Source organism: Tamandua tetradactyla, chromosome 7, assembly GCF_023851605.1.
Source record: "Tamandua tetradactyla isolate mTamTet1 chromosome 7, mTamTet1.pri, whole genome shotgun sequence".
Classification (NCBI taxonomy): domain Eukaryota; kingdom Metazoa; phylum Chordata; class Mammalia; order Pilosa; family Myrmecophagidae; genus Tamandua; species Tamandua tetradactyla.
In genome coordinates this window covers 113670052-113731427 of record NC_135333.1, presented here as the reverse complement: position 1 = coordinate 113731427, position 61376 = coordinate 113670052, and the positions used below count along the sequence as shown (strand labels likewise).

Genomic DNA, 61376 nt, shown 5'->3' with positions numbered 1-61376 from the left:
ATTACATGCAACTACACATCTACAGTGCCTAGTACATAGCAGCCTGGCACACAGTGGGTGCACAATAAGTGTTTGCTATTGTTTTGATGATGTTAGTGGCATCTATCACTGTTATACTGTTATTTCTTTTGTTGTTGTTGTTGTTGTTTGCATGGGCAGGCACCGGTATTCGAACCCGGGTCTCTGGCTTAGCAGGCAAGAACTCTGCCACTATGCCACTGTTGCCTGCCTTGTTATTTCTGCTTTTATTATGAATGGAGAATGGCTGGGACCGGCAGCTCGGCCACACCAAGATCAGTCCGGGGGGTGCAGGAGTGTCAGCCTTTGAAGCGCTGGAAACTGGAGCCTCACCCAGGCTGCAGGGAGGATGGAACCTGCCTGGCCAGGTATGGAGGTCTGCTGCCCTCTGCTGGCCGACAGTTTCAGCAGAGACCCAGCACAGAGGAGTTTCAAACTAGGTTTACAGCAGGATGAAAGTGGCACGGTATGGTAGGTGGGAGAGGGGTTTAAAGTCTTTTTTTTTTTTTTTTTTTTGGTGGATGTGAAGTAGTATCTCATTGTGCTTTTTTTTTAAATTTTTATTAATAAAACCAATCAACATACAATATGAACTTTTTTTCATCACATAGTTGTTTATTTTAGAGTCTTTTAAAGCTATTTTTTTCCCTCCAAAATTGTGTTTAGGGTACAAACACTGCAACACTGAATAAGATGTTTTTTAAAAGAACTCCACCCTTCTCTTACCAGTCTAATCCAGCACTGTTTTCACTACTCTGTGTTTCTCTTGATCTTTTTCCCCGTTTGCGTGCTCAGAAAACCACAACCTTGAACCAGTAAAGAACCTTCGAGAGCTTCGAGAACTGTGGCTTCCAAACTGCTTGTGCTCAAAGGTCAAGGCCTCCCGCCAGGTGGCATTTTCTGCCAAACATCCAATAATTAAAGCACCTGAGATAACCATTCACTTAATCATTCAATCAGTCAACAAATATTTACTGAGTTCTTACTATAGTCCTGCCCCTGTGGGGATCCATTCATCAACAAAACAGATAAATATCTCTGTTCCCATGGGTTTTACATTTGGGGGAGGAGGGAGGCACAATACCAATAAATATTAAATAAGTAAATTATAGGAAGAGTTACAAGGTGAAAGTGCTGTGGGAAAAAAGAAATAAAGCATAGCAAGATTTGCCAGATGGGAAATGCCTGGAGGTGGGAGAGCAGGCTGTTATTTTTAAGTGAAGGGCCAGGGAGGCCTCCTTGAGAGGTGACATTTCAGCAAAGGCCTGGAGGTGACGGAAGAAGACATGTGGCCAAGACATAGCAAGTGCAAAGGCCCTGAGTCAGGAGGGTGCTGGTGCGTTCAAGGAGGCCAGAGTTCAAGGCTGCCAAGAGCAAAGGGGCCAGAGGAAGGGGGTGAACTGAGAGAGGTAACTAGAGGGATAGCAGGACTGAACCTCATGGGCCATCATTAGGAATTTGTCTTTTTCTCTGAGCAAAATGGGAAGTCATTGGAGCTTTTGAGCAGAGGTGTGACATGGTCCAACTTAATGTTGTAAGGAGACTGCTGTGTTGAGAAAGGACTGTAGGGGACCAGGGGACAAGTAGGGATACCTATGTATCAATCTTATCTGTTTTTTTAACTAAAGAAAAATATGGCTTTATAGAGCTGTTTTCCTCCTAAGATTTAGGAAAATGGATCCACAGCTTTAAAAAGAAAAGAAAGAAAGAAAAAACTTCAAAACCATTAATGTGGTACAATTCTGATGTTAGAAGTTCTGTATTTCCTGAACATATGCTCTGGCCCAGAGTGGCTGCGGAAATAGCAAAACTGCCTGCAAGAGTGTGGGGGGACAGAGCTTGGGAAGAGAGCATCAAGTTCCTTGGTGCGCCTGGTGGAAAAGCCCATGAGAGGAAAGATGGGGCAGGCCAGAGAGCAGTTTTGACAGGTGGATAAGGAATCTCAGCCGAGAGGCACTGGGGAGGATCTGGTCAGCTCATCCAGCACCTCCCTGGAGCGCCAACCCTCGCTGCTCCCACATAGCATCTCTGAATCATGCCCACATCTTGTAAAAGCCAAGAGAGTGTCACGGGGCTAGAAGGCCCTTCGAGAGCGGTGTCCCAGCCCGAGGGAAGAGCGTAAACGCGGATGTGTACTGGAAGCGCGGGGGAAGCCCGGCAGGGTTGAAGAACGCCGCTCCTCACCTGTGTGTTCAGGACAGGCCCCGAACGTGGGGAGCTTGTCAGGGTTGACACGAGAGAAGCAGGTAACCAGCAAGGACAGGGAGACAGTCCCTGAGAGCCCAGGCAGATACAAACACAAAACTGGGATGGTCAAGGGTAGCCCAAAGGACAGACAGGCAGACCAGAAATGTATCAGCATTCTTGTGTCTCTTGAAAAATCCAGAAACTCTTCCTGGAAGCAAGGGGACTTTAAGCACAGTGGAAAGAGCAAAAGGGAAGGGAGACCCTAGTATGGGGGAGAGTATGCGTTATCTGCCAGCTTAGGTGAAAAGGCTGGAAGGGATGGGAGCAGAGGCAGATGGGTCTGAAATGGGAGTGATGAGGCAACTGGGGAACCTCCAGCCCTGCTCCAGGGAGTAGGTTCAGAGGGATTTTAGAAGATGCCTGGGGCTTCAGGGAGGGATCAAGTACCTCTCTCACCCAACCAGCCCTTGAAGACTTCCTGGAAGAAGTGACCTCTCCAGCATTTTAAATTATAGGAGGGACATGGGTTCTTGAGCCGGCCTTCCCGAAACTGGGTGTGGCATTCAGAAGATGTGGGGCAGGAGGGGACAGCACCAAAGCGGGTGGTGAATGACTGCACCTGGGGTATGAGGGTGTGGAAGAGGATAATTGGAGTTACCTGGGAAGCCCGGGGAGAGGGCCTTTTATGGCCTACCTGCTGAGAAAGAGAGGAGAAATTACAGCCACCCTCTGATTAATTCACAAAGGCCCCCTAGAGGAAGTGAACTTTCTGGACTATTCCAGGCAAAGGTGTGACCAAGGAGAAGGCTTAGGAGTGGGGAGAGGGGGTGGGGGAAACGAATAGAGCACAGGTGGGCAGTAAATGAGGAGGAGGCCAGGGAAAGAGGTGGTGGGTGATGGGCAGAAGCAGGCATGTGGCCGTGGGTTCTCTGCCCCTCCCCTGGATAGAGTCATACAGCTGAGGCCCACGTCCCCTGGGTTTATACAGATCCTCCAGCTGTGTCCAAACTGACCTGGTCTGTGAGTTTCCCAACTGCCCCGGATGCCCTGGGAAAACGCTCTGGGGAAATCAGCCTCCCTCCCCTCTTTGCTCTCAGCCTAGCTTCTCCAACCCAAAGCTCCATCTGGACAGCGGCCCTGAGCATCACCCCCCACCCCACGCCCCACGCCCCTGCTCCCAGTCCCTGGCTCAGAAGAACCGTTTGCGGTGACACGGTGACACCGCTTCACCGGGCACCCTTGAGCGCGTCCCTTCTCTGAGCTCGGCTGGGCCAGTCCTCACTCCCGAGGACCCCCAGGGGTGTGCGCACCTTTGTTCAGTGTAGGGATAGTCTTGATGGCCTGGGGTGGGTACCTTGTGAAGTGGGGTCCCCCCTCCAGGCCCCCTGAAACCCCTGGCTCCCACTTCCCTGTCCTCTGTGCCCACGCACATTTCAGAGTGGAGCTTGGCAGGCGTGTGAGGGCATGTGTGTGTGTATTGGGGTATGTGGGTGAGCAGCCGATGCAGGGCCTCCCTCCAGGATATGTCTCTACTCCCTCCTGCCCCTAAGGAGAGGCAGACGTGGGCCCTTCAGCTTCCATCATCCTCAACCAACCAGGCAGCACAGAGGCTAACAGCAGCTGTGAAGAAGGTGAGGTTCTATGGACAGAGGGCCTACCCTTCCCCACCCCCACACTCATCCCCCTCACTGCCCACTCTCAAAGGGCCCCTGGTCTCTTAGGGTCCACACCACACCGGCTCTAGGTCTACACAGCACAGGACGGTGGGTCAGTGAGCTCACTGTCCAAAGCACCAGAACACATCCCTGGACCCAAGCCAGCAGGGCTCCCACAGAGGGAGGGCCTGGGAAATCAGCCCCAGAGCTGCCCCAGTATAGTCTCCTCCTCTCCCCACCCCCAGATTCCATGCAAAATAGTTATACAAGTGAAATCAGGTTAAAGGAAACACAAAAAGCAGTTTGAAAGGGTACCGAAGTCATAGACGCGCAGAACAGGTGAAGACTGCAGGCAGGGCAAGGGTCAGCTCCACCCTCTGCTGGGTGAAGGGGCACAGGGGACAGTGGGGATGTTTCTGATGGGAAGTAGCAGTCGTTTTCCTATATAGAGAGTTTTATGGTCCCCAAAGCACTTTCTCGTGTGTTATCTCACTTAGCCCTCCCAACCAACCTAAAAGGTAAGGATGAATCCTATCTCACAGTCAAGGAAACAGAGACTCAGAGAGGTTAAGGACTTCCCCCGAAGTCACACAGGAAGGGTCAAGCTGGCACTTGAGCCAGATCTTCCAACTTTGACTCCATTGTACAGGTTGCTAAATCCCATAGGTGAATACGATCTGAATGTCTTTTGGGTCTCATGGGTGAGGCCACCTGGTCCTCCCCCACCAGCTGCCCAGTCTCTCTACTGTACACTAAAGAATGGGTGTGGGATATAGAGATGGAAATCGACTGGCTTGATCCTAAGTGAAGACCTTAGGATCAAGGAGATCCTAAGATTGGACAAGGAGAGCCCAGGAGAAAAAGCAGACCCAGGACAGAACGTAGGGCCTCTCACTGAGGACTCGGGGGAATGACAGCAAAGGAGCAGTGTTTGGTCCTGGACAAGGACTTGGAACCCCCAAAGGAAGCTCCTCTGCTCTTCCTCCTTGCATTCCTTACATCTCTGGTGTCTGGTTAACCTCCCTGGGGGCAGAGACCACATCTCCAAGTTACAAGCTCAATAAGCCTTAAAATAATAGCAATCATTGTCCTAATAACTGTTCTCGTAGGGAAGCAGGGGATATTCGAAGGAGCAAGGGTCTCAGAGACTTGAGGAGCCAGAAATCGTAGCTTCCTCAGAGAAGGAAAAGCCACCATTCCACTTCTAACTCTGTGCAGTCTCCAAACATCCCTCTAGGGATGAGAATGCAGGAGCCGGCAAGTGGCTGCGCTGCCTGCCTTGGCCGGTGGTCTCGGGAGGAAGAGAGCCTCGCGGCACCCGCTCCTTCTTAAGGAACAAGTTCATCACCGCTAGCTTGACCCAGCATAGGTTTCCCCAATCCTTCGGGTCAAGTGGGAGAAAGTGGCTAAGGGGAGTCTCCCTATTATCCACAGGTGGCCATTATTTTGACCACTGATAATTGAGTGGTTTGCAGTTTTGCTGGGTGAAAAAATGAAAGTTCCAGAACAGAGAAAGTTCCAAGAAATCATCTTCTCCAGTTCCCTGTCCTGGAGGGGGGCACAGTCCAAAGGGCCCCTGTGGTCCTGAACCATTTTCTGGGCAATGTTGCCTGGGTGGGTTTGGCCTTCCCTGATCCACCAGCCCCTGGAACTCAATGATTCACTTGCGAGTGAGTCCTGCACGGAGCCAGGGGGCTAGAGGTATTGACCTCTCGTGGTCTCACCCAACCTGGGAAATCCCCCAGGACTGCTCCCTTGAGACAGTATCTCCTTCCTATACCCTAAACCCAGCCCCCCTCAGACTGTTTTGGAGTTCCCATCTGTCTCCAAGTGTGGGCTGAGGCCATTTCACGGGGAGACTGCAGGAAAGTTAATTACTTAATGTATGTAAACGAGCTTTGAAGATGAAAAGTGCAAACGCACAGTGTCCCTAATAACATCTTCAATACTTTTACGGGGAGCCCCAGAGTCGCTGCTGAGCTCACCTTTAAGATGAGTCTTTGGGGAGTTGCTGGCAAACTCCCCAAGCTAATAAACAACATAAAATGGCTTTTCACTCCTTTTATGCAGCCTCCCCACCCATAAAAGGACCAGGGAGGATCAGAGAGGCCAGAAGGATTCTAAGCCGAGCACTCCACAGCCCACACTGACTTCAGCAGCCGCTCAGCCCCACACCATGTCGTGCCGCTCCTACAGGATCAGTTCAGCATGTGGGGTCACCAGGAACTTCAGCTCCTGCTCGGCTGTGGCCCCCAGAACCGGCAACCGCTGCTGCATCACGGCCGCCCCCTACCGAGGGGTGTCCTGCTACCGGGGCCTGACGGGCTTCAGCAGCCGCAGCCTCTGTAACCCGGGCTCCTGCGGGCCCCGCATGGCTGTCGGGGGCTTCCGCGCCGGCTCGTGCGGCCGCAGCTTCGGCTACCGCTCGGGCGGCGTGTGCGGGCCCACCGCCCCCTGCATCACCACCGTGTCGGTCAACGAGAGCCTCCTCACGCCCCTCAACCTGGAGATCGACCCCAACGCCCAGGGCGTGAAGCACCAGGAGAAGGAGCAGATCAAGTGCCTCAACAGCAAGTTCGCGGCCTTCATCGACAAGGTCAGTGAGCCGCCTGCGAGGACCCAATCCCAGAAGGCGGAGAGCGCCCCGCTCCACTGGGGAGACAGCATGGCAGCCAGGACAGAGGCAGAGGGAAGGAACTGCAGACGGCAAAAGGAGAGGGATCAGTACTCAGCATTTGATTCCAGCAAAGTTTATTGAGGGCTAGATATGGTCCAGATGAAAGGGACCCGGACTCTTCCAGGGGGAGATGAGCCAACCAGAGGACTATCCGGGCTGTCTCTGAAAACCGGGTCGGGCCACTGGGTGCTGGAAGACTGAGAACAAAAGGCCCCGCGTCTCCTGGCCCGGGCTCAGGAAGAAGCGGCAGCATGGGCAGTGGTTAGGGGCTCGCTGGAAGCCACGGTGCCTCCCTCCCTGTCCTTGCTCTGCTAACTAGAGCGGCCAGACCTCAGGCCGGTGCTTAATTTTGCTACCACGGTACCTGCCTTGTCTGCTTGCAGGAGGCTTAATGAGTTAGTGCATGAGAAGCGCTGGCAAACAGCAAGCACTCAGTAAATGTCAGCTGCTGCTGTCTCCCAAGGGCAGTGGCAGTGAGGAGGGTGACGGGTAACTGATCCAGATTCGCCAGGGTCCTTTACTGACTGAGGGCTACGAATGGGGAAAGGGATGTGGCGGGGCTGGTGGAGGGGGTCTGTGGGGCCAGCCGTGCTGTGAGGCTGCCTCCCACCCAGGTTCGGGGAGGGAGGTTGGGAGTCACCTGACGCACCCTCCCTCATAGGTGGCTCCTCCTGTGTCCACAGCCTCACAATGGCAGGGAGACAGGACCCAGGCTCAGGCCGTCTGGGATGAAGGGGTGACTCTAGTTAACACTGTCTCATCAGTGATTTCAGTTATCCTCAAAAATCACCCAGTGGAGTAGGTACTGTGATCCCCACTTTTCAAATAGCAAATTGAGGCTGACAGAGTCTAGATGGGCTCCTAAGAGACATGCCACTGTGGGCGGGCTCAGGGGACATCAAATGCCAGCTCCATCCCTTACCTAGTGAGCTACTCATTTCGTACCTTGGGGTCTTTCTCCCCATCTGCAATATGAGGAGAATAATAGCTGCTCCCCTCCATGGGGGTGTGATAATTGAATGAAATTGTGTGTTTGCGTGGGCCTGTGTGTTTATCTTAGCTCAGGACCAGGCGCCATAGTAAGTATTCAATAGTATTTGTTGCGTAAATGAGTAAATGAAGAACAACTAGTAATTATAATAGTAGAAAAATTTATTGAGCATGTACTGCGTGTCAGGAAGTGCCCTAAGCATTTTACATGTATTGACTTGTTTAACCTTCACAGTTCTAAGGTAGGTACTATCGTCATTTCCATTTTAGAAATGAGAGAACTGGACACCAAGGGGTTCAATAACTTGCTCATTTTAAGTGGAGGAGCTGGTGCTGGGTCTAGACCTCTGGCTTCAAGCCTGGGGTGCTTTCCCTCTCAGCATGGCCCCTTGAGCCCCGGACACTCTCAGACATGGCTCAGCCCTTGGCTGAGTCCTGGCTGTGTAGGGAACATCCAGGGGCAGAGAGGGCTCTAGGGAAACAGGCGCTTCCCAGGGTCCCCCTGAGTGTCTTTCCCCCACCCCGGGCTGCAGGTGCGCTTCCTGGAGCAGCAGAATAAGCTGCTGGAGACCAAGTGGCAGTTCTACCAGAACCGCAGGTGCTGCGAGAGCAACCTGGAGCCACTGTTCAATGGCTACATCGAGACGCTGAGGCGGGAGGCCGAGTGCGTGGAGGCCGACAGCGGGAGGCTGGCCTCAGAGCTCAACCACGTGCAGGAGGTGCTGGAGGGTTTCAAGAAGAAGTGAGTGCAGCAGGGACCAGAGGCAGCTCGGGGGAAGGCCCAGAAGGTTCCACCCACAGCCCTCTTGAGCAACGTCCAGAAAATTCTTGACGGAGGCTACCTCGGACCCAGAGGCAGGGTTCAGTGAGGACTAGGTTTCTTGGGATTCTTTGGCTCCAACTTTACCCATTTAGAGGCCTGAGAGTCTTAGATTCTTTGGGGGTAGTGAGGAAAAGAAACCCAATGGGATTCTACAGCTACGTATGTTCCCTGCCCTTCCCCAATTAACTTTGTGCTATAGGGTCCCTGGTCTCCCTGCCAATGGTACTAGCTCCCTTTGGATCCCATAGGATGGTTTGAGACTAGGGGGTAGGAGTGTGCGTTCCCTGATCTCATCCCAGAGGCAGAAGGACTAGGGTGGAATAAACCCAGGCTGCGACAAGGGCTAGTCCCTGAGCAATATACAAAATAGGTCATGAGAGAACCAGATCACTTTCAAAGGAGGTTAATCCTTTTCGACCACTGGAAGAGCGTGCTTGGGAGGTGGGGTGATGTGCCCCTCCTGACACCTAAAGCTCCACGTCTTCTCTCTCACACACCCAGGTATGAAGAGGAGGTAGCTCTGAGAGCCACGGCAGAAAACGAGTTTGTGGTACTGAAGAAGGTGAGGGGGCTGATCACGGAGTAGGGATGGGAGAGACCCATCTGTACAACCTCCAGTGCAGGGCAGTCGCCCCACTGAGTGACAGGCTCCTTAGAACCTCTTCTCACACTCACCATCCTCTCTGCTGCACCATCAGGATGTGGACTGTGCCTACCTGCGGAAATCAGACCTGGAGGCTAATGTGGATGTCCTGATGGAGGAGATTAACTTCCTGAGGCGGCTGTATGAGGAGGTAAGGGGCCCCTGCCACCCAGCCAGGATGGGTGGAGGGAGGTACGGAGACCAGGAGCACGTGTGTGTGTGCATGTCTGTACATGTAGGAGCTCAGTGTGAACAGATCGTGCACACTCATGAAGGAGGGTCTCTGGTCCAGAACTTTCTATGTGGAGGTCAGAGACACATGTATGTGTGTGCATAAGCCATGTCTCTGCCTATGCAAGAGCAGCCATGCGTGTTTCCTGACCATGGAGTTGACCTGTGCCCAGGGTTCTCTGCATCTGGAAGCAGCTCTGTACGTGGGAGCACGTGTGCCTGTGCACTGATCTGCGTGTACGAGTTTGGGTGGATGTCAGTCTATACATAAGTATGAAGTGCATCTGTGAGGATAGTGGAGGTCAGGGGATGGGTTCCCACTTAGGGAGGAGTCACAACTAGTGGACTAATTGCTGGTCCTGGCATTCATATCCCAACTCCCTAGCTGGGTGACTTTGGGTTAAGTCATTTCCACCCCCTGGACCACAGTTCCCCCACTTTTTAAATCAAAGGCTGTCCCAAAATGACTTCTCTTCTAGGACCCCTTCCAGCTTTATGTTGTGCCTCTGTGTGAATGAAGTGGAGATCGGTCTGTGGAGCAGGAGTCATGTGACATTCATGACCAGTGCCCCCTCCAGGGACTGGGAACTTCCCCGAGAGAGGGAGCACATGGCTCAGAACAAGCACAAGAACTAAATGTATTGGTTATTGACCCTCCCCCCCCAACCAGGAAATCCGTGTCCTGCACTCCCACATCTCAGACACTTCGGTCATTGTCAAGATGGACAACAGCCGTGACCTGAACATGGACTGCATCGTGGCCGAAATCAAGGCTCAGTACGACGACATCGCCAGCCGCAGCCGGGCTGAGGCTGAGTCCTGGTACCGCACTAAGGTGAGCGGCCCAGGACACCTGCCTTCTAGACATGGCAGTGGAAAGGGCCAAGTATATATTAGAAGGGCTTCTTTTGCCTGGGGATTCTGATGCCTATGTCAACTGCAGAGTGTCCTTTCCTAGGGAAGGGCAGACAGCAGGTTTGAGTGGCATAAGCAGGACAACCTGCACAGTCATCTGTGGTGTCCTCCATGGGTGGGACGTCCCATCCTGCACCCCATGAGCGTCTCCCCTTCCCCCCAGTGCGAGGAGATGAAGGCCACGGTGATCAGGCACGGGGAGACCCTGCGCCACACCAAGGAGGAGATCAACGAGCTGAACCGCATGATCCAGAGGCTGACGGCCGAGATTGAGAACGCCAAGTGCCAGGTATGGGACAGAGAGGGTGCAAATCCAGTATAGGAAGGCTACAGCCCCAGGTCCTCTCCCCACGGAGGTCTCAGAGTGTACCCATGAGAAGAGGGGGACCAACAGGGCAGGGGCTCTTCCACACCACATGACATTTAAGCCTGATAAGCCATATCCCAGACTTCCAGAGGAGGGATTTAGCCCCTTTCTTAGCCACCAAGGGCCCACCACCAAGGAGAGAGGGTGGAAAGCACCCGATCTCCTCCCTCCTGTTCACAGCCCTTTGACTCCCTGGCCATCAGCCCCGACCCTCTTTCTGGAAATTTCCCTTCCCTCCCCCAACTCCATCAGCTTGGGTGATCCAAGCTGGGCTTTCTCTTATCCTTGTCCACACATCTTTGCCCCCTCACAGCGTGCCAAGCTGGAGGCTGCGGTGGCCGAGGCAGAGCAGCAGGGAGAGGCGGCTCTCAATGACGCCAAGTGCAAGCTGGCGGAGCTGGAGGCCGCCCTGCAGAAGGCCAAGCAGGACATGGCCTGCCTGCTCAAGGAGTACCAGGAGGTGATGAACTCCAAGCTGGGCCTGGACATCGAGATCGCCACCTATAGGCGCCTGCTGGAGGGCGAGGAGCACAGGTGGGCCTAAGGAGGACCTTGTGGGAATGAACTTCCTAGAGCCCAAGTGGGATCTACATCTGCGACCACACTAGTAGAGGTCAAGCCTGAATAATAATTTGTCCAATGCTTACTGTGTGCTAGGCTATGTGCTCATTTTAGTCCTCCATCCAGTGAAGTTGGTATAAACTTCCCATCCCAAGAAAAAGAAAGAGAGATCAGAGGGGTATAGTCATTATCCCGTAGCTTTACAGCTCCTAAATGGAAAAGCTGGGACCTGAATTTGCACGTGGCTCCAAGTCCATTTTCCCAGCCGCCCTGCTACACTGAAGAATAGCTTCCTGCCTGAGGCTGCAGGTTGGCTGCCACACAGGCTGGAGTGTTATAATAATACACCTCTCTGTGCATTTAGCTCTTCATTATCCACAAAGTCCTTTCACACACACAGATTGGCACCCTTGATTCCACTCTCATTTTTTTGTAAGCCTGACAGCACTATCTAGGGTGGGCTGAGGACAGGCAGATGTGAGGCAGGGGGTGGAGTTCAAAATCTCATCAGCCTCTGCTGAAAACCAAAAGGACTTGTCACCACCATTAAAGACAGTTGCAGACAGAAAGCGAACTTTTAATTCAGAGTAAAGGGAAACCCTCAGGTGAATTTATACACGGCCAGCCCGCTCTGCCCCCAGCAAGTATCCAGCTCAAAGATCCAGAACTAACATAGTTTCCTTTTTCCCCCCAGGCTGTGTGAAGGTGTGGGCTCGGTGAATGTCTGTAAGTATCTGTATGAAATCCCCCTGGAAAAATGGCTCTGTGGGTGGGCAAAGCTGAAGCCACTGGCCTAACCCAGTGGCCCTGGAATGTTCCCTGCCCAGCGGGGGGGCCTTTGGTGCCTCTCCTTGCTCCTCCTTGGGGCGTTTCGGAAAGCACAGCTGAGCACTCCTTCCTGGTGGCAAGGATGAACTGCAGGCCTTGGAGACGGCAGCTGTGCCGCTCCAGGTCCAGGGATCCTTATTTCCTTCTTTCCCCAAACCCCAAACGGGGGTCTGCAATGGACCGCGCCCCCAGTACGGATGCAGCGAGATCACAGCCGCCCACTCACCCTCCGTGTTTCCTCTCTGCCCGCAGGTGTCAGCAGCTCCCGCGGCGGAGTCAGCTGTGGGGGCCTCACATGTACCACTACCCCCGGACGCCAGATCGCCTCCGGACCCTCGGCCACTGGGGGCAGCATTATGGTGATGGCCCCCGACTCCTGCGCCCCGTGCCAGCCCCGCGCCTCCAGCTTCAGCTGCGGGAGCAGCCGGTCGGTCCGCTTTGCGTAGAGCGGAGGGGCCTCCCGCCAGGGGCCCACCTGCCCGCGTGGGCCCTAGCCCTGAATGACGTGTGAATGGAAACGGTGTGCTTGCTTCTCGAACCTCCGGGATGTTCCTTCAAAGGGAAGGATCCTCAGGCCGCGCTCCTCCACCTTCTCATTTCAGGGAGTTGCTTCCTAGTTCTCCTATTGGTCATTCCCAGACTTGCACTTAACTCCAAGTTAACTCCCGAATCTTGGTAGATAATTTTTATTACTCCCCAAGCCCTCCAGCACTCTACCAGTCCCCCAGAGTGGGCAGACATCATGGCAGCTTGGCCTTTCCCTGGACAGGGAGAGAGACTAACCATCTAGCCAGGTCTCCCACAACCTCAGAACCAGAGAGAAACTGCCTCCCCAGGCTGGGAAGGGTTATCTCTGCAGGAAGCACTTACCCTTTTATTTCATACACTTTGCTTGTCTCTATGACTGAATTCCATCTTCTGGGTGAACCTGTTCCAGCTGAAGCCCTGATGAGACTTCCGCCTCGAGAGGTCCGTTATGGTAGGGAATCCTTTTGCTTACAGGCCCCTGGTTAAGGGACTTCAGACAGGTCTTGCTATTCAGTGCACCTTACATTTTCTTACATTTCAAAGAAAACTGATAGAAACCACAGCTGCTCCTGTGGCAGGGTGCAGGAGGGCTCTGGCCAGTGCAAAGCTGGTGGGATGGAGGTGTGGCCACTCTGGGTTTCCCCCTTGGTTATGACTGTCTGTGGGTGCCTTGCCTTCTGCGTTGTCTCAATCTGTGTTTCAATAAATGCTGCTGCAATGCAAGAGTCTGTGACCTTTGTGAACTATTATGTCTCCACCCCCTCTAACATATCAGTCATCTCCAGCTGACCAATCCCAGTCCAGCCCCATGCAATGTTTCCCCAGCCTCCCCACCTCCCCGGTGACTCCACCTCTTCCTGTCCACTTCTCCATGACCTGACTCCAGCTTAGTCTTCCCCTCAGGACTCAACCACAGCCCAGCTCCCTCCAGTGACCTCTTTCTCCTCCATCCCAATCCTTCGGACTCCAGCAACCAGGACCCTATCCCAAACTCACTGCTCTCATTCCTTCCCACCCCAGCTCAAATCACTTCTCAGCATCTGTTTGTGCTTCTTACGCCAAATGAAGTCTCCTTCCATCTTCCCTTTCTCACCTACTCCTCAGCCCTGTCCACCCTTTCCACCTAGCCCTCACCCTTCCAGTCATGGACTCTGCCCCAAAGAGACAAATCTACCCTCTGAGGCAACCCAGGATCCCTCTCTCCACATGCCCCCCCACCCCTCCTCCCATTAGCTTTTGCTCAGTGCTCACCTCAGCTCTCCTTACCTACACCCCTACCACGCACACACACACACACACACACACACACACACACACACACACACACACACACACACACACACACACACACACACACACACATATCTCCTTCCCACTACCCTACAGTGTCTGGAACCCTGAGGACATCTCCTTCTCTGTGCTTGTGGCTCTGAGCGAGGGGTGCCAATAGGTGTACTGGGAGCCTGGATCAGGCTGGAAGTTCCCTGGGGTTGGGAAGTGTCTCGTCCTCAGTATGTCCCTCTCCTAAGACCCAGGGCGGGGCTCAGGTCAGGTCAGTACATGGGTTGTGTCCGATTAACTCAGCAGCTGGTCAAGCTGTAAGTATAGACATTCAATCCTCTCAAACTCGCCTCCACTTCTCCTTTAGGAAAACAAATTTGACTGTCACTCTTGCCAGTCTGCCTACTCTTCCAGCCACTTTCTGTAGGAGAAGTTAAGGCCCTGTGCGTTCTGATGAATGCTCCGCTGCAGACCCAGAGGAGTGGCAACCCCCCGGAGGCTGAGGCCCTCTTCTGAATGCTCAGGCTGCTGCTGTGTTTGAGGTTTGCTGGGTGACACCAGGCAGGCCTCTGCCAGGTCTCTTGCCTGCGCCCCTCCTCTCTATCACCTCTCTGGGACTTGACAGCACGTCCCTCATCACAACAGGACTAACCTTGAATTCCAGGCACATCGTTCACACCTAGGAAGTATTACATCTCAGGGGCTTAAAAATAAGACCAAAAGTTGAGCCCCAACTCTACTAAGTCTCAGAGAGACCTTGGAGAAACGGTCATTTCCATGTTTTGGGCCTCAAACTGGGAATCTGTGAAATGGTGGTTGAGTTAGATTATCTCTAAAGCTTTTCCCAGTCCTACCACCTCCTGTGGTTCTAGGATGCTGGGGTGAGTCTGTGCCCAGGGCAAATATCTCCATGTGGGCCAAGCATGACTAACATGCCAACTATGACATCTGAAAAATAGAAGGCCACGCATGGAAAAGTCAAACAACTAAGAATGAGAGATTTAAATAAGCTTTTTAATAAGTTCTCATGCTCTGTGTGGAAAGACAGGCAACTGACCCGTTAGCCAGAGGTGCCACTTGGCTATGATGACGTCAACCCTTCCCTAGTTTTCTTTGACACCAGCAGAGAAAATCTAAAGCAAGCTTTTCTGGTCCAAAGGCTCCTGGGGTTCTCTTAACCTTCTGCTGATAAAAGAACTATCAGCAAAGGGTACCATCCAAGCGTAACTATGGGTTGAAGTTTTATTAGGGAAAAGACTTAAAGTTTTTTAAGTCGATTGATCTGAAATCAATAGATCAAGGCAAAACCAACAGGGCAACAGCCCAAACATAGAGTGGGTCCATGTGAGTCTTTCTTGGGCCCCCTTTTCCTCTGAAAATGTTACAAACATCACAACTGCAGTAGTCTGAAGTTGTAAACAGCCCAGAAAAGGCCATGTTCCTTTAATCCATTCCTACGGGTACAGACCTATTGTAGGTGGGGCCTTTTGATTAGGTTATCTCAATTGAGATGTGACCAGCCTCATTCAAAGTGGGTCTTAATCCACTTGCTGGAGTCCTTTTTTAAGAGGATAAAACACATATAGAAGTTAAGAGATAAAATGAAGAGACACTTCACAGAAAAAGTCCCAGAGAAGCTGAGAGGAACCCACTGAAGCTAGAAGCTGGAAGCAACAAGAACGAGGAGGGAAGGACCAGCCGACATCGCCAGGTGTCTTGCTATCTGACAGAGGAACCCAAGTTTGCCGGTAACCAGCCTTCAGTGAAGATGTTGTCCTGTTGATGACTTAACTGGGACGTTTTCATGGTTTTAGAACCATAAATTTGTAAGCTAATAAATTCCCATTGTTAAAAGCCAGTCCATTTCTGGTATATTGCATTTCAACAGCTTTAGCAAACCTGAACACAAACCAAGCTAAGACTTTCATTAGAGAAAATTAAAGCTGCTGTCTCTATTCTACCTCCCCTAAAAAAACACACCCTCACAAATTCTCTGTGGAATAAGAAATTATAAATTAGAGTCCTTTGAAAAGCAGGTGATGTTGGGATTTGTAATCTTTGCCTTTCCTGAGGTCGCTATCACACCTTCCCCAAGTCTCAAACCTCCTCTGCTTGGCACCATGCTCACAAACACTCCCCCCAGCAGGCCCCCTGCTCCTGGCCCCAGTGTCTTTGGCTGCTCCCTTTGGGACCTCAGGAAATACTAATTTGTGTAATCACCCACCTGAGCCACTTGTAATGAGAAACATAAACCAGCCGATTTCCTGGCTGCTACAACAAATGCCACACAGTGGGTTTTGGCTTAACAACGAGAATTTATCGCCTCACTGTTTCAGAGGCCAGGAGGCTTGCTTCCCCCCGGGTCAGCATCTCCTGACCAGCCAGCAGTCTTCAGGGTGCTTGGCTTTTCCATCACATGGCAACGCGTAGGACAGCGGCTTCTCCTTTGCCTTCCAGCTTCCATTGACTTGCAGCTTCTGGTTGCTCCCCATGGCTTCTCTCTCTCTGTAGCCTTCTCTATAAAACCTCCTGTAATAGGGTTAAGACCCATCCTGGGTGAGTTGGGCCACACCTTAACTGAAGAAACCTCATCAAGAGGTCCTATTTATAATGGGTTCACACCCAGAGGCATGGAATAAGATTAAGAACATGTTTTTCTGGGGAACATAATCCCAAGCCACCACAGCCACAATACCAAGAAAAGTATATAATGTGCTCCATATGGAAATGGAAGTGACCTCTTGTCTGGATTATCCACACCACTGCGCACCTCTGGAAATATGAATCTTAAGAAGTTGAGTATCCCATCATTGCATAGTACAGCAACTAGAATATCTGCGCTAAATGCAGTCTCTTTGGATGGGGAGATTCGTCAGGAAGAAGCAGCCGTGGGGAGAGGCTTAGTCTGGAGTGTCTCACTTTCCTGACCCTGCCTCCACCTTTGTGCCCCCTGGAAATCCCTGCTCATTTCCACCTTGCTCGAAACAAGAGAAGGGTCTCCTAATCGCCCAACATTGTTCCCTTGGTGTAGTGGACACTGAAGGTGAGAGGCAAGTACCCAGGGATGGGAAGGTGGGGGAGAGGGTGGGAAGGGTGCAGCACTCATACGATGAGCCCTGCATTGCAAACAAGCAAAGAAAGCACTTGGGGTGCAAATATGTAAATACGTCCTCCCACACACACACACCGCCACCATTATAAGGGAAACTCAAGCCCTCCCCCACTTCACATTCCCTGCCCCAGAGCAGCAAGTACCTCCTAGGACTCCTTTTCCTCTTGAGAGCTGCCTGGTAGCCCTTTTAACCTGACTTTACCCTTGCTCAAACTCGGTGAGATCCAGACTGGGATGTACCAGTGGCATCCCCTTGTTGGATCCGCTAAATGCAGGGGCCGCAGGATGAGGGGAGCACACCACTTCTATGAAAGACCTTGGTCGGTCGGGGACCAGGGCATACCTTGAGCAGTGTGGCCCTGGGGACACAGCCTACGGGCATCAAAAGGATGATATTGCCTGGGAGAACTGGGCAAAGGTTTATCTGTGTCTTGAGATCAAATATGTACTCTCTTGAAGAAATGTTCTCTACACCATCAGGTCTTTTTTTTTTTATCTTTAAAAAAGAAAAAGGAGTCTGTATAATATAAAGTGGGAGAAATAGGTTCTAACTATACTGGCAAATGAAAGAGAGTTGTCCTCCCCCAGCTCATCACTCAGAGGAAGGGACCCCCCCCACCCCTTGCCTTGGAAGGGACTCTGGGTGGGCTTCCCTAGACCCTGTTTGGATCCCAGACTGGCTGTGTGTTCTTAGGAAAGTTTTATAACTTCTGTGAGCCTTAATTTCCTTTCTGTAAGGTGAGGATGATAGCTCTGTTGCCACGAGGTGAGGATGGAATGCACATAAACTGTGCCAAACGCTTAGCGGGTGCATAGTGAATGCAGCTTCCCCCTCTCCTCTCCTTTTCCACCTTTGCTTCACCCTGGTGTTTGCATGGCCCAGATTGTAGCTCCAAGTTTCAGGAAAGCCGAAGGAGAGATGCAAAGGGGTTAATCTGATCCTGTGAGAATCCAGAGAAAGTCACCTCCATGGCCAAAATTATTCAACCCTCCTATTCCTTCTGCCCACATAAATCAATGGTTCTCAAACTTCAGTTGCAGGAATTACATGGGAGTGTCTTAAAATGCACTAGAGCTTTTGATTCAGTTGTTGCACCTGCAGCCCAGCATCTGCATATTTAACCAGGGCCCCAGGGAGATCCCGTTGCAGGTGGCGGACAGTGAACCTCACTTTGAGAAACATGGGTAACAATCGGGGCGTTAGGTGGGTTGGAAAGACAACGGAGGAGGCCGGCATGAACCTGATTACCGGAGAGAAAGCCTTTGCCATCGACATTGAATCCCACACACCCAGGGGGAGAAGGAGCATGGCAGGGATCACCCAAATGCAATAAAATTCCCAGCAACCAGTAGTAAAAATACTCAGCTGATTAGGCTCGGTAAACATTCCAATCCTGACATATGAAAGTTTGGGGGATGCTGTGGGAATATACAGCCTCTCAGACCAAGCAAGGGGTGTCCTCATGGTCCCAGCCCACTCCCCCCACTGCCCCTTCCAGGCCCAGGACATGGTCAGAGACGCCCTGATTCACCACATATCCCTCCACCCGCTCCCTTCCCAGAGGGCCTGGCACACAGTTGGTACTTAATAATTGCCTGCTACACCAAAGTTAAGGAGAGAAGAAAATGACGAAACAGTTTGATTCAAGAAAGGCTTTACATCCTTTTCCCTGAACCCCAGGGATGGGGAGGTTCAATTAGGTATCAGTAAATCCCAACCCAGGATTTACATTCAAAGAGCCCATATTTCGAATAAGAAGGAAACTGGAAAATGAGGTCTGAACCCCCTATAAGGAGAACTACTGAACTGACCTTGGGGCCTCTGACCTCCCATTCCCACTCCCTGCTCCCATCAGACCCGAAGATGCAGAGTCCCGCCCGGGTCTATGCAAAACGCACGGATCGCGCGCTGGAGCAGCCCCCCACTCCGGAGGGGGAGCCGAGGATGCCGCTGTTGATGGCCACGCCCCCCAGGACACCTCGCTGGATGGGGGACACGAGGTCCCCGCAGGCCACGGCCCCCTGGGAACGGCTCACACCTGCAGACAGAAACACAGCGTCAGAACTCTCTTCCATCTCAGACCACGCATGACTGAAAATCTCTTATACACCATGATTAATGCTCTTCGCCCTCGGAGGGACCAGCGACATGAATCTTTTAAAACTACACATAAACCTAAAGTCGTGGCCATCTGTTTCTTGAGGGAGTGTAGTTAGCAAATCAGCACCCAGGTCAGTGTTGAGATGCACTTATTCAACCAACAAAACCTGGTGGATTACAGTAGAGGAATCATCTGGAAATAGGGTCGCTGGAAACGTGAGGGGAACAGGTAGATCAGAAGCAGATATCTAGCCCAAGAGCTACTATGTGCATACTGGATTATTAAAGATAAAAATTTAAGAGTTGTGGGCAATGGCCCCAAATGATCAGAACGCATATCTAGAATTTCTTTCTCTTAAATTGTGGTACCCTTTGAAGAATATTCTATGTCTGCTTTGGAAGCCTTGGGATCTTTTTTACAGAACCAATAGAGGGTTAGAATCTGTTGCCCTCAGTAGCTTAGGCTTCAAGGATGCCCCATATGGTCAGTGCAGGAACCAAGCATTTTGGGCCGTCCATTTGTCCAGATCGCAGAGACCTGCACCTCCGGTCTCCCTCGCCCAGGGCCTCTGGACAGAGGCTCAATCACCTGTCATGTGCAACCTGATACTGCAAATATTACACACCCAGGAGAGTCATGCACCCCCACCCCCAGAGATACACCTTACTTACAGATGCTGACTGAGCCCACACCTTCACACAACCTACATGGGAGAAGAAAGAATGAGGGGTTAGCACAGAGTTCCTTGGATTTTTCAGCAAAGGAGAAGAGAGGAGCTGAGGGGAAAGCATGCAGCAATCCTGCTGCAGACAGGAGCACATTGGGCTGAGGGATCCAAAAAGCCACATTATGCCCTGTTTGCTTCTCAGCCATGGAGACTTGATGGACTAGAAAGTAGGGATGAGGAAATCATCCTCCTTGTCCCTTGGCTGGAAATTCTAACAAAGCCAAAGAATTGGTGATGGAGGCAGCTAGTGCCTAGCTGGACACCTCTGGGTGGGAAAAAGCTTGGATGTCATCCAAATGGTCTCATTTTCATCCCATGATTTCTAATGCAACCTTAGCCATCCACCGGATTTCATTAAAGGCAGAGGGAGAATGGAGCGTATAGTGGTCAAGAGCCAGGACTCGGGCCAGACTGCTTAGGCTAGATCTGGCTGTGCCACACACTTCCCCTTTCTGTGTCTCGGTATCCTCAGTCATTAAATGGGGATGATCATACCTGCCTCATGGCATTATTGTAAGGTTTAACTGAACTCTGCATATAAAGTGCCTAAACTAGAATGGCACTGGCACGTACAACTAAGTCCATGTACGTGTGTACTATTAACATTAAAAGTCTCTCATTAATAAGGAGACATTTATAACTCTAAAAAGGCAAACCACCTTCTAGCCTACCTCTCCCTATATAATCCATCAGTTTCAAATCTTTTTCTCCAGGAGAGCTCTACTCTGATATATTCTGCTCGACTCAGAACACGTCTTTACTCCAAAGCTTATCAACGTGAACATGCTCATTGAAAGGAGTCACTTGCCTGCCATGGGGATCTGACTTTTGCCTTGGAACTCTGCCCACTCAGAGGATTCTGGTCAATTCCCAGCAAGGAATCTGCAAAGCCAAAATACTGGCAGTGGCCACTCTGAGCTGCATGGCTGTGGTGGCTTTTATTTTCTTATTTTCTGCAGTGCATGTGATTTGTGTAATCACATTAAACATTTTAAATGCTAAGAGGAAGAGGTTATTAAAAAGATCAAAGACCAACAAAAACTCCCATAAAATATAGATACCCCTTTAAATCTTGTGTGTTGGGGATAATGGGTCATTAATTCTGTGATTGACTCATTAATGCATTAGTTAGATGATCACGATGAAAATAAATATCTCAGTACAAATGCCAAGGAGCTCAGGAAATGCTGGTGAGCGGATCGGGGCTTAATGGTCCAAAGGGGGAGATAGAGCTGGGATGTGAATGCGTGTGGGCTGAGTAGAGACTGCTCTTCACCTCCAGACTCCACTGTCGCATCCAGCCTGCTCCCCAGGCTAGGAGGCAATAATGGTGTGGACACCTCTAGGGGAGACGCCCATCACACCAGCCGGGTATGAAGTCCCTTTGCTCCTTTGCGCACTGACTTCACTTCCCCAGACTCTTAACTCAAACCTTCCCCAGGGCCTGAAGTGTCCTGTCCTCTTCCCACTGCCTCATCTTCTGCCCCTTTTTCTAAGACGCCACCCATCAGAATCAGACTTTCTACTCTGTCCTCACAGCCCTTGCTGGGATAGTCGCTCCAGACACCTGGAGGAATTACCTGTGTCTGCCCTTGTTCTCCGCTTGCCGGCACAAACCCTGTGCTGCTGGCTTCTACCCCCTGGTCCTGAATGCCAAGCTGCCTACGTTGATGGAATTTGTGTCTGTGCATCCCAAATCAAATGCCCTTCAACCAAATTTCTGAATACTTTAGACCCGATGGCAGAGACAGCCTTTACTAACAGGGTAAAGGGGGTGCTTTGGAATGAGCTTTAGGTACAGCCTGAGGGGACAGTGTAGCAGGGAAAAGAGCCCAAAGGGTCCACCAGGACACTGGTTTCCTCTCGGCTTAGCCTTCCCCTCTCTGGGAAGGTTCCCTAATCGTAAAATGGGGAAATGGTTGGACTCCATGATCATAGAGTCTTCTCCATTTTGAGCATTCTCTGCCTGGAGGATTACAGTGCAGTGAGACACTATTCCAGCCCTGAACGGGGTATGCAGTGACCCCGGAGCCCAGTCCTCACCGGCTCTCCTCGCCCTCCAGCAGGCGCCTATAGGTGGCGATCTCGATGTCCAGGCCCAGCTTGGAGTTCATCACCTCCTGGTACTCCTTGAGCAGGCAGGCCATGTCCTGCTTGGCCTTCTGCAGGGCGGCCTCCAGCTCCGCCAGCTTGCAGCGGGCGTCACTGAGGGCTGCCTCGCCCTGCTGCTCGGACTGGGTCACCGCAGCCTCCAGCTTGCAGCGCTGTGGGGACGGGGATTGAATAGGGAGCAGCCTGTGGGCACCCTGGTTGGTCCCCAAAGGCCTTGGTCATCCTATTTCACTGGCTTTCAGAGTGGTCCATTTTTCAACTTCATATACATATGTATTTTTTTAATTGTATTATTGGGACATTAAGCAGAGAAATAATATCTCATTTGGATCTTTCTTCCCTTTTTTTGTAGGTTGTGTGGCTGGAGTCACGTTCCATTCTTTTCCCATGTGACTATCCTGTTACCACAGCACCATCTGTTGATTTTTTTGGGGGGTGGGGGAGTGGGGGGGACATGCCGAGCCGGGAATCAAACCCAGGCCTCCCGCATGGCCGGTGAGAACTCCACCACTGAACTACCCTCGCATCCCCCCTTCCTTTTTATACCATAAAATGCAAATCCATGGTGAGCAGTTAGAGAGCAAATATTTGCAAATGGGATAGGAACGATGATAATTAGTGATATTACTTTACCTTCGTATATTGTCATTTTATTTGACCTTCGAAAATGACACCCTGTGAGCTTGTCAGAACAAGAATAATTATTACCATTATGTAGAGGAAGAAACTGAGGCTCACCAAGCTGTGACCTGCTGTAGATGGCCCAATAAATTAGCACCAAGCCCAGGTTTTCAGAGACCTCTGTATGAGGTCTCTTTCTTTTTATAATTTTTATTGTGGCAAAATACACATAGCTGAAGATAGGCCATTTTTAACCATTTTTAAGTGATGCTTGAATGACATTAAGTACATTCACGATGTTGCAACCATCACCACAATTTCCAAGACTTTTTATTATCCCAAGCAGAAACCCTATACCCATTGAGCATTAACTCTCCGTTCCCTCCACCCCCGTCCCTGGTAACCTCTAGTCTACTTCCTGTCTCAGTGAATTTACCTATTCTAGATACCACATATAAGTGAAATTATGCAATGTTTGTCCCTTTATGTCCAGCTTCTTTCACTTAGCATAATATTTTCAATATTCATCCATGCTGCAGCATGTCTCAAAACTTCTTTCCTTTTTTGTGGTTGAATACTATTCCACTGCATGCATATCCCCCTTTTTTGGTTATCCATTCATCTGTTGGTGGATACCTGAGCTGTTTCTACCTTTTGGCTATTGTGAATAATGTTGCTATGAACATTGGTGTTCAAATATCAGATGAGTCCCTGCTTTCAATTCTTTGGGAGTGGAATTTCTAGGTCATGCAATAATTCTATGTTCAACTTCTTGAAAAACAGCCAAACTGTTTCCCACAGTGGCTGCACCATTTTACATTTCCACCAGCAAAGTATAAGAGTTCCAGTTTCTCCACATCTCGCCAGCACTTATTTTCCCTTTTTCAAATTTTAATAGCAATCAGAGTAAGTGTGGTTGGGGTATCATATTTTGGTCCCCTCTGATCTACATGGACAAAGAATTTCCCTGTTACAGAAACTCCTGATATACTAACTATAGCTCGTCCCTTTTTGTCCCCTCTTAAGAAAGCATATCAGAGTGAAAGCAAGTGAGAGTAATGTTATTACTGGGATAACTTTGAATCTTCTCTAATTTCACTTTTGAAAAAGTAGACCATTCCCATATCTCTGCACTGCAGTTATGAATAGCAACAAATTACTTACGAGATCTCTTACATGGCAGATGAGAACAGCCACCCAGAAGGGAGCAGACAAATTGACCGGGTAATCTGGGAACTTGACATTATGATAGAGAGAGCATCGCAAATCAATGGGGAAAGAACGGATTACATAGTAAATACCTCACTATATGGAGAAACATTACATTACCCTACTTGCTATATACTCAAAAATTCAGATGAATTAAAGACCTTGATGTAGGAGATAAAACTACAAAACTAATAGAAAACAAAAATATAAGCGGTTACCTCTATGACCTGAAAGCACAACAAGTGTAAAACACTAAGGGAAGATCTGAACATTTGGCCACATCCAGGTTAAAGATTTCTGCTTAAGTGTACACTCCAGAGCAAAATAAAGAAAGGGGCAGATTGAGAGACGATTAATTGCAACCTGTATAACTGACAAAAGATCATCATTTAGTTAGAATGGACAAAGAAATACAGCAAGTCATCAAGGAAAAACACAGGAATGCAAAGAGAAAAGGGGGCAAATGATAACGTAAAGGCTTTTTTAGAAAGGCAAATACAAATGACCAGTAAGTGCACATTGACTAGACCTTCTCTAGTAACCAGAGAAATGAACATTAAAGTAACTGTTAAACACCAGGTTACACCTATCAGATTCACAAGAATAAAACTCAGCAACTGCTGGAAACAGAAGCCCACCAGCGCTGATAATGTGAGCATACTCCAGCCCAGCACTCCTAATACTTAGTAAAAGTAAATATATGCATCTCTTCCATTTCTTGCTTTTACCTTGTAAATTTCTCTCACATGGGTGTACATTGAGACATGCATAAAAAGGTTCATGACACAAATAACTGTAGTATCCAAACGGAATGCCCATCAGTGGGCACGGGAGTATGGGTCGTGTGTATGATAGAACCACCTTGCACAGTCAGAAATAGCAAATAAAACAGAAAACGTATAGCACCATGAATGGATTTCAAAAACGTAATGCCAACTAGCAAAGGTACTGAGACCTATGGCAGAATATCATGGTGTAAATTTAAAATACTAAAATTTTATATGAATGTATTTTAGGGTAGCTCAGTGGTAGAACTCTCGCCTGCGATTCAGGTGATCGAACCAAGGTTCGATTTCTGTCCGTGCACTTCCCAAAAAAAACAAGCCAAACAAACAATAACAACAAAAATTCAACAAACGGCTTCCCGGGCTGGCGGAGAGACTCGGAGAGACAAGCTTCCCAGCCAAGGCGGCCGGCGCCACACTTTTGCGGGCGGCTTCGAGTCTCGGCTTCGAGTCCGCAGCTATGAGTCTCGGATCAGAGGGCTATCCAAAGTCTGGGCTGGCAAGTCTGACTGCGACTCTTGGCTGCGGCGAGACCCCTGAGCAGCGCGTGATTTGCTGAGCAGCCGCAGCTGCGGCGGTCCGAGCTAATCCCTCCCTCCTTCCTGGGCCGGCTGAGAGTATCGGAGAAGCAAGTTTCCCAAGCCGAGGCAGGCGGCGCCCTTCTTTTGCGGGCGGCTTCGAGTCTCGGCTTTGAGTCCGTGGCTACGAATCTCAGATCAGAGGGCTATCCAAAGTCTGGGCTGACTAGACTGACTGCGAGACTCGGCTGCGGTGAGACCCCCGAGCAGCGCGTGATTTCCCGATCAGCGGCAGCTGCGGTGGTCCGAGCTACTCCCTCCCTCCTTTCCGGGCCGGCTGAGAGTATCGGAGAAGCAAGTTTCCCAAGCCGAGGCAGGCGGCACCCCTCTTTTGCGGGCGGCTTCGAGTCTCTGCTTCGAGTCCGCGGATACGAGTCTCGGATAGGAGGGCTATCCAAGCCGCGGTAGCCCCACCCCACGGGAGGCTTCCTGGTCCGGTGGGGAATCCCCCAGGCCCGCTGCGGCCCGCAACCAGCCACAGGGTACCCTCAAGCCGCGGCAGCTGACGCCCCCACCACGCGTGGCCCCTGAACCAACGGAGAGAATTGGATCCGAAATCCCCAGGCCACGGAGATCGGTGACTGGGGGAGACCCATTCCAAACACTTGAGACAAACGTGTGCCACGTGCGCCACGTACTGGGCAAGATAAGAAAAACAGATCCCAGAGATTTCACAGAAAAATCTTACAACCTTGCCGGGTCCAACACCAAGAGAAATCTGAATAAATGCCCAGACGCCAGCAGCAGAAAATAACTGTCCACGCTCAAAAGATTGAGAATATGGCTCAGTCAAAGGAACAAACCAATAGCTCAAATGAGACACAAGAGCTGAGACAACTAATGCTGAATATACGAACAGAAATGGAGAACCTCTTCAAAAATGACATCGATAAATTGAGGGAGGACATGAAGAGGACATGGGCTGAACATAAAGAAGAAATAGAAAAACTGAAAAAACAAATCGCAGAACTTATGGAAGTGAAGGATAAAGTAGCAAACATAGAAAAAATAATGGATAGCTACAATGATAGATTTAAAGAGACAGAAGATAGAATTAGTGATTTGGAGGATGGAACATCTGAATTCCAAAAAGAAACAGAAACTATAGGGAAAATAATGGAAAAATTTGAACAGGGTATCAGGGAACTCAAGGACAATATGAACCGCACAAATATACGTGTTGTGGGTGTCCCAGAAGGAGAAGAGAAGGGAAAAGGAGGAGAAAAACTAATGGAAGAAATTATCACTGAAAATTTCCCAACTCTTATGAAAGACCTAAAAGTACAGATCCAAGAAGTGCAGCGCACCCCAAAGAGATTAGACCCAAATAGGCGTTCTCCAAGACACTTACTAGTTAGAATGTCAGAGGTCAAAGAGAAAGAGAAGATCTTGAAAGCAGCAAGAGAAAAACAATCCATTACATACAAGGGAAACCCAATAAGACTATGTGTAGATTTCTCAGCAGAAACCATGGAAGCTAGAAGACAGTGGGATGATATATTTAAAATACTAAAAGAGAAAAACTGCCAACCAAGACTCCTATATCCAGCAAAATTATCCTTCAAAAATGAGGGAGAAATTAAAACATTCTCAGACAAAAAGTCACTGAAAGAATTTGTGACCAAGAGACCAGCTCTGCAAGAAATACTAAAGGGAGCACTAGAGTCAGAACCGAAAAGACAGAAGAGAGAGATATGGAAAAGAGTGTAGAAAGAAGGAAAATCAGATATGATATATATAATACAAAAGGCAAAATGGCAGAGGAAAATATTATCCAAACAGTAATAACACTAAATGTCAATGGACTGAATTCCCCAATCAAAAGACATAGATTGGCAGAATGGATTAAAAAACAGGATCCTTCTATATGCTGTCTACAGGAAACACATCTTAGACCCAAAGATAAACATAGGTTGAAAGTGAAAGGTTGGGAAAAGATATTTCATGCAAATAACAACCAGAAAAGAGCAGGAGTGGCTATACTAATATCCAACAAATTAGACTTCAAATGTAAAACAGTTAAAAGAGACAAAGAAGGACACTATATACTAATAAAAGGAACAATTAAACAAGAAGACATAACAATCATAAATATTTACGCACCGAATCAAAATGCCCCAAAATACGTGAGGAATATACTGCAAACACTGAAAAGGGAAATAGACTCATATACCATAATAGTTGGAGACTTCAACTCACCACTCTCATCAATGGACAGAACATCTAGACAGAGGATCAATAAAGAAATAGAGAATCTGAATATTACTATAAATGAACTAGACTTAATAGACATTTATAGGACATTACATCCCACAACAGCAGGATACACCTTTTTCTCAAGTGCTCATGGATCATTCTCAAAGATAGACCATATGCTGGGTCACAAAGCAAGTCTTAACAAATTTAAAAAGATTGAAATCATACACAACACTTTCTCGGACCATAAAGGAATGATGTTGGAAATCAATAATAGGCAAAGAGCCAGAAAATTCACAAATACGTGGAGGCTCAACAACACACTCCTAAACAACGACTGGGTCAAAGAAGAAATTGCTAGAGAAATTAGCAAATACCTCGAGGCGAATGAAAATGAAAACACAACATATCAAAACTTATGGGACGCAGCAAAGGCAGTGCTAAGAGGGAAATTTATTGCTCTAAATGCCTATATCAGAAAAGAAGAAAAGGCAAAAATTCAGGAATTAACTATCCATTTGGAAGACTGGAGAAAGAACAGCAAGCTAACCCCAAAGCAAGCAAAAGGAAAGAAATAACAAAGATTAGAGCACAAATAAATGAAATTGAAAACATGAAAACAATAGAGAAAATCAATAAGGCCAGAAGTTGGTTCTATGAGAAAATCAATAAGATTGATGGGCCCTTAGCAAGATTGACAAAAAGAAGAAGAGAGAGGATGCAAATAAATAAGATCAGAAATGGAAGAGGAGACATAACTACTGACCTCACAGAAATAAAGGAGGTAATAACAGGATACTATGAACAACTTTACGCTAATAAATACAACAATTTAGAGGAAATGGACGGGTTCCTGGAAAGACATGAACAACCAACTTTGACTCAAGAAGACATAGATGACCTCAACAAACCAATCACAAGTAAAGAGATTGAAGCAGTCATTCAAAAGCTTCCTAAAAAGAAAAGTCCAGGACCAGACGGCTTCACATGTGAATTCTATCAAACATTCCAGAAAGAATTAGTACCAACTCTCCTCAAACTCTTCAAAAAAATCAAAGTGAAGGGAAAACTACCTAATTCATTCTATGACGCCAACATTACCCTCATACCAAAACCAGGCAAAGATATTACAAGAAAAGAAAACTACAGGCCGATCTCTCTAATGAATATAGATGCAAAAATCCTCAATAAAATTCTAGCAAATCGTATCCAACAACACATTAAAAGAATTATACATCATGACCAAGTAGGATTCATCCCAGGTATGCAAGGATGGTTCAACATAAGAAAATCAATTAATGTAATACACCATATCAACAAATCAAAGCAGAAAAATCACATGATCATCTCAATTGATGCAGAGAAGGCATTTGACAAGATTCAACATCCTTTCCTGTTGAAAACACTTCAAAGGATAGGAATACAAGGGAACTTCCTTAAAATGATAGAGGGAATATATGAAAAACCCATAGCTAATATCATCCTTAATGGGGAAAAATTGAAAACGTTCCCCCTAAGATCAGGAACAAGACAAGGATGTCCACTATCACCACTATTATTCAACATTGTGTTGGAGGTTCTAGCCAGAGCAATTAGACAAGAAAAAGAAATACAAGGCATCAAAATTGGAAAGGAAGAAGTAAAACTATCACTGTTTGCAGATGATATGATAATATACGTCGAAAACCCGGAAAAATCCACAACAAAACTACTAGAGCTAATAAATGAGTACAGCAAAGTAGCAGGTTACAAGATCAACATTCAAAAATCTGTAGCATTTCTATACACTAGCAATGAACAAGCGGAGGGGGAAATCAAGAAACGAATCCCATTTACAATTGCAACTAAAAGAATAAAATACCTAGGAATAAATTTAACTAAAGAGACAAAAAACCTATATAAAGAAAACTACAAAAAACTGCTAAAAGAAATCACAGAAGACCTAAACATATGGAAGGGCATACCGTGTTCATGGATTGGAAGACTAAATATAGTTAAGATGTCAATCCTACCTAAATTGATTTACAGATTCAATGCAATACCAATCAAAATCCCAACAACTTATTTTTCAGAAATAGAAAAACCAATAAGCAAATTTATCTGGAAGGGCAGGGTGCCCCGAATTGCTAAAAACATCTTGAGGAAAAAAAACGAAGCTGGAGGTCTCACACTGCCTGACTTTAAGGCATATTATGAAGCCACAGTGGTCAAAACAGCATGGTATTGGCATAAAGATAGATATATCGACCAATGGAATCGAATAGAGTGCTCAGATATAGACCCTCTCATCTATGGACATTTGATCTTTGATAAGGCAGTCAAGCCAACTCACCTGGGACAGAACAGTCTCTTCAATAAATGGTGCCTAGAGAACTGGATATCCATATGCAAAAGAATGAAAGAAGACCCATATCTCACACCCTACACAAAAGTTAACTCAAAATGGATCAAAGATTTAAACATTAGGTCTAAGACCATAAAACAGTTAGAGGAAAATGTAGGGAGATATCTTATGAATCTTACAATTGGAGGCGGTTTTATGGACCTTACACCTAAAGCCAGAGCACTGAAGAAGGAAATAAATAAATGGGAACTCCTCAAAATTAAACACTTTTGTGCATCAAAGAACTTCATCAAGAAAGTAGAAAGACAGCCTACACAATGGGAATCAATATTTGGAAACGACATATCAGATAAAGGTCTAATATCCAGAATTTATAATGAGATTGTTCAACTCAACAACAAAAAGATAGCCAACCCAATTACAAAATGGGAAAAAGACTTGAATAGACACCTCTCAGAGGAGGAAATACAAATGGCCAAAAGACACATGAAGAGATGCTCAATGTCCCTGGCCATTAGAGAAATGCAAATCAAAACCACAATGAGATATCATCTCACACCCACCAGAATGGCCATTATCAACAAAACAGAAAATGACAAGTGCTGGAGAGGATGCGGTGAATGAGGCACACTTATCCACTGTTGGTGGGAATGCCAAATGGTGCAACCACTGTGGAAAGCAGTTTGGCGGTTCCTCAAAAAGCTGAATATAGAATTGCCATACGACCCAGCAATACCATTGCTGGGAATCTACTCAAAGGAATTAAGGGCAAAAACTCAAACAGACATTTGCACACCAATGTTTATAGCAGCGTTATTTACAATTGCAAAGAGATGGAAACAGCCAAAATGTCCATCAACAGACGAGTGGCTAAACAAACTGTGGTATATACATACGATGGAATATTATGCAGCTTTAAGGCAGGATAAACTTATGAAGCATGTAATAACATGGATGGACCTAGAGAACATTATGCTGAGTGAGTCTAGCCAAAAACTAAAAGACAAATACTGTATGGTCCCAATGATGTGAATCGACACTCGAGAATAAACTTGGAATATGTCATTGGTAACAGAGTTCAACAGGAGTTAGAAACAGGGTAAGATAATGGGTAATTGGAACTGATGGAATACAGACTGTGCAATAGGACTAGATACAAAAACTCAAAAATGGACAGCACAATAATACATAATTGTAAAGTAATCATGTTAAAATACTGAACGAAGCTGCATCCGAGCGATAGGTTCTTGTTTTGTTTTGTTTTGTTTGTTTTGTTCTTATTATTATTACTTTTATTTTTTTTCTCTATATTAACATTCTATATTTTTTTCTGTTATACTGCTAGTTCTTCTAAACCGATGCAAATGTACTAAGAAACGATGATCATGCATTTATGTGATGATGTTAAGAATTACTGATTGCATATGTAGAATGGTATGATGTCTAAAAAAAAAAAAAAAAAATGGTCAACACAATACTGCCTAACTGTAATGTAATTATGTTGGAACGCTGAATGAAGCTGCATCTGAGCTATAGTTTTTTTTTTGTTTTTTTTTTTCTTTCTCTTATATTTTTTTGTACTTTTTATTTTTATTTGTGTTTTCTCTGTGTTATCACTTTATTTCTTTTTCTGTTGTCGTGCTATTTCTTTCTCTAAATCGATGCATATGTACTGAGAAATGATGACCATACACCTATGTGATGATATTAAGAATTACTGATTGCATATGTAGAATGGATTGATTTCTAATGTTGTGTTAGTTAATTTTTTTTTAATTAATAAAAAATAAAATAAAAAAATAAAAAAAAAAAAGGTGGGTCTTAATCCACTTACTGGAATCCTTTAAGAGGGAGCCATTTTGGAAAAAGCTTAGGGCTGACACAGACAGAGACTTTTGAAGATGGAGGAAGAAAATGCCCCCGGGAAAGCCATTTGAAGCAAGAAGCCAGGAAAGAAAGCCAGGATGTCATGCCTTCCCAGCTGACAGAGAAACCCCAGATGTTCTTGGCCTTTTCTTAAGTCAAAGAATCTTTCTCTGGAAACTTTAGTTTGGACATTTTTATGACCTTCAATCTGTAAACTTGTAACTTAATAAATTCTCTTTATAAAAGCCAAAAAAAAAAAAAATCAACAAACGCTGCTGCAATAATGGGATGCTTGCATGGAAAAGTAATGAAAGTGACCCTGCCATTCAGCATATAAAAAAATATATAAATATATATACTTTAAAGTCTATATATATAAATAGACATATGAAAGATGGACTGTAAAGACATATATATTAAATTCATGAGAATAAGTGCTGGGGATGATGGGATTGAAAATGGGGGATACAGATTATTTTAAAATAACAAAAATAGTCAGATGGTGTCAGGGTGCCCTCTGAATGGACTGGCCTGTTGTCAGTTTTGGTACATTTACATCAAGTCCATCAAGAGAGATGCAGGCCTCAAATACATGGGATCTTGAACAGGGCATGAGATTTTGTTGGTTTGTCCAGGTTAGTGTGATGCCCCAATAAATTCTAGAGTGTTTAGCAGTGAATGAAGAAATATTTGCAAAGTCCCCTTGGGGAAAAGGGGAGAAAGGAGGAAATATTCAACTTCCCCATTTGGAGAATTTCTGATATTCTCGCAAGCAGCGAGACAACCAATTCAATGGCCTGAGCCCTTGATCTTGGGTTTTGTCCCTGTGAAACTTATTCCTGCAAAGGGTAGGCTAAGCCCACTTAAAATTAGGCCTAAGAATCACCCTCAGAAAAGCTCCTTTGTTGCTCAGATGTGGCCTCTTTTTCTAAGCCAATTCAGCAGGTAAACTCACTCCCTCCCCTTCTCTACCTGGGACATGACTCCCAGGGGTGTAAATCTCCTTGGCAACATGGGACAGAAATCTCAGGATGAGCCAGAACCCAGCATCAAGGGACTGAGAAGCCTTCTTGACCAAAAGGGGGAAAAGAGAGATGAGACAAAATAGAGTTTCAGTCACTGAGAGATTTCAAACAAAGTCGAGAAGTTATCCTGGAGATTATTCTTATACATTATATAGATATCCCTTTTAAGTTTATGATGTATTGGAGTTGGAGGAGCGAAGTACCTGAAACTGTTGGGCTGTGTTCCAGTAGCCTTGATTCTTGAAGACAACTGTATAAAGATACAATGTTTCCAATGTGACTGTGTGATTGTGAAAACCGTGATGCTCCTTTTATCCATGGTATGGGCAGATGAGTAAAAAAACATGGATAAATAAATAAATAAATAATAGAGGGGACAAGGGGTAAAATAAATTGGGTAGATGGAAATACTAGTGGTCAATAAGAGGGAGGGGTGAGGTGTATGGTACGCATGGGTCTTTTGTTTTTCCTTTTTATTTCTTTTTCTGGAGTGATGTAAATGTTCTAAGAAATGATCATGGTGATAAATACACAACTATGTGATGATATTGTGAGGCACTAATTGTGCACTACGTATGGAATGTATGTGTATGAAGATTCTCAATAAAAATATTTTTTTAAAAAAAGAGAGAGCGGTATAGGGATAGAAAGAAAAATCATAGAGAGGGAAAGCAGTAAACAACCACCGCACTACCCCAGACTGAGGTATGTTCAGAGGGGAGCATTGGAAAAAAAAGAAGAAACAGGGAAAATCAGAGAAGATGGACAGGCCGGTCCTCTGCCTACGCTATTTTGTGCACTGTGGTCCCGTAGATGCAGGGGGTTAGAACACAAGCCTCTCCGAAGACAACAGCAGCCCTGCAAGGGAGGGGGAGCAGAAAGCAAACCAGGAGCGGCAGGTGCACGGAGCACCCCCTGACCTGGGCCTTGGCGTTCTCCACCTCGGCCGTCAGCCTCTGGGTCAGCCGGTTCAGCTCGCTGAGCTCCTCCTTGGTTCTGCAGAGATTCTCGCCCTGCTGGGTCACTGTGGCCGTCATCTCCTCATACTGCGAATGGGAAGACAAAGATGCGAAAGCAGCCCGCAATCACCACATGCTGGAGAGTGAGGCTGGTCGTCACTATGGACAGCCTGAGCCCCCCTCACTCAGGTTGGCAGGTCCCCTGTTGCCGTGCAGTGGGCCCACCCCCTTCCCCTGCTTGGGCCTGGAGTTGCGGCCCCTGGGGAGGCGCAGTTTCATCCCCATTGACCAGTGGGCCAGGCATGGGTCCAAACCCACCCCCACCCTCCAGCTCACCTTAGTCTTGTACCAGGACTCGGCCTCCGCCCGGCTGCGGCCAGCGATGTCGTCGCACTGAGCCTTGATCTCGGCCACCACCGAGTCCATGTTCAGGTCGCGGCTGTTGTCCATCCTGACCACGACAGAGGTGTCTGAGACGTGGGACTGGAGAAGGCAGATTTCCTGTAAGAGACAACAACCCCTCTCCTGTTCCTGTCTCCACAGCAAATCCAAAAATCAGTGCCAACTCCGAAACCTTAGGAAATAAATTATAAATCTACCAGCGATTCGAAGAAAAATTCACAAAGCGTAGTTTTAAGAGAAGTCTGGGGAGGAATTTGGACCATGGCTTCCAGGCAATGAGTAAAGCGGAATTCAATGAATGAAGGCCAGATCAGTGGAGGAAGATTTACATCCATAAGGAAAACTGGGTCACTCTCCCCTGGGGGCTGAAATATCCAGATCAGCTGTGGCTGTGTAGAGCGATCAGTCAGATAATGGCCAGATCTAGGGTCCTGGATTTTCTAGTTAGGTTGTCACATGACCTGAATTAATAACACAAGTGTCAAACCTCTAGTACATGTTGTACTGTGTACACAGGGAATTAATCATGCCCTTTCGAGTTATTTTAAAGGAAGGGCACCACCTATTTTCATTTGAAAAGGAGAGCTAAGCAAAGAAAATCTCCTCTGGTCACAGAACAGAAGGATGTTCAGGGACTCAGAGCATAAGGAAAGGACAATGCTGCTACCAAGGCATGGGGCAGGGCACACCCCTAGGAAACCCCCTTCTGCCTCCTTCCCAGCATTTTCTGGAGATGGGAAGGACTTACCTCCTCAAAGACGGACTCCAGGAAGCCCATCTCCTCCCGCAGCGCTTCCGCGTTGGCCTCGAGGTCCGCCTTGCGCAAGTAAGCACCGTCCGTATCCTGGTGGAGAAGGGCAGGGAGAAGTTGGGTCCCCTCGCCATGTCCCTGAACTCCCTTCACTCCCCACAGGGGACCTGGAAGCCATCTCTTGGCCCCCTTCTCTCTGCCTTGGACCGGCCCCCACCCATCCAACCCGTCATCTTCAAGTCTAAGCCAGTTTTCTCAACTTCACCTCCAAGCCCCTCCAGGAGAGACAGAGCCACCCTCTGACATCACCTCTCATCATACAAGCATCAGTGGGACCAGGCATTCCCCCCTGGGGAAAGGAGGGTGAGAGATGCCAGAACCCTCCGTGATTGGGGGCCTTGCTGAAAAGCAAAGCCTAAGGTCACAGCCCATAATGTCAGGCTGCTGCCTCTGAGCCCAACTAGCCCACGACCATGATACGTCTGGTGGTCAACAGAGCCAGGGGTCACCGTGGGCTCCCAGGTCAGGACACCCACCACACCTCCAATGGCAGGTTTTTCACCAGTCCTCTCTCCGTTCCATGAGTACTCACAAAGCAGGGGCTGCTAAGTGCATTATTTATTAAAGAGCATTAGTGAATACTTTCACTCCTCAGTAACAGTTTTCTTCTCTAGATCTTCATCATCTGCAATGCCACTGAAGGCAAGCCGCAGCTCACAAAATCACTAACAAGGTGAGAACCAGCAACCCCTGACCTGGGATGATTAGAGGAGGCAAAGTCTGCATGAGAGGGAGACAGACTTCACAGTGAAGATTTTGGCTCATTGCCTAATTTACAGAAAGTCAAACAGCAACATGAGGAGGTTGAAAGAAGGCTCTGTGTGCACAGCCTGAGTTCCTGCATGGAGACCCAGATGGCTCTCAAGGCCAAACCAATGGACCTTCATCTGCCAGGGGACCCAATTGCCTGGCCACCAACAACCTGACCCGTATGCACACAAGGCCCCAGTCTCATGGCATCCAGTGGCTTCGAGTCACTCACCTTTTTCAGCACCACAAATTCATTCTCAGCCATGGTCCTGAGAGCCACCTCTTCTTCATACCTGAGGAGAGAGTGCACAGGTGCAATGGCCCCTGGGGCTGAGGCCCAGCCAGAACCCTAGGTTTTCAAAACTCCCTGCTTCTGCCCTTGACTTTGTACGTGCTTTGGGAGAAGAAGCTTGGCCTCTCTGGTCTGCTATTTCCCAGTTACAGAGAATCCCTCAAGAGGAAACTGGACTTGAAGTCCAAGTCCCTGGTATCTGGTCCCAGCTTTGATTAAAGTAGCTATAAAACCTGAGGCAAGTCATTTAATCTAATCTTGGTTTAAATTGCCTCATGTGCAAGAAGGCATTCAATAAAAATCGGTAAATGAATGAAAAGCTAGATGCTCCAAGGGTCCTCTCAGCTCTAAAATTGCATAAAAACATGAACCTTGGGCGGGCCACGGTGGCTCAGCAGGCAGGAATGCTTGCCTGCAATGCCAGAGGACCCAGGTTCGATTCCCGGTGCCTGTCCATGTTAAAAAAAAAAAAGAACCTTCATAAAGCGCCAACCCCCTGCCCCCGTGATGTTCTGCTCTCCCTCCCCCAACACCCAAGGACTTGAACTCCTGGAAGCAACCCACAGGCCTGGAATCTTGACCTTGTGCCCTGACTGCGTGGGGCATTTTCTGTAGCCCTTTCTTTCCCATTCTTTCCTCCTGCCCGTGAGGCCTTCTCTCAGGAGAAGCACTGCCCCAGCTCACAAGGAAGAGCTGAGTTCCCACAGTATGATTTGGGTAATTTGTTAATTAGCTGGCAATTTGGCCTGCTATAAACCCTCAGCTCTGTAATTACTGGCCCTCACACCCCCAGAGTGGGGAGCAGAATTTAACACCTGTAAACTGAGAATTGTATGTGTATTTGCATCACCCCGAGGAAAAGTGAAGACCCGTAGCTGGGTCCATCTGGATGGTAAAACCTGACCATCCAAGACAAGAATTCCAGGAAGGGTTAGAATTATCAGGACTGCTTTTTAATCAGTTAAAATAAAAAAAGGGGGGGATCAAAAATCACCCTTCATTCTACATGTATCTACAAGGCAAAGAAGGGCAAGTTAACAGTGACCCAGTGAGTTTGGGCTGGGTAATGGCCAAACTAAATAATTTAGGTTAAAACAAAAGATTCACATTGGCGTTTAAATTGTGGCACTTTGCAGAACAAGAGCCTGACGCTTTTCTTCAGAATAAATAAATGAAAAATCCAAGGTCTTTCATCAGATACCTTGAACCACATCAGCCAGCTCATTTCAAGCTGTCCGTTCTAGAATCTTCCCCCTTTACCCCATCCTAGTGCCAACTGCCCCTCAGCCCTGTTGATCTAGTTCCTTCTGTGTCATTTGTTTCTCTCTCTCCCTCCCTGTGTGGCTCTGTGCCCTGGGTGTGCATCTTACCCCACCTCCAACCCTCACCAGGAGCTCTTCTCTCCAAATCTTTGCCCAGTCCCCAGGATGGGGCTCACGAACTGGACACAGACATGGACATGGGCTCATGGAACAAACGCAAGACAGAGCAGAATGATAAAGCACAACAATCTAGGAGGTAGCTGGGACGACCCTGACTTCTAGTGGTCTCAGCCTCCAGGAGAATTGTATGACCCCAGGCCAAGACCTCCCCACTCCCCTTCTGAACACCCTCATCTGTCACGCTCACTTCTTGTAGCCCTCCAGCGCCTCCCGCACGTGGTTGAGCTCTGAGGCCAGCCTCCCGCTGTCGGCCTCCACACACTCGGCCTCCCGCCTCTGCGTCTCGATGTAGCCATTGAACAGTGGCTCCAGGTTGCTCTCGCAGCACCTGCGGTTCTGGTAGAACTGCCACTTGGTCTCCAGCAGCTTATTCTGCTGCTCCAGGAAGCACACCTGCAGCCCGGGGTGGGGGAAAGACACTCAGCGGGAGCCGGGGGGAAGTGCCTGGCTCCCCAGAGCTCTCTCTGCCCTTGAGCATGGCCCCTGGCCAGCTGCAGCCTGGGACCTTCCCCAGGGGCCACACCATCGGGCAAAGTCTAAAAGTGCAGGTCGCAGTTGTTCCCCCAAGCAACTTCTCCCCACCCTATTCCCACTTCCCAGAAAGAGCGCTTAATTTCCGGCAATGCGTTTATTCGGAACAGAATGAAATAACATCTGATCCTGCAAAATACCCTAGATGATGTGTGGCCAGCCAAATAATGGCTCCCAAAAAATGCCCACTCCCTAATCCCTGCAATCTGTGAATATGTTAGGTGACATGGCAAAAGGGACCCTCAGAGGGAATTAGGGCAATGGACCTATACATCGGGTGGTTATCCTGGATTATCCAGTTGGGCCCAATGTAACTGCATGGATCCTTAAGAGAGATGAAGGCAGAAGAGTGAGGGAGATGCTCAGAAGAATAAGGCAGAGGAGCGATTTGAAATAAGAGGACTTGACCCACCCATTGCTGGCTTTGAAGATGGAGGAAGAAGCCTCTAGAAGCAAAGAATATCCCCTGGCAACCAGCCAACAAGGAGAAAGGAACCTCAGTCCTACAACCACATGGAACTCAATTCTGCTGAAAGCCTGAATGTCCCTGGTAACGGATTTTTCCCCTGGAACCTCCAGAAAGAAGTACTGCCCTGCCAACATGTTGATTTCGGCCTTAGGAGGTAATAAATATGTCGTGTTTTAAGCTGCTAAATTTGTGGTATTTTGTTCCAGCAGCAATTTAAAAATGAACATACCCTTCTCTCCCTCACTCCAATCCTGGGACAGTAGAGCACAGAAGAGGGAACTCAGGACCAGCAGTTAGGAGACCCCCTGCTGGCCTAACACCACCAGATAGGACCCTTTGCCTCTCTGAGCCCCAGTTGTAAATCAAGGCAGTAGGATCAGATTAAAAGTCATACACTGGCAGTCCCTGAGACTCTATCTGGGCCGCAAGTACATTTCATTTGGCCTGTAAATGGTTTTATAAAAATCTGAATTAGTTGCAACCTTTAAACCTCGAGTCTTCTCAGGCCAGATCCTGAATTTCTCAAACCTTCTTGAAAATGAGGTGCTCTGGCCATGCTGGGCCCAAGTCTGGAGGAGAGGACGCTGAGCCTGGCTTCATTCATACAACCCGCCTGGCCCCCACGGAACTTACCAAGTCAAAGCGACATGATTTCCTCTCACGCCCTAACCTTCTGGGAGTCCGAGACTGGTACAAAGCAGCTCTCAACTACTCGTGCTTGTGGGGAAGGAAACCAAGCCCTGATCATCTCAAAGGCACCTGCTTTGGCTTCACCAGGCCCAGGTGGGGTGGACAGGTGCAGGCCCACCACAGCACTGGATTCTGCACACCTGGAGCTCGTCCTGAAGGAAGGCCCTTTGAGGGAGGTGGCCGGCTGTCATCAGCAGCCCCAGGGGAGGGGAAAGCCAGCCTGGTGTGGGCCTGTGAGTCTGTCTCTGGACCCGGAACTGGCCCCTCACAACAGAGGAGCAGCATATTCTGGTGATGTCCAAAGGCCATGGGCAAAGGCCTTCTGGAGTCTGCTCAGGGCCCTCACTGTGCTTTGGAGCCAACTAGGAAAAGGCACCCCCTCCAGACAGATGCAGCCCCCACCACCAAATGTTTAACTTCCATCTCCCCACTCCTGCCCTCCTGGCTGGGTGTCCTTGGGCAGTGACTAAGCTGCTGGATCCTAGGGTCAGCTTTTCCATCAGTGCCAATGGAAGGGCACAGTGGTTTGGACAGCCAACCCTAAGTTAAAAAGAGTCGCACAGCAGCTTTACTTGAAGATGTTGCCTGTTTCTAATGCTGGTGTTTGTCTGAGAGCAGAGCTCCCACCCTCCGTCACCCTTGCGGGCGCCTTTGTCACACACACGCCTTCTCCCAGGGTGTAGTCATGGACACCGTTCAGCCTCAAAGACGGGTCTTGCCTCTCTTGAACTTCAGTGGCTGCCCTTGCCCAAAGATCAGATTTTGTGATCTCAGAGTAGGCATCGTTATATCAAAGGCAACAGCTATACAATCAACCAGAGAGAGAACTAGAAAAATGCAACATCAAAAAAGTACAATCAGACTTTCCGTGGACCATCCCTTAAGATTTTCAACTCCTTATCTTTAATATATGTGAGTGTTGAGGGCTGGTGCCTTAGGCAGAAGTCTTAGGAATCCACAGTGTTCCTACGATGTTCCCACCAAAAAGGAGCAGGAAAGGAATCGCTGGGCTCTTATCTTCCTGGCTCCCCACCCCTCCACCCCCTACCCCACCTCTATGCTGGGAGTGGGCAGAGATCAGACATCGGCCTGAGCTGGGATGCCGGCCTCACCCACATCTGCTTGTTGTATAATGGCTGAGATCCAGAAGACAGAGGAATTAAGCCTTTGGAGTGGCAGGTGTGCATTCAGCTCTCACTAAGTGGTAGAAATAGTGATTTCATATCATTATTGCATCTGTGTCTTGCAGCAATGTGTACAGAAAGAGACCCTGATTCAGTGGCTGGCAGGCAGGGACTCTGGACTGTGAGCCCCGCCCATCTCTGGGCTCCACGTCCCTGGCCCCTCCTGCCGCAGCCCCAGGGAATCCCTACACACGCCCACCTTGTCGATGAAGGCAGCGAACCTGCTGTTGAGGCACTTGATCTCCTCCTTCTCCTGGTGCTTCACGCCCTGGGATCTGGGGTCGATCTCCAGGTTGAGGGGCGTGAGGAGGCTCTCGTTGACCGTCATGCTGGTGATGAGGGGACAATGGGCCCACAAAGGCCCACTGCCCGGTAGCCAAAGCTGCCCCCACTGCATAAGGGCCGGCCGCAACTCACCACAATCCGGGGGGACCCCACCGTGCACAGACTCCGGCTGCCAAAGCCTCCAAGACGCCTGTAGCCTGACCCCCCAGTGCCCCCCGGATGGGAGGCCATGGCACTGACCCAGCTGTGAGCCCCAGGCTTGGGCACGATGGCAGAGCAGGAGCTGAGATTCCTGACAGCGCAGCTGGGGCTGAGGTGGTAGGATCGGCTTGCCATGCTCGGCCTTGCAGGGAAGTGCCAGGGAGGGTCAGCAGAGGTGAGAGGATGATGAAGGAGCCCCGCACCGCACCGCACCCGGGTGCTTGTGGCTCCCGCTTTTTATCACGCAGAGGCCAGGCCTCCCACCAACATAAAAGGGAGGGGAACGTTATTAAGGCCATTTACAAGCGTGGGAATCTCCCGCTAGGCAGGCTGAGAGGAAGGCTGAAACTTGTCTCTTTTAATAGGAGACCCTGCTCCCAATAAACCTGCCCCCTGCTGTTATAACCCCACAGGTCTGAACAGATCTACTAAGCCCCTGCCTCTCCTCTGGCCCTATGAGTAGGCCAGGGGCCATTATCCCACAGAGGCAAGCGGGGGCCTGGGCCAGCTCGTGCTTCACACAGAATCCTGCACCCCACTAAGGTGCTACCACCCGGCCTTCCGGGTTGGCCTCAGCACGTCCGCCTAAGGCTCATCCTGCCAGGCCAAGCCCAGGTGGCATGAACCTCCTTAAGCCCGTCCCTGCTATCACTCTTAACTGCGTTAGGTCTTCTAATACAGTCGCTGCACTTTGTCTTGCCCCCTGGGGGGCAGAAATCATGCTGTTTGTAACTTTCACACCTCTGAGGCAACCGGCACATATCAAGCCCTCGGGAAGCACTGGCCGAACTGAACAAACTAGACACGCGAGGGAATGGCCAGTACCCAGGAGTTGCCTCTACTGGGTCCACAAATATTTATTGATTCTTCACAAGATGCCAAGCCCGGGAGCTGCCTGGATCGACAGGCAACACCTTCATCCGAAAGGATGGGTAATCGGACAGCCCATTCCACCAGAGACAAGGCTGTAAGCTGGATGCTCGGGGGAATCAGCCTGGGGGACAGAGGGGCAGGGAGTACACTGCGATCCCACGAGGACACCACTCAGAAGCAGGAAAGCACCACTGCGAGAAGGGGAAGCGCGCCTGCCACGGGTAAAAGCCGTGCTGGGGCGCCGTTGGCTTTCTGAGGAAGGGGACTCACAGCAGGTGGGAGGGTCCCAGAGGAAGGGAGAGCTGGGCAGGTCCTGGAGGGTGGTGAGATGCGGCGGAGAGGACAGAGGTAAGGGGGTGCCAAGCAGGGCCACTGTGCAAACCCAATTCCCAGAAAAATAGCCCAGAGACTGAGATCCCTCTCGGAGCCCAGCCTGGGACCAGGGCCCTGGCCAATGGCCTCAACCCCATCTTACAGGACGCCTTCCAGTCCGCAGCCCACAAGAGCGAGATGGAAATGGGATTGAATGCGGAGGGCACCTGCCTTTCTGATACAGCACCAGTGGCAGCCTGACCGTAATTGCGTCAAACCATCCTAGCCCCCTAGCCCCGGAGCAAAGCCCTCATGCGCAGAATCTCTGTGCTTGAAGACAAAAATGGGGAAATCCTTCCAGAGCTCCCTCTTGAAAAACCAGATCTGGGGAGGGAGCACAAGAAAAGAGCCAAACAGGAGCGAATGGGGGTGTTTTCTGCTAACTCTCAGGCCCCTGCTTCCCGGGCCCCAGAGCGGGAAAACCCGGAGGAGAGAAGCACATTCTCTGTGGGGGTGCAGGGGATGGATCCAGAGGGAACAGGACCTTGGCCCCCATCCCGGGAAGCACTGTTCTGAGATGAGTCCCTTGTTCTGAATCAGAAAGACAAGCAAACCCCAGGCAGCAGGGTGGGCAGGGAGGCACCCTGTGAGCTGAATTCCCGCGGAAAAAGCTTACTCCAGCTGTTTGTTCTCGTGGCCGCATGGCAGCCTCACCCCTTGCTGGCCACATAAGCACAGCTCCCGCACTAGCCCTAACTGGTGGGGGAAAGAGTTGAGTGTGTCCAAAGCTGGAGAGCTCCTTCGGGGAGGACACACCAAACAAGCGAAGCAAACCAGGAACCGGAATTTAAAACCGATCCTCTGGAGGGGACTGTCTTACACTGGTCCCTACTTGTTTCCTTCCTTCTCTCAAGGAAAGTTTTTATTGAGCACCTGTCATGTGCCAGGCACCAGTCTGTTGTCTTTGGATATATTTATGAATAAAACAGACAAAGATGAATACTCTGGTGTGTTCATATTCTAGCGGAGGAGAGTGACAAGAACCACGTCAATGAACAAGTCATATATTATGTTAGATGGTGCTCAGTGTTATGGAAAAAAAGAAATAAAACAGGATAAAAGGAATCAGGGGAGCTGGGAGAAAGAACAGGATACGATTTTAACAGAATGGCCAGAGTAGGTTTCACTGAGAAGGTAACATTAGAGCAAAGACTTTGGAGAGGAAGAGATGAGGGCAGTCAGAGGAGAGAGGTAGTGCAAAGGCCCCAAGGTGGGGAGGTGCCTGGAATGTTCCTGCCAGGAGCAAGGGGACCAGTGTGGGCCGAGCTGGGAGCACAAGAGCAGAGAGTGGGTGAGAGGGAGGGCGCCGCGAACATCATAGGGGGTCTGTGGGCTCACAGCTCCTACTCAGAGCTAAAACAAAAAGAGCCTAACCACTATAAAAACTAAATAACTAAATAAAAAAAAATTCAAAACGACTAATGGCTCCAGTGACGTATCAAGGTGGGCACGGGGGTGGGATCAGTCTGCCCCATGGGGAAGAGTATATCATCATTGACATTATTCAAACCACTGGTGAATGGAGAGGATAAAAAGCAGGCTGATTTTCAGTCAGTTGTATTACTGTTTAGAAATTCTTTACAAAAACTCCCCCTTCGTGGACTACACCCAGGGTGGGCCAGTCCTACCACCCCCTCTCCAACCCTGTACATCACTGAATAGCTCAAAAACAATGAAAGTTTGTTCCTCCTCACCTAGTACTGAGAGTAAACCGGCCAGGAGGCAGCTTTCCTCCACACCGTCACCTGGGGATCCAGGATCTGATAGATGGTGCATGCCTCCCCCACATTCTGCATAAAGGGAGAGCCTTGGAGTGGTGGGATGCTGGATTAATCAACAAAGTAAAGTCCGGAATCTTTTGCTCTAAGCACCGGGAGAGCGAGAGCCAGTAGGCAGAGGAAAGCAGGACGTGTCCTCTGTTATGCTTCCGGCTTTAGGGAAAGTTCAGTTTCTTATGACACTGTCTACATTAATGGAGTGTCTACACACACACACACACAAATCTAGAAAGGAGGGTCTCAGCTTGAATCTCGTGACATGTTCAGCTCATGGAGGACAGTTTCCTTGGCCTGATTTCTCAGGTAGGGAACCACGAGGGCTGGAATGTGGGAGGCCCCTGTCCGCAGAGAACAAACACCGTTGAGAGCCGAGCCTGGCATCTATCTTTGGCAACAAGCTTTTACCTAACGCCTGAATGTGTCTGGCAAGGATATCATGGCTGTACAAGCTGATGCTCTGTAGCATAGGAGCAGCCTAGGGGCCACTGAATGCCCATCTTCCCCTCTCATCTGTGAGTCTTTGGCTCATCCATTCATCCATTCATTCAACAGGTACTTATCAATGTCAGGTACTGCACTAGATATTGGTGACACAAAGATGGGTAAGAGTCAGTCTCTTCCCTCCAGTGGTTCACAGTCTATGGGGCAAGATGGAAAATCAGACATCTACAGTACTGTATGATAAGTGTCATAACCTCGTAATAGAGATATGCAAAGATCCCTGACTCCATTGAGACGCAATAGCCCTAAACTGTGTCTTGGGTTCCCAACCCTGGGAAAAGAGTGTAAAAAGCTATGGAGGCATGAATTGAAAGTGACACTTCTGGGGAACTGCAGCTAATGGAGTGTGGCTGGAACCTAGGGCACTCCTCAAGGAGTGATGGTGATGTTGGAAGCATAGGTGGGACGAGAACGTGGAGGGTTTGTGCACAATGCCTAGCAGTCCAGAATTTCCCCTCTCCAGAGTGGAGAATATGCGCGTGATAGTGACATGCAGTGATGGATGGATCGAGTTGGATGGTGACAGGTGAATTGGTGGATGGATGGGAGGGAGTGATTGGATGTATGAGCAAATCATCTAAGCAGTGGGTGAAGACCAGACTGTAGGAAAATAATAAAGGCAGAATGTCCAGTTTGGAAACCATCACACAAAATGGCATGAGAAATAACGCGGGGCTGAGCTAAGATAGTGTTGGGGGAAATACAGAAGAAGTGATAGAGAGAATCATGAGATACTTAGAAGGGTTGTCAACTTATTGGGTGTGAGGGAAAGACTGGCGAGCAGGAGGAAATGTTGGATTGGCATTGGTGGGTAGGGCCCCAAGTTGGTTTTGGACATATTAAAGTGGGCATAAGATGGAGAAAAATGGAAATCATTACCCATGTTGAGCGTTTTAATGGGCAGACTGTGCTCAGTGCTTTACTTGTAAAAGCTCCTTTAAACTTCATAATATTCCTATGGAATTGGGTATCAGTCAGGCTGGGCTAAGCTAGTGGGTGGCAGCCCCCAAATTCCAGTGGCTTAAAGCCACTGCGTGTTTTTTCTGACTCACACTCCATGCCCACCACATGTGCTTCTTAATGACCATACCCCAGGACAGTGGGACAGCCACTGATGGAGAAAACACTATCTAGAACATTTCCAGTGGCTGTCTTGGGGGGACGGGGAGATCTGGAGGAACTCAGTGGCAACAAAATGGTCCGGACTGGATGTGACACATGTCACTTTCACTAACAACTCATTGGCTGGACCCAGTCACACCAAGGGGCAAGGAAATGCAATCCTGCCATGTGCCCAGAACTGGCATTTTTAGAACTAAAAATGTCCAGGAAACGGCATGAATGACAGACTCTGGGAGACTTATTCTTACCCTAGAGCTCAGTGAGGCTCAGGTAACTGGGTTAGTTAAGGTCACACAGCAGGTCCGTAGAAAAGACCAGTGTTGAAAGCGCTGCACCACTCTGGCTGACTCCCGAGGGAGCAGGATGGGGGTGCTTGGTTTCCAATGTCCCCTGTCTAATGACAAGTACTCAACCCCTCCCCTGGCACACCACAGGGAAGACAGTGGCCCTTGGGACACTTCTGCTGAAAGCTTTCCAAGCTCAGTAGCTAGCGTAAAGAGAACTGCCGAAACAGCTCTGCTTCCCTGAAGGCCAACATTCAAAGAAAAGTTTTGCATCAGGAAAAAGCATAAAAAGACCACAGAGTAGCAAAAGCTAACCAACTGCATCTCCCCTCCCTATTTAAAGCAAAAGTCCATGGAAAGCATCAAGGCACACTGATCACAGCCTTGCCTGAGCTTGTTGCCACATTAAATGAAAGAAACCAGAATCCACGCATTTAGCACAGTGCGGGACACATACTACATGCTCAGTAAATGCTCACTTGCTCTTTCCACGATGGGGTCCCACTGGCATCTCGAGCCAATGTGCACTGGAAAATAGCAGACATCGGGGCCCCTCAATGTGAGTTACAAATTATTTTACATATCTCGATAGCTCTGGTTGGCAACACAAACTCAGGGTCATTGTGCAGATCAGATTAAATGTGGACACGAAACCATGTCATAATCAGTGAAGGGCTGTTCAAAGGAGCTCTAATGTGAAAAGCAGCACATTGGGGAAAGAGCACCAGGCTCACAGGCAGGAATTTGGATTTCTGGTTCCATCTCAGCCCTGAGCTGGCTGTGTGGCATGAGGACAGTCACCACCCTATCTCTGAACCTCTTTCCCTGTCTGTAAAAAGAGGAGTTGCATAATGCTCTCTGCATTAATAGGGTTCTCTAGAGAAACAGAATCAGCAGGAGATATCCGTAAATATAAAATTTATAAAAGTGTCTCACGTAGCCGCTGGGATGTAGCGTCTAAGGTCTTTAAGGCAGATCGCAAGCTGGTAGCTCCAATGAAGGTCCTCAACGAACTCAGGAGAGGCTGGCTGGCTGAAGCAGGAAGAGTGACTGTCTCTTCTAAATCCTCTTTTAAAACCTTCTGGTGATTAGATTAAGCATCACTCATTGCAGAAGATATTCCCCTCAGCTGATTACAAATACAATCAGCTGTGGATGCAGTCAACACGGTCATGATTTACGTCCATGAAATGTCCTCATAGCTAAAGACAGGCCAGTGCTTACCTGACCAGACAACCGGGCACCACCACCTGGCCAAGTTGACACATGAACCTGACCATGACAGTCTCTGAGAGTTCATCAAGCTGTAGCACAATTCCTGCAGCCTGAGCCTGAGTAAACTCTGCACCATGTTTGCTGCACAGTAATGCAGCAAGGAAGTCTGTAAAAGATTTTCAAAATATTTCCATCCATGGTGAAAAGCTTTGGTTCAAACTTCAAGCATTTACAGTTTTATTATGATTCCAGATAAGCAGAAGTTTCCTGGCCATGAGTTAGATCCCTGCTTCTAAGATCCTCTCAAACCAAGCAAGACATACAGTATTGAGTTAGGGGAGGGGACAGAAAGCACAGAGCAAAACAAGAAACTTGAGCCAAGACAAGAAGGGACAGGATGCAGGTATACCCTAGACAGTTTGAAGGAAGGAGCAGTGTTCCTGAGCGTGGAGTTATCAGGAGGAAATGTACCTCACTAGGGTGAAAAAGGAGGGAGATCCAAGGAAAGCAGTAGGAAGGTAAGACGTAAGTGCTTCTGATCTTTACAGTGAAGTTGCTGCGAAAAAACTACAGAGGCACATGTGTGATAAAGAAGGAGGAATGGGACATCCAGTGGAGAACATCTTAGATTCTGGAATAAGAGTATTCTAAAAAATAAGACTGATTGAAAATTACAAGACCCAGCCAAGATGCTTGTTCCAGTTACTATGGTTGTGTAATAAAGCACCTCAAAACTTAGTGACTTTTAAAAATAAAAACATGTATTTTGTATATGAATGCAGTCTAGGCAGGGCTCAGCAGGGACAGCTCATTTCTGCTCCACTGAACTTGGCCAGAATGCTGGAAACCTCATTCATTCACATGTCCGGGGTCTGAGTGACAGCTGCAGAATAGCCAGACTTCTCAAAGGCATGTGTTAGAGGGAGAGAAGGGAAAGGAGAAGGGAAGAAGAGAAGAGACCAAAAGGAAAGAGAACAAAAGATGAGAAAGAACCAAGCAAAAATAAATAAATAAATAAATAAATAAAGCAAGCCATGTTGCCTTTTACAACCTTGCCTTGAAAGGCGTGCAGGGTGCTTTCTGACTCATCTGGCCAAGGCATTTACAGAGGGAACCTGGGTTTAAGGGAGGAACCACACACCCCACCTCTCCATAGAGGGGGGTCCACACCCACCATGAGAGGAGCACGTGGGCTAGAGAGCAACCAGCTCTGGAAATACAATCTACCTCAAGGTACCTACAGGAGCCCCCACCCAGTAGGTGTTGAGACTCACTGACAGAGCTGAGGTCATTTTTTCAGAAAAGATTTACTGATTTCATGTTTTTAACCCAAATGAATATAAATCTGTTACATGCGTGATACCAAAACCAAACTGAAAGCAACTTAATTGTCTAACAACCAGAGGCTGATTAAATAAATTGCAGGTACACCCATATCATGAAGTACCAACCACTAAAAAGAATGAGGCAACTCCAGGATATAATTTTGAGCTGGGAGTGGGAGGGACAGAGAAGCAAGGGAGAGGGGAATCTGGGTGATGTGCTACCATTTGTGTAAAAATGTGTTCGTGTGCGCAAGGAGAAGGTAAGCCCACTTACAATTATGCCTGAGAGTCACCCCTAGAGAACCTCTTTTCTTGTTCATACTTGGCCTCTCTCTCTAAGCCAATTCAGCAAGTGAACTCACTGACCTCCCCCACCCCCCACGTGGGTCATGACTCCCAGGGGCGTAAATCTCCCTGGCAACGTGGGATAGGACTCCCAGGATGAGCTGGGACCTGGTATCATGGGATTGGGAAAGCCTTCTTGATCAAAAAGGGAGAGAGAGAAATGAGGCAAAATAAAGTTTCAGTGGCTGAGAGATTTCAAACAGGGTCAAGAGGGTAGCCTGGAGGTTATTCTTATGCATTATGTAGATATCCTTCGTTAGTTTATGGTGTATTTGGAGTGGCTGGAGGGAAGTATCTGAAATTGTTGAGCTGTGTCCCAGTAGCCTTGATTCTTGAAGACGATTGTATAACTATATAGCTTTTACAATGTGATTGTATGATTGTGAAAACCTTGTATCTGATGCTCTTTTTAACCAGAGTATAAACAGATGAATAAAAAAATAAGGATAAAAAATAAATAAATGGGGGGTGTAAAGGGTAAAAACTTGGGTAGATTGAAATACTAGTAGTCAATAGGAGGGAGGGATAAGGGATATGGGATGCACAAGCTTTTTCTTTTTTCTTTGTATTTCTTTTTCTGGGGTGATGTAAATGTTCTCAAAATGATCATGGTGATGAATACATAACTATGTGAGCCACTGTATACCATGTATGGACTGTATGTGTGTGAAGATTTCTCAATAAAAATTTATTTTTTAAATGTGTGCACACGTGTGAGTTTGTGTGCATACATGTGAGTGTGTGTTTGCATGCATGTAGGTGCGTGTGCTCTGGTGCACGCATAGACTGTCGCTGGAAGGATATACAGGAAGCTCTGGCTGCCTCTGGCAGGGGAACTGGACAGCTGGGGAGCAGGGAGGTTTACTTTTCACCGGACACCTTTTTCAACCTTTGCAATTGCGTACCTCGTGATATGTAAACTTCTCAAAAACAAATCTTTCTGTTTTTCTGTTTTAAGGAGCTCGGGCACTCTCAGGCTGCACCCACAGACACGGGGTGTCCAAAGCCATGCCCACCCTTGGCCTCTGGTGCTCAGACCACACGGAAGCCCCCTCACTGCTTCCAGGGGGACACAGCATCCCCAAGACCCCGCCCCGTGAGAAGCGGCTGATGAAGGGCAGACTTGGACTGTGTGTGCTGGGGTAGGTGGGGTGAGGCAGCGGAACCCACAGGCACTGAGTGAGGCCTTTGGAAGGGAGGGCTGATCCCTGGGGTGCCCAAAGAGGTGGGCAGCAACCACTGGGCTGGGTTGTGGGCTCAAAACTTCCGGGGCTGCCCTACCTGAACAGAGCCTCCTGTCCCTGAGCAGGACCCAGCAGGAGCTGCAGTGCCGGAGGGTGAGGAGGGATTTCATATCCTCCAAAGCTCGCCAGCTCCAACAGTTCAAGAAATCTTGCCAGGAAGGAGGTGTTCTAGAGAACAGATGGAAAGAAAAACTTGGCATGGAAGCTCTTATAATTACCCTTTCCTGTCTTCCTCCTGGAGCTCATGCAGCACTGTTCCCACTAGAGGGCCCCCTCGCCTGGCATCAGAAGGCACCCAGTGCCAGCACCTGGGAAAGCCTTTTCCTATCGGAAGTCTTCCCAGGTTGAAAAAGGCAGAGAATGACTTCCTGGCTTTTCTGGAAGTGGCTTACCTCCAAGAGCTCAACACCCCACAGTGTACACTTCCCTGAACCACCCACAGCCACCACTCCCACGTGCCAACTGCCTAGCAGATTTTCCGTGCCAGGCTCAGGTCCGTCCCCTATGCTCTGACAGCTTTAACTCCCTGAAAATCCACTTCCGCGCAGATTCCAAGTTAGGCCCTGATCAAATTCATTCACTCATGTTCTAGGCCCTTCCCACTTTCTTTGTTTCATTTTCAGTTTTTTTTTTTTTTTTTTCTTTTGGAACCCAGAGAGTTGAGTCCATTATCCACTCTAGTTCTTTGCACAGTGTCATTGTGAGCCCATGGACATTCCCGCCCCCGATTTTTTTTTAAACTTGTTCCCTTCATTTTTATCCCTACTCTAACTTCTCACCCCAAAGGCACCCACTGTGATGTGTAATATGTAGTTCCTAAATAGACTGGATTTTTCTCGAGTAGGACAGCTGGGTCATAGGGTTTACACATGTCTAAATTCACTGAGTAATACTACGTCGCCTTCCAGAAATGCCTGTGCCAGCCCACACTCTCACCCTCAATGCACAAGGGTTTCCTCCTGCCTCTCCTTCAGCAGTTGGTAACATCCACCTTTCTAATCCTTGCCATTCTGATCTCAGGGTTCTCATCTTCAACTTTCTAAGGGCCAATGAGAGGCAGCATCTCTTCAAGTCCTTGTTACCTGTTTGCTCTCTCCCTTCTGTGAACTGCCAATTAGACCCCTGGCTGACTTCCCGCTGGGTCTCCTATCCCTCACTGGTGATACAGGAGTTCCGTATATATTTTAGGCATTAAACTTTTTGCAGACTATCAAATCTGTTAACTTGGTTTTTTCTATAGTCTTTCACTGACCTGAAATTGTTAATTTTGGAGTGGCCAAGTCAAATAGAATTTTTACCCTTGGTTTGACTCATAGGGTTTGCTCAAGAAGTCCTTACCCGCACCTAAGTTACAAGGTCGTTATAATTGTAAATAGTCATCTGCTAGCTTGATAGTTTTACCTTCAAGTCTGATTTTAATGCATCCGGGGTCTCCCATGGTCTATGATATAAGCCAGACCCCAGCTCTATGCTCTCTGGGTGCTGAGTCTTTCCACTAACCTCACCAATGAATAAGTCACCCTTTGATTGTGGCCACCTCCATCAAATATCAAGTGTACCTTGTATAAAGGGGCCTGTTTTTGAGCTCTCTATTCTGTCCCAATGTTCCATTTACCTGTTCCTACACAACACGTTTTTTTATTATTATGGCTCTCTAATCCTCCAAGGCCCCTTTTGTTTTACTTTTTCAAAACTGACTTTACTACAAATGGGCTTTATTCTTTCATATAAATTATAGAATTATCCTACCAAGCTCTTCAAAAGAAATACAGCTGTAATTTTTCATTGTGTTTGCACTGAATTTATAAATTGATTTAAAGAGAATTGATATCTTTAAAATATTCAGTCAAATTATTCCTGAGTATGGTATAGGTCCATTTAACCAGACTTCCTTTTATGTTTTTTAATGGTTTTACATTTTTCTCCATAAATAGCATGTGAATACTTTATTAGGTTATATCCTCAATGCTTCATTGTTTAATCACTGTTTTTTTTTACATTGTACATTTCTCTATTATTAAACTCTCTAGGCATTCCTAGATTATACCATCTCGATCTTTAACATCTCTTTCTTTCTGATTCCATTTATGTCCCCAGCCCTCCTCCCTCTATCATTCTCACATGCAGCTTCATTCAGTGTTTTAACATAATTACATTACAGTTAGGTAGTATTGTACTGTCCATTTCTGAGTTTTTGTATCCAGTCCTGTTGCACAGTCCGTATCCCTTTAGCTCCAATTACCCATTATCTTACCCTATTTCTATCTCCTGATGTTCTCTGTTACCAATGACATATTCCAAGTTTATTCACTAATGTCGGTTCATATCAGTGAGACCATACAGTATTTGTCCTTTAGTTTTTGGCTAGTCACACTCAGCATAATGTTCTCTAGGTCCATCCATGTTGTTACACACTTCATAAGTTTATTCTGTCTTAGAGCTGCATAATGTTCCATCGTATGTATATACCACAGTTTGTTTAGCCACTCGTCTGTTGATGGACATTTTGGCTGTTTCCATCTCCTTGCAATTGTAAATAATGCTGCTATAAACATTGGTGTGCAAATGTCCGTTTGTGTCTTTGCCCTTAAGTCCTCTGAGTAGATGCCTAGCAATAGTATTGCTGGGTCATAAAGCAATTCTATATTCAGCTTTTTGAGGAACCGCCAAACTGCCTTCCACAGTGGTTGCACCATTTGACATTCCCACCAACAGTGGATAAGTGTGCCCCTTTCTCTGCATCCTCTCCAGCACTTGTCATTTTCTGTTTTGTTGATAATGGCCATTCTGGTGGGTGTGAGATGATATCTCATTGTGGTTTTGATTTGCATTTCTCTAATGGCCAGGGACATTGAGCATCTCTTCATGTGCCTTTTGGCCATTTGTATTTCCTCTTCTGAGAAGTGTTCAAGTCTTTTTCCCATTTTGTAATTGGATTGGCTGTCTTTTTGTTGTTGAGTTGAACAATCTCTTTATAAATTCTAGATACTAGACCTTTATCTGATATGTCGTTTCCAAATATTGTCTCCCATTGTGTAGGCTGTCTTTTTACTTTCTTGATGAAGTTCTTTGATGCACAAAAGTGTTTAATTTTGAGGTGCTCCCATTTATTTATTTATTTCTTCAGTGCTCTTGCTTTAGGTGTAAGGTCCATAATACCGCCTCCAATTATAAGATTCATAAGATATCTCCCTACATTTTCTTCTAACTGTTTTATGGTCTTAGACCTAATGTTTAGATCTTTGATCCATTTGAGTTAACTTTTGTATAGGGTGTGAGATACGGGTCCTCTTTCATTCTTTTGCATATGGATATCCAATTCTCTAGGCACCATTTATTGAAGAGACTGTTCTGTCCCAGATGAGTTGGCTTGACTGCCTTATCAAAGATCAAATGTCCATAGATGAGAGGGTCTATATCTGAGCACTCTATTCGATTCCATTGGTCGATATATCTATCTTTATGCCAGTACCATGCTGTTTTGACCACTGTGGCTTCATAATATGCCTTAAAGTCAGGCAGCGTGAGACCTCCAGCTTCGTTTTTTTTCCTCATGATACTTTTAGCAATTCGGGGCACCCTGCCCTTCCAGATAAATTTGCTTATTGGTTTTTCTATTTCTGAAAAGTAAGTTGTTGGGATTTTGATTGGTATTGTGTTGAATCTGTAAATCAATTTAGGTAGAACTGACATCTTAACTATATTTAGTCTTCCAATCCATGAACATGGTATGCCCGTCCATCTATTTAGGTCTTCTGTGATTTCTTTTAACAGTTTCTTGTAGTTTTCTTTGTATAGGTCTTTTGTCTCCTTAGTTAAATTTATTCCTAAGTATTTTATTCTTTTAGTTGCAATTGTAAATGGAATTCGTTTCTTGATTTCCCCCTCAGTTTGTTCATTGCTAGTGTTTAGAAACACTACAGATTTTTGAATGTTGATCTTGTAACCTGCCACTTTGCTGTACTCATTTATTAGCTCTAGTAATTTTGCTGTGGATTTTTCAGGGTTTTCGACGTATAGTATCATATCATCTGCAAACAGTGATAGTTTTACTTCTTCCTTTCCAATTTTGATGCCTTGTATTTTTTTCTTGTCTAATTGCTCTGGCTAGAACTTCCAACATGATGGTGAATAACAGTGGTGATAGTGGACATCCTTGTCTTGTTCCTGATCTTAGGGGGAAAGTTTTCAATTTTTCCCCATTGAGGATGATATTAGCTGTGGGTTTTTCATATATTCCCTTTATCATTTTAAGGAAATTCCCTTGTATTCCTATCCTTTGAAGTATTTTCAACAGGAAAGGATGTTGAATCTTGTCAAATGCCTTCTTTGCATCAATTGAGATGATCATGTGATTTTTCTGCTTTGATTTGTTGATATGGTGTATTACATAAATTGATTTTCTTATGTTGAACCATCCTTGCATACCTGGGATGAATCCTACTTGGTCATGATGTATAATTCTTTTAATGTGTTGCTGGATTCAATTTGCTAGAATTTTTGTTGAGGATTTTTGGATCTATATTCATTAGAGAGATTGGTCTGTAGTTTTCTTTTTTTGTAATATCTTTGCCTGGTTTTGGTATGAGGGTGATGTTGGCTTCATAGAATGAATTAGATAGCTTTCCCTCCACTTCAATTTTTTTGAAGAGTTTGAATTCTTTCTGGAATGTTTGGTAGAATTCACATGTGAAGCCGTCTGGTCCTGGACTTTTCTTTTTGGGAAGCTTTTGAATGACTGATTCAATTTCTTTACTTGTGATTGGTTTGTTGAGGTCATCTATTTCTTTTTGAGTCAAAGTTGGTTGTTCATGCCTTTCTAGGAACTTGTCCATTTCATCTACATTGTTGTATTTATTAGCATAAAGTTGTTCATAGTATCCTGTTATTACCTCCTTCATTTCTGTGAGGTCAGTGATTATGTCTCCTCTTCCATTTCTGATCTTATTTATTTGCGTCCTCTCTCTTCTTCTTTTTGTCAGTCTTGCTAAGGGCCCATCAATCTTATTGATTTTCTCATAGAACCAACTTCTGGTCTTATTGATTTTCTCTATTGTTTTCATGCTCTCAATTTCATTTATTTCTGCTCTAATCTTTGTTATTTCTTTCCTTTTGCTTGCTTTGAGGTTAGTTTGCTGTTCTTTCTCCAGTTCTTCCAAGTGGACAGTTAATTCCCGAATTTTTGCCCTTTCTTCTTTTTTGATATAGGCATTTAGGGCAATAAATTTCCCTCTTAGCACTGTCTTTGCTGCATCCCATAGGTTTTGATATGTTGTGTTTTCATTTTCATTCACCTCGAGATATTTACTAATTTCTTTTGTAATTTCTTCCTTGACCCACTGGTTGTTTAAGAGTGTGTTGTTGAGCCTCCACGTATTTGTGGATTTTCTGGCTCTCTGCCTATTATTGATTTCCAACTTCATTCCTTTATGATCTGAGAAAGTGTTGTGTATGATTTCAATCTTTTTAAATTTTTTGAGACTTGCTTTGTGACCCAGCATATGGTCTATCTTTGAGAATGATCCATGAGCACTTGAGAAAAAGGTGTATCCTGCTGTTGTGGGGTGTAATGTCCTATAAATGTCTGTTAAGTCTAGCTCATTTACTGTAATATTCAAATTCTCTGTTTCTTTATTGATCCTCTGTCTAGATGTTCTGTCCATTGATGAGAGTGGGGAATTGAAGTCTCCAACTATTATGGTAGATGTGTCTATTGCCCTTTTCAGTATTTGCAGTGTATGCCTCACATATTTTGGGGCATTCTGGTTCAGTGCGTAAATATTCATGATTGTTATGTCTTATGTTGAATTGTTCCTTTTATTAGTAGATAGTATCCTTCTTTGTCTCTTTTAACTGTTTTACATTTGAAGTCTAATTTGTTGGATATTAGTACAGCTACTCCTGCTCTTTTCTGGTTGTTATTTGCATGAAATATCTTTTCCCAACCTTTCACTTTCAACCTATGTTTATCTTTGAGTCTAAGATGTGTTTCCTGTAGACAGCATATAGAAGGATCCTGTTTTTTTTAATCCATTCTGCCAGTCTATGTCTTTTGATTGGGAAGTTCAGTCCATTAACATTTAGTGTTATTACTGTTTGGGTAGTACTTTCCTCTACCATTTTGCCTTTTGTATTTTATATATCATATCTAATTTTCCTTCTTTCTACACTCTTCTCCACATCTCTGTCTTCTGTCTTTTCGTATCTGTCTCTAGCGCTCCCTTTAGTATTTCTTGCAGAGCTGGTCTCTTGGTCACAAATTCTCTCAGTGACTTTTTGTCTGAAAATGTTTTAATTTCTCCCTCATTTTTGAAGGACAATTTTGCTGGATATAGAAGTCTTGGTTGGCAGTTTTTCTCTTTTAGTAATTTAAATATATCCTCCCACTGTCTTCTTGCCTCCATGGTTTCTGCTGAGAAATCTACACATAGTCTTATTGGGTTTCCCTCGTATGTGATGGATTGCTTTTCTCTTGCTGCTTTCAAGATCCTCTCTTTCTCTTTAACCTCTGACATTCTAACTAGTAAGTGTCTTGGAGAACGTCTATTTGGATCTATTCTCTTTGGGGTGTGCTGCACTTCTTGGATCTGTAATTTTAGGTCTTTCATAAGAGTTGGGAAATTTTCAGTGATAATTTCTTCCATTAGTTTTTCTCCTCCTTTTCCCTTCTCTTCTCCTTCCAGGACACCCACAACACGTATATTTGTGCGCTTCATATTATCATTCAATTCCCTGAGCCCCTGCTCATATTTTTCCATTCTTTTCCCTATAGTTTCTGTTTCTTTTTGGATTTCAGATGTTCCATCCTCCAGTTCACTAATTCTAACCTCTGTCTCTTGAAATCTACCATTGTAGGTTTCCATTGTTTTTTTCATCTCGTCTACTGTATCTTTCATTCCCATAAGTTCTGTGATTTGTTTTTTCAGACTTTCCATTTCTTCTTTTTGTTCATTCCTTGCCTTCTTCATGTCCTCCCTCAATTCATTGATTTGGTTTTTGATGAGATTTTCCATTTCTGTTCGTATATTCAGAATTAGTTGTCTCAGCTCCTGTATCTCATTTGAACTATTGGTTTGTTCCTTTGACTGGGCCATATCTTCAATTTTCCTGGTGTGATTTGTTATTTTTTGCTGGCGTCTGGACATTTAATTACCTTAATTAGTTTATTCTGGAGATTGCTTTCACTTATCTTACCTAGGTTTTTCTTGCTAGATGAGTTTGTTGTCTATCTGTTCATTGACCTTCAGTTCAGCTTTTTCTGGGCCTCTAGCTTAAGTTTTGTTTAACAGAGGGTAATTTTTCAGTTCTTGTTTTCTTGTTTCTTGTCCTACTTGTAAGGTGACTTCCCTCCCCACCCTTAGGAGGGTCTACATAAGTATTACAGACTCGTTTAATCACTTTTAAAAGTAGTATCTTATTTTTTATTGCATCTTCTAATTGCTTATCACTGAAATTGACAAACGCTTTTGGTTTTTGTAAGTTGACCTTGTAGCTAGTACCACTCAACCCCTCCTGTTATTTTTAATAGTGTCTGATCGTTTGTTGATTTTGTTGGCTTTTCTACGTAGCTGATTCGCTTATCTGGAAATAACATTCTCTTTCTTTTCTTCCAGTCCTCACACGCTGTATTACCCAGGGTTCTCTAGAGAAACAAAACCAATGGGAGAGATCTGCAAATATGAGATTTATATAGGGGTCTCATGCAACTGTGGGAATGGAAGAGCCCAAAATCTGCACAGCAGGCTGTGCAACTGGCGGCTCTGGTGAGGGGTCTACACGAACTCCACAGGAGAGGCTCGCTGGCTGAAGAAACAGTGAAAACATCTCTCTTCTTCCTTAAAAGCCTTCAACTGATTGGATTATCTCATCGTTGGGAGAGCCGTATTAGTTGATTGCAGATGTAATCAGCCACAAATGCAATCAACTGACTGATCATTTAATACACTAGCCATCTGGTTTATCACCCAGTCACGAGATATCCTTGCAGCAACGGTCAGGCCAGTTGCCTGACCAACAACTGGGCATCGTCACTTGGCTAAGTTGACACTAGACCCTCACCATCACACACAACTCATGTTGTTGTCCTGGTCAGGAATTCCAGTACTATGTCCAGCCTAGACAAGGCATGGGGCTCCTTGTCTTGCTCCAGGTCTTCCCTGCAATGTGTCTGAAGTTCCTCCTTTAGGTATGGCCTCCACCAGTCTCTGCCCTTTATACAGTCCTTTTGCATTCCTGCCCAGCACCTGTTCTCATGTCATTCCACTTGCTTAGAAATCCCTCCATTCTTCTGACTTTCCAAAACCCTTCAGAGTCCAGCTCAAGTCTCACTTTTTCACAAAACCTCTCTCCAACCCACAACCAGCTCCTACTCTGAACTCCTGAGACAGACTCGAATGGTCAATTGACAATAAGTGACAATAAATAAATGATGAACTGCTTTGAAAATTTTCTTGGTCTAATATCCATTTAATTTTGCACATTTACATCTATCCAGATAAACAGTTGGCTCCAAGGATGTGTGTTAACCCCCCTTAATTCTCTACACTATATAACACTAATTTAATATGTAGTGTTGCATGATCAGTGGCCCAATTCCACATTTTACTAGCTTTAAGGCCAGAAGGCAAGGCTGGAGCTCAAGGTTGGAAGAACAAAGAGTAGGGAAGGCATGGGAAGTCCCCCTACCCCAGATAGGAAGCCCGAGGCCTGTTCTCTGCAACCAGATGCTTTCTCTGTACCCTTGCAGATACCATATTTCTTCTCAGAAGCCCAGAAGGCATATATCGCAATCCTCATTTTACAGAAGGAGAAACAAGGCTCACAGATCAACTAACTTTTCATACAGCTGCTAAATGTCAGAAATGGCATTTGTATCAATGTTTCCTGACTCTCGGTATTTATCGCAGTCCTTCACTGTGGCAGTCTCTCCATAGATTCACCACTGCCACAGCCGGGAAGGCAGCAGGCAGGGCACACATGGGCTCAGGATGGTCCCCTTGAAAGCAATCCCACTTCAAGGGATTCATTTTAAGGAAATGAGTGGAGATGTGTGTGAAGATGTATTTACCAATATTCAGCACAGAGCCATTTATCAAAAATTCCATTGAGAAGGGACAAAAAGCAAGACCCAAAAGTTAGAAGACAAAAAGAAATGACAAAAGTCTTTTTTTTTTTTTTGGTCACCCATGGGGTCATAAGCCAGGCAGACAGGCAGGTGGCCACCAGAGAAACACAGCAATGAAAGGGGCCAGCAGGAACGAGTCAGCAGCAGCCACGCCAGGGCAGGCTCAGGGCACAGGCCTTGGCAACTGAAGCAGCCTGTGACTTGGCCAGAGCCTTTCCACGGCCATGGTCGGGGCAGGAACCAATCGCAACCTGGAAGTGGGTGGGAAGGCAGCACCCTGTTGGGGCTGCAGCCTTGCCTTCGTCAGCTTCCTGTCTGGTGTCACCAGGTCTCCTCCCAGCCAGGTCTGCAATTCTCTTTGTTCTGGGCCGCTTACAAATAGGCCTTTAATTAAGGCTCTCTGAGGTGGCCATGACCGCCTTGTAAAGCTGGCAGGCTTTCTTCTGCCCACCTGAGGATGGCATCTCACTGGCCAGTGTGCACTATCCCTTCGGAAGGCCTTGCCGGCTGCATGTGAGCAAGGCGTAGCCACCTTGACCGCACAGAGTAGGGGTGAAGGTGGGGGAGGCACTTCCTACCACGGGGCACTTTGTATTCACTTACTCCTCCCCATAACCCAGCAGGGCATGGATTGCCATTCATATGTTACAAATAAAGAAACTGGGGAGACATGTCTTGGTTCACAAATCTAGTTCATGGCCGGGCTGGGCTCCAAATATCTTTTTTTTATCTCCAGAGCCCACACTACCATCATCTCCAATCAGGACAGACATCTGGGCACAGTCATGGCTCCCCCAGCCCATCTGCACAGAGACCCTCAGTGAAGGGGTCCGATGTGACACTGAACGCTCTGGGTTGAGACCGATGGCCAAGGAACAGTTAGCAGGGGCCTTCATTGAAAAATGCTCCATGGAGGATTCATTGCCTCACATTGTTTAACAGTATACCAAGAAATAAATCTCACATAATCATTGGACATGTATTGAGAACTTCCCAGGTATTTGCTAGTTCCAGGGTTAAGATGAGAAGAGAGAAAGCCACGGTTCTCTCTTGGATGCCTGGCAGATGTTTGACCCAGCAAAGGCTTAGGCTATGAAAGTGCAGTCCAGCCAAGCTGCCCACGGAAGTGCTCCAAAACCCCACCAGCCATTCACCTTGTCCCCTTGGCATGTCCCTCCCACCAGAAGTCCCTGTTCCGGAGCCTACACCCTCAGTGTTCTCACCCCAGGATTCTGTGGGAGTCTATCCAGAGGGCCCAAATTGGGAGGCCTAGAAAGTCCTTGCCCTTTGGGACCCACGGCTGGCACTGTCCAACTCCCTCACAGATTTCCATAGCACCACCGCTGCCCGTTCTTCAGGTCCCAAAAACAAAAAATTGAGCCACTGCCTTGCATTCCCCAAACACCCACTCTCGTTGATGACTGACCCATTCGCCCCGAGAGGAGACAGGAGGGCAAAAGGTGAGGGCACTGGCAGGAAGCATGGGGGGTTATTTTTAGCCTACACTAGGTCAGCATTTGGTTGTGGCTGGGTCAGGAAACAGGCTCATCGGGGAGTCATCTTCATACAAAGGCAATCATCACGGGAGGCGCTTGGATTGCTTTACGTGGAAAGGTTTATGGGCCAAATCCCTGGGTCAGGGAAGACCTCCTGGCTCTGTCCACTATCTGCCCACCAAAGCCATCCAAAGGGAGGAAGGGGAGAGCTAAAGAACATGGCTTTAGGAACAGCCATGGACATCCCCGTGGGTCCTCTGAGGAGAGGAACTGACGGCATTTCAGAAACCTGGACGACACCCACCCACATGACACCTTCCTTCCCAGTGGCTGCATACACACCAAGATTCTGTCACGCCCATGTCAGCCCCCAACCCCTCAGCCCAAGCCTAGGGGGGTCCTTCCCTCCACCTGTGGCTTCCCTGACTTCCGAACGTGCTAAATGTCGGCAGCCCCATGTGATGCCACCCCTTCCTACCTTCAAACACCCATGTCTCTGCTGGGTCCCGCGAACCTAGTACAGTCCCTAGGGAAACTAAGAAGTATTAAGTATTTATTGAACGAATGAACAAATATGCATAGTGTAGTCTCCAAATCAGAGATGGAGTCATTTCTCCTCTCCTGCCAATTATGTCCCCACTCCCCCCAATCTTCAAACCCACCTCCCCCTCTCTTCCACGAAGCCTTTCCTGATTAATCCCTGTAGCTCTGGGGGTGTGCCAGGCTCCCATCCCTACAACCTGTCCCACTGGTAATGATACCCAGTGCGATGAAGTCCCTCCCTGCTTCTGTATTTGACTCTCTAACTCAGTTTCTCCCATGTCCTAGTTGGTATTCCATGATTTCTATCATCCTAGGAACACCCAAGTTCTATCCCAAGACTATCCCTTCCCACCCCACTCAAATTCCTGCCCCTATTTCTACCCCTGGCCAGGCGCTGGGCCGGAATAAGATAGGAGAAGCTGACCTTGACAATGAACAATGGAACATGCTTCAGAGATGGGGAGAAGGCAAGGAAGCCTTGAACAAGAGGTTGTGACACAGCCCCTATCTTGGGGCAGGCCACCCTGAGACCAGGTTACAGCTCTACAGCCTGAAGCCCAGTTATGCCCCTTGCAGAGAAGGGTTCAGAGAGGAGGCTCCACCTGAGGTTGCAGCACCCATGTCCTGCACTCACAGTGTGGAATCCAGGAACCCCTTGCCCTTCTCCATTTTTTTTTTTTTTTTTTTTTTTTTTTGGTGGCAATAGGATTGGGAGAAGCAATAAGGAAGCTTGTAAAAGGGCTTTGAAGATGAAATA

General features: G+C 47.2%; 3 protein-coding genes across 3 annotated transcripts in view; 2 read left to right on the top strand and 1 right to left on the bottom strand.

Moving 5' to 3' along the window:
* Positions 1-5947: 5947 nt before the first annotated feature.
* On the top strand, positions 5948-13146 carry LOC143642409 (keratin, type II cuticular Hb5). Its single transcript, XM_077110766.1, has 9 exons — positions 5948-6456; positions 8061-8269; positions 8852-8912; positions 9049-9144; positions 9895-10059; positions 10303-10428; positions 10820-11040; positions 11762-11793; positions 12148-13146. The coding sequence occupies exons 1-9, from the start codon at positions 6037-6039 to the stop codon at positions 12339-12341; spliced, it is 1524 nt and encodes a 507-aa protein (XP_076966881.1). The 5' UTR covers positions 5948-6036; the 3' UTR covers positions 12342-13146.
* A 5554-nt stretch (positions 13147-18700) lies between these two features.
* On the bottom strand, positions 18701-40532 carry LOC143689967 (keratin, type II cuticular Hb5-like). Its single transcript, XM_077167986.1, is given in 10 exon segments — positions 18701-18855; positions 19590-19621; positions 21689-21909; positions 33302-33427; positions 33677-33841; positions 34491-34586; positions 35536-35596; positions 37225-37430; positions 40111-40259; positions 40262-40532. Coding segments are annotated over 10 exon segments (1482 nt in total).
* Positions 40533-59250: 18718 nt separating this feature from the next.
* LOC143642411 (keratin, type II cuticular Hb3) overlaps positions 59251-61376 on the top strand; it is a 9298-nt gene continuing 7172 nt past the window's right edge. The window contains exon 1 of the mRNA XM_077110769.1: positions 59251-59258. Coding sequence (XP_076966884.1) covers positions 59251-59258 — 8 coding nt within the window. The remainder of the gene's footprint in view (positions 59259-61376) is intronic.

What these genes read in the sequence shown, in the direction of transcription:
- LOC143642409 (XM_077110766.1), top strand. Translation starts at nt 6,037, where the DNA reads ATGTCGTGCCGCTCCTACAGGATCAGTTCAGCATGTGGGGTCACCAGG. An exon ending in CTGGAGGGTTTCAAGAAGAA is followed by an intron (nt 8,270 to 8,851) that starts GTGAGTGCAGCA and finishes TCACACACCCAG; the next exon opens with GTATGAAGAGGAGGTAGCTC. An exon ending in CTGGAGGGCGAGGAGCACAG is followed by an intron (nt 11,041 to 11,761) that starts GTGGGCCTAAGG and finishes TTTTCCCCCCAG; the next exon opens with GCTGTGTGAAGGTGTGGGCT.